Below are 71,505 nucleotides of genomic sequence, written 5' to 3'. Positions count from 1 at the left end.
GCATTTAGAGACATAAATAAAGATTTCCATTTATTAGAGTTCTTCTTTGGAATGTAAGTAACACAGCTATTGGTAATTAGGGTTTTTTTCCATTTTTAAAGCACACTTGGATTAACATCAATGTAATAGTTTCAATTATAAAGGTTGGACTTTCATTTAGAATTACATTAAAAACTGGGTTCTTCATGTCCTTTGAGCTAGTCAGTACATTTCAATTTCTCAGGGTCTCTGGGTTAAAAAATAAAGAGTTATTTCACTCTAATACTCTAATATATGCTATTAAACTAAAAAAAGGGAAAAGCACTGTAAGATATGTATTAATGTTTACTGATATCCTTTCTACTTTTAGCCATAACCCTATATGAGCTCATTGTTAAAATTGAAAATGACAAATATGATTAAATTGGGAAGTAATGCCTGATAAAGAGTCAAGCATCATTATTTCTTTGTAAACAAAATAATGGAATCTACATAGGCTGTATGGACAACTCTTGATATGTTCAAACACTGACTTGCACAATTTGTAAATAAATGACAGGATGTACTTTGCAAAATGAACTTGTTTTGCAGCAAATAGGATGCAAACCTAATTCTGTGTAAAACTGTGCTTGAAGTAGAGTTTAAAGTGTTTAATTTTTTTCCCAAAAATCTGGCCTTTAATTAAAAAATTGAGAGCAGCCCCAGAAAACATCCTAATCTTATACTCAGAACTAAAATGATGATAATATACTCATAATAACATGATGACCATTCGAAAAACCTCCAAGGGCACAATTAATTTCTGTGTGACATGGAACAGTAAAACTGAAAGATATTATCTTGTACTATGCATTCTATGAAGATCCCCTTAATCCTACCAGGAACATTTTACATTTAGCTGCACCTGGAAACTCACAGCAGCAAAGCCCCCTGGAATTGCAAGAGAGATTAGGAATCTGCAAGATCTTTCAAAACTGCTCTAATCTTGCATGCTTGGGCAGTTGCTTCAGGGGTGGAATTAGCTGTGTGTTCAGCTCCAGATCTCCAGACAAAGAGATACATCTGTCTAAGAAATACTGGGGATAATGAGATTGGGGATAAATATGAAGATGTAGGTTATGGGTTTGCAATATCTTCTATAAAGTTTGTTGAAAACCTTTCTGGTAAAGCTGACAGACTTTAGTACAAATAGTGAAATCATTTGTTACTTAACAAGGATATAAAATAAGCAGTTACTCTTTAACATGCATGCAAGGACTTGTTTAAAGGCAGTTAAACAAGGGTTATAAAAACCACCACTGCTTTATTTTCCATTTTCATGTAGGGCTGACTAAACCTTTTGTAGCAAAGAGGGAAAAGTGAAGCTATAAGGTTGTTTTGAAAGTTGTATGCTGTTCAAATCAGATTATCCTGAAATGAACACTTTTCTGTTCAGGTCTTTCTGTGTGGCTCCAGACTGCAAACTCTGAATTTATGCTCTGACATTCAGCAAACCATGGAAAAGCACACAAGTCCCTCCTAAAGGACTCTTCCCTAAATCTGCATCAGCAGTGACTGGCAGCACTGGCTCCCGTGTTTCCTCACGCAGCTCTGCCATCCAAGGGTGTCATGGGGCAATGAACCAGGAGAGGGCCCTGCTTGCCAAACATCCACTGGTTTATTCCTGACTCGTGTCAAATCAGACAAGATCATTGCTGAGAGAATTACAGTTCTCATGGGCAAACAAACCCTTTATTTTTGTCATGGGCAAATTTTAAAAGCTAGAATAGTTTAATCCTTAAATCTTCTGCTAGACCAGGCAAAATGCTACAAACCTTAAAAGCTAATAGTGAATAACAGTCTTTTCTATAGAACTGATCATTATAAGATAAATTCTTTTTCTGACATCATTGATTCTAAGAGTTCAGATAAAGATTCAGAAAATTAACAGGAAAATAGTGTTTCATTTGCTCAGCATAGAACAGCAGCAGCTTTTCACTTTGAGAAGCTCTACCACTCTCTTGTTCACAACTATCAAACAGAATTAATCTTTTGCCTTAACCCAGTTCACTCACTGTCTGTCCCTAGGACTCACTCAAACATTAGTAACACTGCCTCTGCATTGACCATCCTGCTGTCTGCTCTCTGAAACTCCTCTGTTTCTTTTACATCTTCAAATTTCCTTTCTGTTACCCTAAATTGACTGAAGATATGCAACATTTCCTGCACTGCACTTTTGAACATCCTTGGAAGACTGATTGATGTGTTTCCTCATTTGGAACTTGTCATCAAAAACATTCCCTGGAAGGAAAAGTGGAAAGAAAAAGAAAAATAAAGAAGAAGAAAAAGGTGAATTAAAAATTATGCTACTGATAGCATGGCTGAGACCAATATCCCCATTTGTAAGGAAACATTTTATGGACAGTATAGACTTGGTGCCACATTCCCACACTTCTTGGTTGCTTCCTGAACTCTTTTGATACCATCTGTACATACAGAACACCCTTCCCCAAAGCTTGCAAGGGCATCACAGCACAGAGTTACAAACATGTTCTCATGGGTAACCCGATGATTCTTTGTTATTAACAAAACAAATAACTCCTCCTTCTCCTCCACCCCTCAGTGAAAGGGCCAAAGCATTCATGGGCAGGTGTGTGGTCTGGGACACCCCAGCTCTACCAGCAAGTAGAGCAATTTTTTTACTGACGCATGAGAAACTATAAGTTCAGCACTGAGATCTTAGATGTTACTGCTATTCCTCCTGCAGCTTCTTATCAATCATTCTTTAGAATCATTTTTGTCTCTCTGGCTGATATTTTACCTTCCCAGTTGTAGAACTCTTGCAGGTGCTGCTGAAGCCAATCTGCAGCAGGTCAAGGTTTTGAAATTCCACAGGCAAATGTAAGCAGACATCTCAGCTGCCATGCTTGGTAGATAGACAACAAAATACGAATTATAAATTACATTTACTTACTAGATTTGTTTACTTAAGACTGGCTTAAATATAAGGGTCTTTACTTCCAAGAGAATTATTATATTTTTTCATGAGACAAAATCAGTTCTAAGCTTTAGGGATAAGTGAAACTCAAATTTTTAGCCAAATGCTACTGAAGTGTGAATTTTTTTCCTAACCAGGAATATGTAGAAATTCAGTCAAATGCTCTGAAACGTAATCCATTAAGATTTTCTATTTTGGCATTCTAATGTATGTGAGACCTATTTTAGAGCAATTTGTAAGACAAAAGAAGGAGAGATTGTCCCACAATCCCGGCTTTTAGCAGCTGTAGCCTTCCTACATGTGGACAAGGAGGGAGAAGGGAGATTTTTTGCATTTTATTGGTTTGGCAAAAGGGATCACCAACATCTGGCATAGTTAACCCTGGGGCACAAAGAAACCACTTCTTATTATAAAAGGAGTGATCAATAAGTGCTTTGACAAGAATAAATCTGGCAAGCCAAAGCTCAACATGTGAGTAAAACCCCCAAAGAGTTTTGGATTAGCTCTAAAATAACTAAACTAATCCCAAATGCTGCTGGAATTTTGACTGGTGTTCCTGTCTCAGCAGTTTAAAGCTTTCAGGACACTTAAAAAAAAAAAACCTGCCAGAGCAGTAAAAAACTAATCAACAAATCAGAAAGGCCCCCAGGATGTGCCTTCAGAAACAGAGGCTGGGAAGAGGGGTTGTGTCACTGTAAGACACAAAATAACACGACGCACACACACCGCTGTTCTCAAGGTAAAAAAGGGAAGTTTATTTTCTGACTCCAACATTTATAGATTTTTTAAAGTGACAGTGGATTGGAGGGTGAAAGTGCCACCTCTCCAATGACACTGGACAAACCAACAGTCCATCAAATTTCTCTTCCTCTATAGAAGAATGTAAAACAATAAGTTATTTACAGAAAGTGTGTGAGAAAGTTTGTTACAAGAATGTAAACATCAGAAGGCTGAGAAAAATCTTAAAAATTCAGGGCAACAGGGATGCAGGGGAGAGAGATTCTCAGCACTGGAGAGCATGAAGGATTTCAGGGGTTTTGCTGCCCCTGAAGCGCCTTGGGCTGGCTGAGCACACAGACATGGGTGTGGGGATTGAGCCTGGGGACAGATTTTTCCATGGAAAGCAAATAGCTAGTAATCCTTCTGAATTACATTCATGACATAATTGGTAATTTCAGCTACTTCTTACTTCATTCAGGGCAACTCCCTAGTGCATCATGTTTTCTCAAAGGATAGTTTCTATCAGTCTTAACTACATTGTAAATTAATAGGTAAGGTATATTTCTGCTGACCAGAGAGGCAGTATTTTCAAATTAATTAACACATAATGAGATTCACATATAAAATCTGGGTTTGAAGATGAATATTTTCATTCCAAGCTCCCTCCGAGGACTATGACTGGATGTTTTTAGTCTGCACACCATGTAACTGAACAGATCATAAGTGACTTGAGGCAAAGGCTGCCAAAATACACAGTATCAGTAATAACTGGAAAGTATACTGATGAGGGCAGTGCTGGAGGCAGCTCCAAGTTCTTCCTGAAGGGAACAATCATGTTTCCAAGTAGAAATCTTCCATTCTTTTTCCATATGAACCATACAATATAGTCAATCAAAAGTCACAGTACTTGCTGGACATTCTAAAGGATACAAGTGAATGTGTCTGAGTGAAAACCATCCTTTGAGCAGAGTTTTCAAGAATTTAGCAGTCATATGTCAGGCTTTTTTGAGATTTTTTACACTCTCATTGGTGTGTCTGATTTGTTTACAGTTCATAAGCTGTCCGAAGCTCTTTCCTTTTTAAGAGGAGAAAACCATCCAACATAGGTCCCATCAAATAAGTTATAGGTTGTCATGGAGTAAGGGTGTTGTACTGGTCCTCAAGTCAAGCATAACAGAACTTGTGTCAGCAAGAAGATGTCCCAGCATCTTAAATGATGCAGCTGCAGTACAGGGCCCCAAGGACCACAGTGTTATCCTGCAGTGCCACCAGGAGGAAAACAACAAAATGCCTCTGTAAAACAGACAGCGAGACATCAACAAGCTTTTAGAAGGAATATCAAAGTAACAACTTCCAAAACTCAGCAGAAGCTGCTTAAATTGCCTCTTAATTCATCTCACAACTTACATTTTCTACAGGCCACTGTAGCTGCTCCTTGGTCACTTTGGAAAATTCTTAAGTTGTCTTAAAACTGGCTTAACCTGAACATTGTGTAAACAGGATGTTCCACAAACCAGATTCTGAGCATTGCAGGGCCAAGGTATTTACACTAAGCAGGAACACAGCTGTAAAATGGGCTTGAATACACTGTACCAAACTATGAAAGCCAAAGAGCAACACACCCCATAATCACATTGTGAATCCCCTGGCAGAAACCCCCTCCATCTATAACCATTGCAATACTGCTGAATCTGCAAATCAAGAAAAAATTCTAACAATCAGTCAATAAATAAAAAATGAAGGGCTCTAGAGCTCATGAGCTTGTGTTCAAGGTGGTGCAGGAGGTTTGAAACAGGAGTAAAAGTTTCAGACTCTGCTTTTGGGCTGTGGCTCGATACACCCAGCGTGGCCCCTCCTGGATACAGCCTGGGGCACAGGCTGAACCCACCCCTGCAGTCAGCTCAAACTGGCCATGGCCCAGCACACCCATTCTCTGCAAAGCTTTCTGACATTACAGCCCTGAGAACATGCTTCATTCACAGCATCATTTCACTAAACTCCTCTCTTTTTTTAGACTTTTTTCTGTAGCATCTTGTTCTGTCATGGGAGCCCACTCCAGCACTACCTCTTAATCACACAGCTACAATAGGAGAGGGCAGCATTATTATCAGATCTGGAAGTTATTTGTGATATAAAATTCATTCAAACAGTCACATCAAGTCATTCTTACCCTCAGGTGAATGTTGACTTCTCACACCCGTGACGTGCTGGTAGCACTCTTGGTCTCCAGCTTCTCCATGAGGCGCAAAGAAGGGGCGGACACTGATCTTCTCTGTGGTGACCAGGGACAGCATCCTAGGGAGTGGCCTGCAGTTGTGTCAGGGGAGGTTAAAGTTGGCTATTAGGAAAGGTTCTTTCACCCACAGGGTGGCTGGGCGCTGGAACAGGCTCCTGAGGGAAGTGTCACAGCACCAGGCCTGATGGAGTTCAGGAAGTGTTGGGACAATGCCCTCAGGCACTTGGCGTGACTCTTGGGGCTGTCCTGTGCAGGACCAGGAGTTAGACTTTGATCCTTGTGGATCGCTGCCAACTCAGAATATTCTGTTAATCCATGATCTCCACCTCCTCTCAGGCAGTTACTTGCCAGCTGGTTACCAGAGGGTAGCAAGCATTTATTTGGACATTTCCTCCTGTGGGTCTCAACATACAGCTTTTGGGTGCTGGCTAAAGTTTAACTGTGCTTTCTTCAACCAGCTTGCTTCCTGCTCTAATATTGAGCAGATGTATTTGTGAAACAGCAGTGAAATGCTAAATATCAGCATGATGCTGAATGAACATCAAGGGAAAGTGTTTCCTGCCTTGCTGCATTTCTTTCCTGGTCTTTATGTTCTTTTTAAGAACAGCAAATAATTCATAAGCACTGGGCTTAAGTTACGCACAGGTGCTACAAGCAGCACTGGCCCCACTTTATTACTTAAAAAACGTTTTGGATCCTGTTCTCACGTTGCCTATAATCATCATTTTTAACAGCAGCTACCTCCTTCTAATCTCTCCTCAGAGATTAGAAGCTTTTGTAACAGAAAAAGGAACTGTGCCAATACCAAGGTTACCAATACCAAGGAAATGCAAGATCATTGTTCAGCAAGCAATAGGCATGGTGATTGTACAGGGACAGAGAAAAGGACTTTTAGACCCATAAACCCCAGTGTGCATTAACCAGGGCACAACACTGGAAGGAGGGCAAACTCCCCTTGTAGTTAGGCAATCTAATAGAACAATTCCTTTCCCACATAATGGAAATGGCACAGACACAAAAGATATTTTAACCACCCTTCTATAATATGGGACTATAAAGAGATGCTTAGTGTAGTGCTGCTCAGAATGACAAGCAGAACTTTCACAATGCCACTGTTGCTCTGGAAGGAAAGGGAGAACATGAAGACTCAAAGGGTGACATGGGCACAATCAGCACTGCTGATGGTCAGGCAGGGGCTCCCTGGGCTGCAGAAGGGCGATGAATGCAAGCAGCAGCAGGGACTAACAAGAAAATACATGGGGGAGCTGAAGGTAAAACATGGAGGTGCAAAACATGTGCAAAGCTGACATTTCTAGGATTGTAGGAAAATTCAGGTAGGAAAAGACCACAGATCACCCAGTCTATTCAGGATTCCCTCTCAAAGGAAAGTCAACTACAAGGTCAGGTTGCCTTACTCAAGCTTCTACACTCCTGCACACAGGCACAGATCCTGGGGAAGTGAGTCTCGTCCTCAAACCTGACCCTCCTGAACAGTCCAAAGCCCCCAAGGGCAGTCAGGGAAATAAAGAATGTGCGGACTGGCAGCGGGAAGCCAGGAGCTGTGCAGAAAAGCCACTGTTAAGGTGTTCCCTTGATGAAGTGCTCCTGCTGGAACACTTTGGAGTTCAGCCATCCAAGCACATTACAAAAGAGTAAAATCAAAAGGTGTTGCCCTCTCTTCAGTCCTTCAGAGTCTCTCCACTACTGACTAATAACTAGCATGGGACATGCACATTCTTCATACTACTGTTTTCTTACCTCATGCTCATCTTAGAAGCAATGCTTCTGCATACAATTATATATTTAAAAGTCAAGGGACTAGCTGGTCCAGCTGAACATGTGTAATTTACCTTTGTTTAACTGCAAAAGCCATAGGAAACCTCCTAATGTTTTTGGTTGATTTATATGTTGCAACAGCTTTCTCAGTCTCTCCTGGGCCCAGACATCTAGCCCACAAATATGTGTGGCTAATAGGACACAGCAAATTTTTTCCAACCATTCTTTCACCATGGGTTTTTTTCATACCGTTAAACATTTGTAATAGTTTCCTCATTTTGCCCTGAAGTGAAGAATAAAATTCCTAGATGCATGTAAGAGAAACTCATGCTCCCTCCGCTTCTTTGAGACTCCCAAGGACTGAGAGTTCAGGGTGGCAGCTCACCACCAGTACCTCCGGATCTTTTAGAAAGCTTTTGCTTTTAAAAATATGTGTAAAATCTACAACTCTGACTCACAAAATGAAACAAACAAAAAATAATTCAGCAACACTGAAACTGTTTGCTGCAAAGACCAGGCCAAATCAGAGAGCCACCACACATCTGTAAGGCTCTGGTTCTCAGTTGGTATTGCTGACACTTCTTGAACAAGAAGTGCTGGCCAGTACAGGGACTGGCAGAACTGGAAATTTTGTGCAATTACAATAGGTTTATATGAAATAATCAAGGCTCTGTGAATCTAACTTACTCTCCTGGAGAAAGTACTAGCAGTTGTACAATTACTAATGAGACTCAAATGCTACTTTTGTATAGTTTAAAGCAAGAAGATGGAGCTGATGCATGAGACTTCTCCCGCTGGGAACAGTACCAATTTGTGCATATTTCAGATCTACGTTTGATAAGACAACTTCTATGTTTGATAAGACAATTTCTGCATTTAAACATCATAAAGCTTACCCAAAAAGAAGACATGTCCAGTGTCTTTTGGGAAATATTTCCTTGAATGAGTCTGAACAAGATATATGAAATGCAGCTTTGAAAGCTGGCAAAGATAAAGTGCATAGAGCCCAGCAGGGAAATAGTTTAAAAGCAGGATGCTGTTGATTAGACTGACAAATAATGTTTTAATCTGGGTAAACAGACACCGCCTATTCTCTGCAAAAAAACCCCTGAGTAACGTTGGTCAGGAATAGGAACAAAGGCTTCATTGTCCCCAGGGAACATTGCCAGCTTGTGAACAGCAGTTTGCTTTTCTAAATGATGTTTGAAAATTTAGTTTAGACATGATTACCCTACCTGTCCTTGAAACATTAACCATATTTCAGCTATGATTTCAACAGATCCTACAGAGGAATATGTGAAACCTGCTGTTCTCACTGGTAAATGGTCAAATGCTGGTGAAGCATTCTCCTGTGATGGGAAAATTTCAAGCCCTCAGGTGTGATTTTCATTTGATTTAGGATTAATCCCTGCAGAGTGCTCAACTGGATTACAAATCTAGGAAGGATATAGGCTCTAGTTTACAGCCACATCCTCCACTTGAAAAATAGTAAGAGAACAGATATTTAACAGTACTCCCATATTTTTTTTTTTATTTAGAGTAACTAGATTGAATAAAACATGCATTAAAAAAATAGAGACCTATCTATTTGTTTTGATTTCTACTAAGTACTCGCTTGGCCCTAAGTTAACATTTATGTTAAATCTTACACTCTCCATCTCCAGGGGTAGGAAGCAGGAAGCCAGCACTTAATAGCACAACATTTGAGTGATTCACAGTTAAGAACTCATGTGGGACAGTGAAAGAAAAAACCCAACAAAAAATCCAAGGTTTTAAAGGTGCAGGGAATGCACATTAATTCCCAAGTCTTTTTTACCAGTTCTTTGACAGAGGAGGAAGAGTCAAAACCTTGACTCCCTGAGACCATGCAGGATCCAGCTCAGTTGGGGAACACTGAAAGCACAGGGTGGAACTGGGAAGTAGCAGCACGAGAAGGCTGATATGGTTCTTTAGGTGACTGAAGCTATTGACAAAGCTCCTTTCCTTGCAGCCACCTAGAATTTTATCCCAGGAGGGGAATGAGAAGGTGCCAAGGAGTTGCTGGAAGCCAGGTTAGAAATTCAAAGAAGCAAACCAGCCTTTTTGACTTCAAGATGCCAAAGTGGTGTGTTCAGAGACATCACAGTTTGGTGGTGTACCACTGAAGAACAGTACTGCAAACTTACACACCTACTCAAGTAAAGCAGAGTTTACATGAAATAAATAAACTGCTCACAGCAACTTTTGATGTCACAAACACTCCCGTGAAACTCCCATCTCTATTCAGATACAAATTTGAAACTCTATTGCCATGAAGGCATCTTTCTAAGACTGTTCACCTCTCTGCAAAAGTGAAAAATAAGACAGTGACTTCAGCAACGCTCAGAAGACAGTTGGAAAGCTCGTGTTCCTTTCCAGACCACATTGCTACAAGTAATTCCCTCTTCCCGAGGAAAAATTTTTCATACTTCTTTAGCACAACTGGCTGCTGGAATCTCCAGCCAGTCCACTTGTCCATCCTACCAAATTGAGAAGTATTTTAAGCACTAAGTGATAAAACCTGCCTCCAACTCTTGCTTCGAAGTGATTGGCTTTAGGCTGACTATAAAACCTGCTGTAAGTCAGCAAGTTTACTGCAGACAGGTCTGTCTGTCTGTCTGTGGGATCATACACGGCCTTCAGCTCCCATTGGTACCATGTACTCCTCAAACAGCACTTTGCAGATCAGGTGGTGCAACCACTGACAGAAAAAGGAAACTAAAAAGGAGAAAGGATAGGAATGTTTAAAAGACAAAGCACGCCTCCGAAGAAGGGAACACCTGAGCTATGGCAAAAGAATTGACACTTTCTTATCCCCACAGGTGTGTAACACAGAAGTGGATGATGTTTTGGTCAGTACAGTGCAGACTCTAAAACCTGAGGCTTCAGCCTCCCTAAATAAAAGAAAGCTTACAGAAGAGCATTTCTGGGGAGGAGGAAAAAAGGGGACTGTACTGGTCCTGTCGTATCACAACAAAGGAGCAGCATTATACACAACAGAACAGGGGCTGGAGATGTCTGAAAAGGAGGAGAGTGTGTGGGACACAGCTCAAAACCACACCAAGTCCAAATTAAAGTGTTAACAAAAACAAACACAGAATTAGCCTCCCTCCAATGTTCTTTTTACTAACAAGTGACAAAAAAATCTTTACAGTTTATTTTTATTGGCATTTTAAGAAGTCTTGGACCATATATTAGAAAGCTGAAAAAAATGAAGACCTCAGGCTACATTTCTGAATTAAATAACCACTTTCCCTTTAAAAATGCCAAATATCACCCTAACCTAGAAGTGAGATCCCATGATCCATCTGTTTTCCCAAGTCTGTCTTAAATTTCTATACACGTGTAACAGTGAAAATGTTCACTGCAGAGCCCTGATTTTCTCACTTACTCTTCATACAAGTCAGAAAAAGCTCCTCACCACCAAATTTCAGGAACCCATGGAAGGGCTTCATTAAGGTGAAACATTGTCAGAAAGGAAGACAGGCTACTAAACATTCAGGAGCAAGAGCTGGAATGAGCAATACAAAAGCTTATCTTCCCTGCAGCTTAGAACAAACTTAGCAGTTCCTGGGTGTCAAATGTTTACTTACTTTTTAGTTGGCACTAGTGCACAGGGAAGAGTTCTAGGAAAATTCCCTTGAGCAAATGAAGCTTTCTGTGAACTGGCGAGAAGAGCTTACCGTCATTTGTGGACATTGCACTGTGCCTGCAACTTCTGGTAATCAAATGGGTGAGTCTGTTATACATTGATATTGTAAAAAAATCCAAAAAGCAAGCAAATCAAACACACACTTATGAAACAGCTTTTATCCAGTGTAGCAGCTGCAGCTTTTGCTCTGCTCCAGCACTTGCATTGCCCTGCAATGTGTTGGATGTAGTCTGATCCCGACAATTTGTAAGTTACAGCAGCAGCACCACATGAAAGCATAAACTTTGCCTGAAACTTGACAGGAGCTTTTCTGGTCTGTTCAATTGGCTCTTGTTCCCCTAAATATCGCAGCCTATGAGCTCAGTTAAACTGGTTGCCACCCGTTTGCTGCACTTGGAAATGAAACAGTTAATTAAGCCGGGTTAATGGTATTAGCAGGGTCTATTACAGTACTTAAGGTAATGACACACAGCTGTACTGTGCTTCTGCCAACACCTCCTCCAACAGCCAGAGTTCCAGATGTGAAGACACCTCCCAGCTGTCCAAGTGCCAGCACTTTTACTGCTCAATGCTGTTCTGCACAAACATTTAGGCTAGAAAGCACAACTTTTAAATTTTAACAGGTCTTTTTCTTTTTAGAAATAAGAGTTTCACTGAAAGAATTAACTTTTTTTTAAACAAGATGGTTAATTTTGGACAGTTTTGCTTTATTTCTGAGGTATCAGTTGTAGTCAGTTCACTCAGGAATCTGTAATAACATGGAGACACTGAAGAATCAGGACAATGCAGAAACAGCTGCCTGTTTATGTGAATCTGGTACTAGCATTTAATCATTTTACACTTTAAAAATCTACTATCTTTTTTATGGCTAGTTTGCTATTTTGTTAATTGCATAAATATAGAATCATAGAATCATAACAAGTGAGAAAAGCTTTTTGAATTTCCCATACCCACCCTAGAGAAAAAGCAAGAACATTTTTATTAGACTGTGCTGCTATGCAACACCACTAGCACGCAGAAGGTGTAAATGAAGACAGACATGAACTGTGTATGAGATAACTTATTTTATTTATTCAATTCTCAACTTAATTTTGATGCTAAAAATTGGTCAAAGGCACTTCAAAGAAGGTATTTAAGAAACAAATCCATATGGTGACCATTCCAGACAAATCACCAACTTTTATCTGCCATTAGGAACACAAGTATCTATAATTGCAAAGTGAAACATTCACAGGTTTTAAGTGGAGCATACTGTCCAGCAGCAATATTTAATTCTTTTAGACTATTAACAACATTTGTGGAGTATTTTAAATACAATATGGTAAAACAAAGCAAATTACACTTTTGGAGTTCCACAGAAGATTTCTTGACAGAAAAAGGACAAAGACTGCCTTTCCTAGTGGTCCTGTATTGAGGGGTCTATTTTTATCTGTGCGTGCACTGTCAGCATCAGTAACAGGTACAGCAGAGAAATAACCCACACTTTTCTGTCATACAAAGACAAAACACCCTGCTCAGATAACAAAGCATTTATAACAGGTCTATCAATCAGCTACTCAAATACTGACATTTATACTTCTGAAAGCATGACAGATCAAATGGTAACAGCTGAAGAAAAAGTGATTTTTAATATACACCCCCACCAAAGCAAAGCAAAGCAAAGACAGTGTCCTTAAAGGCAAAAGTACTGTGAAAAGAGCTTCCACAAAATGAGATGGTATAATCACCGGTGTAATCTCTTAAATAACACAGACTGCAAAAATTAATTGGGAGTAAAAGAAGATTAAAATTGGTCTTTTTTTGCAAACAAAGATTAATACTCTCCTCTGCAAACAAATACTAATACTATCCTCTGATTAAGACTAGTGATCAGAAAGTAACTTCTTGCCATTGTCAATCTTTCCTGAAGTGAAATCACATTAACCACTTTCTTAAGTGAAATCACATTCAACCACAAAGTTAAAATGTTACTCTGTCACACAGGGGGACACTCCCACATCCACTGCCTAGTAATTTCAAGAAAATAGTTCAAAACTTTTAGATGGGTAATTTAAATCACTATGGTGCCAAGGAAAGCTTTTCGGTTTTAGAAAATCAAGAAACATCTTTCAGAAACCAAACCACAGAGAAATAATCTGCATGGCCTAAGTAAGCCCACGTAGCTGTGCCTCAGGCAGTCTCTCCATCTGAAATACAGTCTCCTTGGGCTGCAAAAATTCTCAAACTCAGCAAATACTTTCTCAAAGCACAAAGACCCAAGAGTGAAATAACAGACTACTAATATTAGTGTAATATTGTATAGTATAGGTGGCCTTTGAGTCCTAGTAAAATATCTGTATTGAACTTGAATATCTGTATATAGGCCTTGCCTGGTAAGTCCCGGTTGTTCTTGATGGGCTGCAGCTGCCATGTCCTTCAGTGGGCTGCAGCTGTGGCTAGTGAAGATAACTAACTGGGATAAAAGGGGGGTGGGCTGGCCAGTCAGGGAGAGCCTTAGAGGAGCCCCTGATTAAGAAGGAACAGCATGCAGAAGAGGGAGTCTGTGCTGTGAAGATCTGCAGCCATAAGAAAACACTGAGAGAAGGTGTGGGACTCTAGAAATCTAATAACAACAGAATGGGACTCTAGAAATATCGTAACAACAATTGTAACCCCGATGTGATAGAGATAAGACAGCCAAGAGCTGTGGAAAAGCATGGCCCTTGAGCCAGGAGCTGTGGAAGAAAAGTCTGAGAGTTGCCAGGGATAAGACAGCCAAGAGCTGTGGAGGAACATGGCCTTTGAGCAAGGAGCTGTGGGGAGGAACATGGCCTTTGAGCCATGGGAGAACGTATGGTATTGTACTTGAATATCTGTGTAACTGTTAACTCTAAGCAGGATATGTAAATATCTCTATGTAAAACCTGGTTCTGTAAGTAAAAGAAAAGGGGGAAATATAGTATAGGTGGCCTTTGAGTCTAGTAAAATATCAGTATTGTACTTGAATATCTGTATATAGGTCTTTCCCTGATAAGCCCTGGTTGTTCTTGATGGGCTCCTTAATTGGGTGGCAGCTGTGGCTAATGAAGGTAGCTGGGATAAAGGGGGTGGGTTGGCTGGTCAGGGAGAGCCTGGAAAAGAAGAAAATGCATGCAGAAGAAGGAGTTTGTGCTGTGAAGATCTACAGCCGTAAGAAAACACCAAGGAGGTATGGGAGTTTAGAAATATGATAACAACAGTATGGGACTCTAGAAATATAACAATAACAATATTGTACATGAAAATTATACTGTTCACATTCCAACCTTGTCCACTGAGGCTTCTGAAGGCGGTGAGATAGAAACCAATTATTTCAGAGGTATCAGCTCATGGTTATGGCAATACAATTCAACAGAGAACAACAGGACTCTGTTATAATCACAGAATGTAAAACCTGATACTTTTCTAGCTTGTCTGGAAAGAAAAATAATTCTTTGCAGTGCTGTTATAAAGGCAAAAGAAATAGATTCAGAGGCCTATGCACAAGGACACTTTAAAACAAAAACTGACATTTAAAGAAAAGGCTACTTATTTCTCCAGACAGGCCACCCATTTCTCACAAGGTAGTATGTCCTCAGTCTTACTCCCTTCAGAAAGGGAACTTGCTCCTTTACTTTTCCAGTCTCTCTGTGGTCCTGCACATTTTGTGGAAGGGGATATTCCCACCCTGCTCTGCTAAACCCACAAGCCTCAGCTGGGCAGCAGATATGAACTAGAACTGCTGCTGAGAAAAGGCTTCACCCTGAGCTCAGCAGTGGCTGGTTTGCCTTGTTATCCCAGCAAACAACCTGTGTGGAGCTCAAACATCCTGCTTCCTCCTGTCCACCTGAGACATGCTGGATGAAACTGGAAAGCCAGACACAGCATAGTCAGGGCAGTAAGGAACAAGAAGAGGAAACGCTTCACAGGACAGCACAGGGCAAACACACGACACAAATCTGCAGAAAATATGCAGAATTAGTTCTGCCTGTTGTGGTAGAAAATCTTTAAATCCCCATGGATGAACTGAAAAAGAAAGAAATAAAGAAACTGTACAGTAGCTCAACAGATCTTTTACATGGGCTGAATTTACAAAGAGATTAGGTTGGGATCTCAGTTTCATTTTGTAACTTCTTTAAGTATTCCTGAATATTTTAACTCCTTGTTTGAACAATGCCATTGGAGTTATCAATTCCATATGGATTTCACAATACAATTGGTTTGTGCTGCATGTGGGATAAACATTTAGCCCACAGAAGGAAGCACCTTTCAGCATGTTAACATCCACTGTCCTCTGGACAAGCATCCCTCTGACTACAGCAAACTGGAGACTTTCTCCTTTCTTTAACCAATGCAGTTTTAATGGTCTACTTAACTGAATTAAGTAGAATTAACATAAAATAAAGCTCGTGTCCCTATCAGTACTTCAGAAGCAGTGCTGCTCAAAAAGACCAACAGATTTAACCCTGCAGGAACTATTTAACCAATACCTGATAGATAAACTCAGCCTACATTCAGGCAGAGAAGATGCATGCAGCATTTCAACACCATGAGCTGTTTCAGTAATTACCATTGTGCTGCAGAGCAATGCTCAGAAAGAAAGTAATGACTTTACTGTTGGACAACAGAAAGAACTCCAATCTGTACTAGAACTACCTTTGGGAAAAAAAAAAAAAATCCAGTACTTTATGGTAACATCATCTTCCAGGAACATCCTGAAGGACCAGCAGTAGTAAATAAGGCTGTCTGCTACCACTATGTGCCCTTTTAAAAACAAAGACTGGAGGTAATTAGGTTATGTCCAAATTCATCAATATGATGAAAGTGAAAAATAACAAAGATGAAGAAACTTCTGTTCAAGTGTGGAATAAAACACAACATGTCACGCTTAATCCCATTCTCCATACTGCTATTCACTCAATTTGAAAAGGAGAAAACCAGAACGTTTTATATTAACTCTAGAAAACATACATGTGATCTCTGAGAAAAAAAAATATCAGTAATTAAAACAACTGTTTTGTCCCTCCCCAAGAAAGTTAAGGGCAGAGATACTTATGAAGTAGTGGAAAAAGTTAATGCACTTTGAAAGATTCCTGCATTTTCCTGCATTCAGGCCTGCTTACATGAATAACTATGCACTTCAGCTCCAAAAACAGTAAAAAAAAAGAATCATTTAACACTTTGTGCTGAAAAAGGTAACAAGAAGCAGATACAGAAAAAAATTTTAAAGTGGAAGAAAAAAATGTTCAGAAAAGTGAAATTAAGTACTTCAACCAAATAAACTGGCTTTGGTGCAGTTTTATAATAGGACATTTCTCGATCTGAGGATTTTAACCTCTAGTGAAAATTAAAATGGAAACAAACTAATTATAATAGTGGCTGAAACCAAGTTGTTACAATGCAACTTCACTAAGATCCTATTCTTCCTGGTTTATGTGGCAGGTGGGATGAAAGAATAGAAAACAGACTTTTATTTTCAAAAGCATCTACCTTAGGCTGAGAAATGCTAAGATGAATTTTTATATCCATTCAACCAAAAGGATAAGTTAATAAAACTGAAAAAAAAAAGAGCCACAGGCAAATATGTAAGCAGCTTGCATCACCTCAGCAATTTAAACTACAGCAGCTGTTTCTGGTTTCTCTCCAGAAGAGTATTCCTCCCCGAAAACTTGATATTGTTTTCCACAACAGAATTCAAAACTTTATAAGTAATTCACAGCAGTGAATTCTGTTTCTCAAACAATTCAGATTAATCTTGTGGGTGAAATTCTGCCACTCTGTTGTTAAGGCAAAGCAGACTGGAGAACCTAATTCCATGTCTCTGCCTTACTTTTAGGGCAAGGTACAGAAAGTAACTTCAAGAGGTTGAGAATACTTCAGAAAGCCATCATGATGTGTTTCACTGGGCAGCATCCAATTTCTAATATTAGAACTGACTTAATGGAAAGGAAATAGAGGAGAACAGAAATGGGGTACGATCATCTCTGAACCTGTCCACTATGATTTTCATACAAATTCTCCCAAATATTATTGTGCCAGAGCAACCTCCAAATTCACAGCTTTAGGGCCCCAAATCTTTGTGGGCAGAGCTGCAAGGTCACACCACCCCAAGCAGTCAGAGCAGCACCAGACTCTACTGTACACAGGGTGACTGGAAGTGCTGCCAACTTGATTTTTGAAATAAGAATCGCCAGGAGTAATTTCAGTCCGCAAGCTTCATGCACAAGTTTGAGGAGACTCTTACTCATGGTACTGGCTTCTTTTTGGTTTCTTCAAACTCCAATTAGCTCTCAGAAGATTTTTGCTTTAGCTTTTGATCATTCTCAAGTGCTTCATTTTTGCTCTGCGCTTCTGGATTCTTTGATGAATCAGGATTGTACCTATACAAATACCCATATGGACGAAGATGATAAATCAAATATTCCAAATGATACATAGTCACAGAGTCAACATAGTGGAATGAAACTGCTAGATCAGAGCAGCATCCAGGACCCTGAAACACAAAACAAAGCAAAACAATCAACAAGAATTGCCAAGCATGCCCTGGATTAAAGATCTGGAGAGAATTCAAAGAAATACTTGATTTAATGGTAAGAAATCCACTACTATCAGTCATATGTATACTTCAAAAGTTAATGCTAGGCAAGGAAAATGTACCAGACATATCTGCCAAGGCATCCTTCCAAAATGAAGCTGACAAAGTCTCTTGCTCCTGTGATCAAGCCAGTGAAAAAACTAGCTGCCTTCATTAACGTCAGAGGTTTTCTGCTTTTCCATTTTTAATTTTTGATGCTGGGGTTTAAACAGCACAAAGAAGCAGCAAGCAGGCCTAAATGAGTAACATTTATATATGAAACAATAAATGCCTGTTACTTATGTCAGCATCCAGACAGAATGTATAAACAAAATGTGTGTGTACGTGCACCTGTTTGTGTTGACATATTATACAGTTTGGCAGTATTGTCAGTATCTAACTTCCTACTGATAAAAACCTGTAACAAGTAATTGCAGAATTTTCTTTTAAATGTCTTGATTTCATTGACATTCAAGAGCTATAGGATCGGTGTTAACAAATTTGTAAAAACTTCTATTTTATAGCTCAAGTTTGAGAACACTTTCCTGGAGCACAGTTTTGGGGTTTCTTTTTTCAGCAGCTTTGATTGCAGAGTTGCTAATATTTCAAATCCAACTGGAACGAAGATGAAATATTTAAAAACACCAAAGAGAACAATTGCTACGTAACTGTCATTGTTTCAACACTAATGAAGTTTGATCAATATAGTTTGACTTTGTCACCAGGTGCAGTAGTCTCTGTCCAAGCACAGGTAGGACAGGACAGGACCACACAGGCAATTTCCATTCTGAATCAGTTACAGATGGAACTGTCCACAGCTCAGCCACCCAGCACTGCAGCCTGAGCTAAAGCTGCTGTATGACACTAAATACAGTGTCATACAGCAGCTTTAAGCTACAGAAATGCTTTAGCTGCTGAATACAAGTATAAAAATAGATTGCTGCTTTACAATGAAAAAAATCTACTGAAGAACCAGACTCTTTTTCAGCTTTAATATGTAAAAATTCCAAATCCTGTTTTTGAATTCTTTCACCTAATGCTAATTCACACATCACAGGCTCACACACATCATAAGATGCACTTGACAAAATGGACACCAGGCTCCTCAGGACTCACCTCTACAGCAGGATAGTAATTGTAGTTCCAGTACCAGAATGTTTTTGGTAGGTATCCTCTGATTAAGTGATGTTCTGGAACGAATGGATGAAAGGTTTCTCTGCCACTCGTATCCCTAGAATCTCCTGCTTCCACATTGATGATCTCCATGCATTTTCCTAGTGCTAGATCTTCAATAGAGGAACTGTGAGTGCATTTGTTCGTTTTAAATGCAGCAACAAATCTCTTCAGAGCTTCTTTGCTCAGAACATATCCTGCTCCTCCACTCATGTAGCCCTGTTTCACATAAGGCTTAAACCTTCTCCCAAAGTATATTGGTTGCTCAGGACTGTATTTTGAAAGAAGCCATCTCAAATTGTCCAATATAACATATGTATCGTCATCTGCTTTCATAAACCAATCAGCATCATCAAAATAATGGTCATATACATATTGAAAAGCTTTAATAGTCTTCCAGTACAGTTGATCCCTGCCTTCTTTGGTTTCTAGGCCCACAGCTGGGAAGTCTTTATTTTCCTCAGAGCTCATAAAAAGTACTTTATTACAGCGTTGGGCCCAAGTGGCCTTAACATGCTTGGCTTTCTTTTCTAGATTTTGAGGTCCAGTCATGACCCAGCACAGTATTTTCACTTTGTGATACAGTCCTTCTGCAATATTTTTATCCTCATCTAAAAAAAAGAGGAAAGTTGTAAAACCATATTAGACATGATTGCCAAACAACTAACGGCAACATCCCCCTCCTCAGATACTCTGTTTCTAGATAGAAAAGACATGCAGACAGAAAAGAGGCTTTTGCTTCCAACTGTACCAGTTAATGAACTCCACACTAGATTCTGGAAGGAAACAAACAAGACTCTCAAAGATTAAAATTCTTAAAGCTATTTCAATTTCACAAGATAAAGGAGAGTGTAAGAGTTATATCAAAATGAGTGTCTGTTCAGGGAAGTGTGGCTTTAGCAAACCTTGATTTCTACATAAAAACTGCTCACAGGCAACCTCTTTATGGTCTTGGAAGACTAATGAAAATTTTAAAACAGAGTATTTTTGCCATTCACAATGAATACAACTCAATTATTACAACACAGAAAGCAAATAAGCTCTTTTATATATATTCATGTTAACAAAAAAAACCTAATGGATATTTCTAAACCAGCAAAATGTGTTTTAAGAATAAAGCAAATGGTAAACCAGAAATAATTTATCAGATTAAGTAATTTATGATACTGTGAAACTACTGTTATTGTTGATAACATGTTTTTATTTGCACCAATACAGCAGAATAAAGACAGTTATCAGAGGTGTGAAACAATGTTTTTCAAAGCATTCATTGCTCTTAAAGAAACATTTTCACTTGATACATACAGAAAGATTTTAGCTCACATAAAAGAATATTTCATGGACAGTGAAATCTGCATAACTGGTACTAAAATATTCCTGCTTACATTTTATGCAACTATAGATCAGACTTCTCTGTGACAATGTTCTACAATCACATGTGAAACACAGACTCGTCTTACAATGCTTGGAGTTTAAATATGTCTAAATTCACAATTCCTTACTAACATCTTCAACAAATGCATTGCAGCGCAATTGTTCTCATCCAAGCTGTCCCTACTCAAACATCCTCTGTATTTGGGATTTAGAATGAACTCATTTAATGAAATATATAAAGTGTAAAAGTATTCCTGAAGTATTGGAAGGGTCTACCTTCCCTGGAAAAATAAAAATAACCAGAGTGCAAGAGAATTTCTCTGGCTTTGACTGCAAACAGCAATCTGTGCAATCAGCTTGGCAAATCATACCCACAGTGACTCCCTTTGCCCCCCTGTTCCAAGTTTGTGTTTTACTGATTGTACCAAAAAGCGATTTTTAAAAAATTGTATTTTGTCTTTATCTTAGAGGCTAGATCAAAAGTTAGAAGTTGTCCAAAATTAGCTTCTTAAGGCTAAAAAGCAATCCAGCCACATCTACAATGCTAGCAAAGATATCTGCTTAGCCAAACTGCCATTTGGTGTCACTAGCTCATTTGAGAAGCTGCTGCTCCACAAATCTGGATGCACAAGTTGGACAAACAGCTGGACTCTAAAGGAAAAAAATTACTACTATAATAAAAATGTAAAAGAAAACCACTATTCAGTAGACCTCAGGAGAAAAAAGTTATTTAGATGTAACCTGAACATGAGGAAACTGAATAAAAATGATTCATATAAATTCTTGGCAGTGAAGAGCAATGTTTTGCAATGCATGAAAAGGAAGGACATTTGCTAACCAGTCAGGTGTAACACAATACCTTTATGCTGTCCAGCATCTGCATTGAAATTCATTTGTCCTTGCAGCTGATTGTTGTCAGTATCTGCTGAGTGCTGACCATGTGGATCATTGTGAAGAACATGAGGCTGGATCTTAACCTGTTCTTCTAGTATAATGCTGAACAGAAGGTAGCACACAAAAAATCCTATTGCTGAGCCGAAAGTGAAGGTCAGAAGGTTCATCAAAGACTTAGAAGAGGCCATCTCCTGAAGGTGAGACACTGTCAAAACCAAATGAAAAATACATTAGACTCAACATAGTAATCAAATCTAAAACTATAGGAAGAAATCAAGAACTAAATCTCTGAAAGCAGAGAACTCAGCTCTAGCTTAGTTTCAGCTGCCTCGGGCTTGCATAGAAATTTAAGTCCAAGAGCAATGCAAATATCAGTATAAAATTGTACATCCATTGAGAGTGGCTGTACAGGAAAAAAAAAACTATTAATTACATTTATAAAACATTTAAACAAGAATGTATACACTGAAGTGCAGTAGCTTTATAAAACTGTAATATACATACACTTTTTTATTCTATTTTATTCTCAGCCTACAACACTGCACTTTAAAATGTAATACCTGAGTCTATTATGAAGCTAAAAGATGATGAACAATGGCAATCTACAGGTCAATATACAAAATGGTCACAAAATGTTCTTAAAACTCCAGCCAAATGTATATTACAGGAATTCTTAACATATGTCCATGACAGGCAGATTTTGAAGAGTTATAAAAGAAAATCTACTCCCAAAGTAGGGCAGTTGTCCTTACACTTTTAGGAATTACTGAGGATTGACTTTCAGAAAAAAGAGTAAGGCAACATTTGAATTTTCATATAGAAACACTAATCTTTCAAAGGAAGAGAAGAAGCAAGTAGATCAGCCTTGAACCTCTTCTACACTTAAAAATCTTTGTATTCCAGTAATAAAACACCCCTTCATATCAGCCACACCCTTGCTCCTCAAAAACTACAGGACTTCACTGACCATTTTTATTAAACCAAATCAGCAGCTATGCCTGCATAAAGGGAGTTCTATGCATCAAAAATGAGTGTGAATTTTAATATATTAAACACTTGAAAACCAATTTCAAGTTGTTGAAAGCTTTTCATCTTTGGAAAAAGTTATTTTCTAATAACTCATGACTAAACTACAAAAACATTGACTAATAAATACACACTGAATTCAAGCCAGAGCCTTACAAACAAGTCAATGATGTTCCCTCCATTAGGATCATTATTAATGACAGTGAGCAGAACCCAATTTAGTTCATGAGAGAGCCCAAAAAAGAAAATTATGGACTGCACAGAGCATCGATGAAAACCATCGATCAGAGAGGAGCTGCAGCCACCAAAACAACTCATTTAGCCTGCAGCCCCTGCTCTCACTGCCTGGGCACGTACTGGAAACAGCCTGTCCCCAGGCAAGCTGCATCAATCACTGTGCAGCAACACACTCCAAACTCCAGCTTTCTGTCTGCTCTCCTGAACACGTGTGTGCATCTTGTTGGGCTGGCACTGTCAGAAATCCATCAGATTCACTGTACACATGCAGATCAAGAACATTTGAGAGTGAAGCAGCTCTTACATGTGGTAATGCTTTTCTTTCCACGCTGCTAGAAACAGGAAAGAAATTTGAAAATGCAACTCAAAGCACAAAATAAAAGTCAAGAAATATACAGGGCATATATATATAAAAATTATTATAGCTGTGGGTGATAAGGAGTTGTAGTTATTTAATATGAACAAACACATTATGCAATTTTTTAATTGCCAATCATCTTCTCTAAATTCAGTACACATCTTGGTGGAGACAAATGATTGCCTTTAGACATCATGTCACAAAGTGAAAAACTTACTGTCGAATCATTTGTGACCCAGACCTTAAAAAAATTACTTGGTTGACAGCTTTATTGTCTTGTCCATTGTCTTGTACACCACTAAATTGCGAAAAAAAAAAACATGAAAATTTTTATCAGGTACCCAAAAAGAAAAAAAAGGATCTGCTGTACTAAGATTATTTTTGTTTGTTTTTGCTTTCCCTATCTCTCACCACAAAGTCCCCTCAAAATTTGCAATTTACACAGGGAGATGGCCAAAATAAAACAATGCCTTCTTTTGGTACATTCAAAGTGGGAAAATATACAAACCCATGCATGCCCACAGGGTACCTACACCACCTTCTAGAAGAAAAGGTTTCCACTGTTCTACTTTCCAATATTAGGTGTTTCTCTGCCATACAATTTCAGTTATCTGCTCCAACACCTGTTAAAATTACTCTTGCTAGGAGAGAAAAAAAATGAAAATAACTTGAAAATAATTACTGCTCATTTAAGTATGAAATTATGTACAACTGAATTCTACAGAAAAAAAAATTAAATGTGCTGGAAATGCTGAGAAATGGAAAAAGCACACCCATCACATTGGAAATCAGAAGCTGATTTGGCAGTACTTCACACACAAAGAGGATTTCTCAGGGCAGGTAGTAGCTGTATTTCATATTTGATACAAAATGTCTCTAATTATAGTTTTCAATCTAAAATAATCTGCTAATCATTCCATCAATTTTATACCAAAAGAATGGGTCACTATAAACATGTGTGGGTGTATATCCACATGTCTACAAACTCCAACAGTATACAGGGCAGAAATTTTTCATTTTTTATGAAAACTTGCTGTTTCACATAAATTGAGTACTTTAACTTGACAGCAAAAATAACACTACAGCATTACACTAGAAGAACCAGAAAATGCCTTAAAGGAAGGTCAGTTGTCAGATGATAAACATCCCCACTCCTTGCTGATATTCTCTTCTACACACAGATTTATTCTGGGGGAAGACAGGCAAAACAATAAAGGCCAGGCTGGATGAGGCTTTCAGCCACCTGAGCTAATGAGAGCTGTCCCTGCTCATGGCAGGGGGTTGACTTTAAAAGGAGTTGGATGATTTTTAAAGGTTCATTCTTCCTTCCAACTCAAACCATTTTGTGTTGTTATGAGCCTATGACATTTAGAGAAGGAAATGTCTATTTTTACTTCTTGAGTTAAAAAACACCTACAACAAAAGGCTAGGTTTGATTTTAATTTATGCTCCACTGCTCTATCGTGGAAGCTTAACTTCCAAATTCTATCACAATGTAAGAGTCATTGAAGATTCGGTTCTAAATTTAGGTTTCCTGAGTCAACAATTTCTACATCTTCAAGCTTACAGAAAAACTATTTTTCCTGTGTTAGGGGCTGCTGAACCTGGCAGCCCACTGACAACAAGGCTGCTGCAACTCCATGTGCCAGATCCAGCCAGGCTGAGGATGTATTCCCAGAGCTGTGCATGCAAAGATGCAAATACACATGGCTGACCACAGAGATCGGCACGGATAAAAACAAGTGTTCAGGCAGACACAAACATAACATAAAAGTGTTCAGGCAGACACAAACATGGCCTGGCCTTATGCTGCTCCTCCCCACAGCTGCCCGGGACAAAGGCCTGCTGCTGGGGAATATATACACACAATGTGGATCACTCTGTACCTGATCTCAGACCCTCAACCTACTCAGCAGCCAAGCCTGAATCCTCAGAGCCCCCAGAGCCCTGCTCCTTGTCAAACTGACGACCCTCTGATCTCACTGGTACCTGTCCCACACTTACAGCTGCCTCAAAGCCCGGCTCCCAAGCCTCTTAATCCTGCTCACTGCCTGGCCTGTGTGATACTCACGAGCAAGCACAGGCTGGCATCCTTGCCAAGGCTGTGCCCACGCACTCCGCTCTCCCTGCTAGGGGCACTGCAGGCACACGGGCCCCTGTGGCTCCCAGCTCCTGGGCATTAGGGCCTCGCTCACTGCAGTCCCTCCAGCTGCTGGCACAGAGATCCCTACAACTTACACCATCTCCAGCATCACTCAGAGCTCAGTATGCACACGAGAACAGGGCACAGAGTCCTCTCACCCAGCAGAACAGCTAGAAAGGCACCTTAATGAGAAAAGGGGACACACTGTGGCAAGCTGGCCTAGGACACAGTCAAACAGACTGACCAGGCCCTTTTATTTCCCCATACTTGTTCCTCCAGAAACCACCTTCCTCTAGCCCCTCCCAGGAGCACCCCATAATTTCATGCAGTCACAAGATGCTTGTCTCTTGCATCCCATGTGACCCATGCTCTCTAGGCAGTTAGCCCCCGATCCTGTGAGCTGTTCCCGACAGCCCTCCTGGGGACTGCTCTTGCTGCACGTCACACGTGGGCAGTGGGGCTGGGGGCTCCCCAGTGACAGCCCGGGGCTGACTCCTCTGATGACACTGTGCCTCTGTGCACCCCGCTGCTGAGCCTCTGAACACGCTCATCTAAATCACTGCTCTCACCCTGCTGCTCTGGTAAGGGCTTTGGGTCACTTCCACAAGCCAATGCAAATTTAAGGGAAAACTATGCAACATGAGTACATAGAGCTTGACCGCACCACCAAAAGAAAACAACCAAACCACTTTTAAAATTAATACTTTTACACAAACTCAGATGAACTTGGACCATGTACAGAAAAACATTAAACAAAATACCAAACAAACAAGTGGAAATACCCCAACCCCAAAACAACATAACGAAAAATCCCCCAAAAAACTCCACAGCCATCATATTTGGGATATTGAAATTTACAGAATGCAGAACATAACTCTAATTTTAAACATGTTTATCCCACTACCATTCCATAATCACTTTAAGATTCGATTAAGTTAAACCCACATACAGGGCTGATTATTTCTTGTATACCTTACTGAGGAATCAAGGGGGAAGCTCTGAGACCCCACGATGAAACAATGTAAATGTCCTTTGAGACCCGCATGATCAGCAATGAAACTGATCTCTACCACCACGTCCTTACCAGCCAAGCAACACATCAGAATAGACCAAAATGTAGGAAAAAACGTAGCTAGCTGCGCAAACACACCTTCTTCTGCTCCTGAAGTCACATTTATTGCTAGTTGCTCTGTATATTCGTATGCTTCTGAAATGCAGCTAAATGCACAAGTTGTGCATTCGCTAATGTTGTCTGCATCTAGGATTTCCGTGAGCCTCTGCAGTTTCCCATCGACTAAGCACAGATCGTATCCTTCCACTTCAAATATCTGATATTATAAGCATTCCTTTCAAATTAATTCCTGCTTGTTCTACCAGAAAATACAAACCATCAAAATACGCTACTTCGGCATAGGAGGCCAACAACCACACTGAAACGAGACGTGTAACAATCCACAGCACCGTGGAGCTGGAAGGAAGGTTTGGCTCCTCCTTCCTCATTCCAAAAGCTGACGCCGTCCTTCGGCAACAAGTGCCCGCGGCCGAAGCTCGGCTCCCAGCCCTCAGCCAGCGCTGCCCTCCCTGCGAGCGTCCGCCCAGGAAGTCCCCGCGGCGGGGGCGGGCGCGGCGGCTCTCCGGGCACCGCGCTGCCTCCGCTGGGCTCGGGGGGACTCGCGCTGCTCCAGGCATGCCCCTGCTCTGGCGCCTCTGCTTCCCAGGCGTGCAGCCGGGCACCTGCCGTCCCTTCTCGCCGCCGGGGTGACACGCAGGGCCCGGTCCCGCGGGCGGGACGCTGCCTCGAGGCCCGACCCCGACCCCGCTGCCGCCCCCAGCCCGGCCCGGCCCGGTCCCCGCTCACCTCTCGGGCCGCCGCGCGGGGCCCCGGAGCGCGCTCAGCCGCGCGACAGCGCGCGGGCACCCGCTGGGCGCGCGCAGGGCAGGCCCCGGCCCGGGCCCCCGCCGGCCCCGCCGCCCCGCGCCGCCGGCCCCATCGCGCGCCCGCCCCGCGCCATGCCGCGCGCCGCCCCGGGGCGGGCCGGGGAGCGGCGGCGACGCTGCCCCCCCGCGCGCTGATTGGCCGGCGGGCGGCCCGGGGGCGGGGCCTCCGGCACACGCGGCTTTAACCCCGTTCCCGCCGCGGCGCCGGCCCCGCCGCGTGGCAGCGCGCCCCCGTCAGCTCCGGCCCGTTCCACGGGAACGGGAACCCGGCCCTTCCTCCCCATCCGCAGGGAGCCCGGGCACGCCGCCGGGCCGCGCCGCGAGCAGCGCCCGCGCATCCCGGCTGCGGCGGTGGGCGAGGGCGGGCGCCCCAGGCCGAAGCCGCAGTGCGAGAGCAGTGACCGGCCTGTCCGCCCCGCGCTCGGCCCGGGCTTCGAGGGGTGCGGGGAAAAAATGTCCCGGCGGGAAGGGGAGGGCGCGGGAGGCACTGAGGAGCGCCCAGCGGCAGCTCCCGGCAGTCGGTGAGGGACACGGCCGGCGGTGCGTGCCCCGGGCAGCGGTGCCCCCGCCCCTCCGCCGCGTTACCTCGCTCCCGGCCGCCCGGTCCCGCCTGGCAGCGGCTGTGCCGGGCGCTCTCAGGCCGGGCTGCGGAGCTCCGCCGCGCTCAGCCCCTCATTTCCCCCACTTCAGCCGCGCTGGAGCCGCTGCTCTTCCAAAATACCATTAGGCAACTGCAAGGATGTTGCTAGGATACCGGGCCCTCTGCAATCGCTTCTTGTCTCCCTGCGCTAACGCTGCCTACCTTTCCAACAGCTCTTGACGTTTTTCTGTCGGTGATTTTCTTAGGCAAAAGCCATATTAAATAAGAGGATTTGGGGATTTGAAAGGTGTTTTTCATTACAGTGTAACTGAAAAAGTAGCATTTTGCAAGCATTGGATAGATAATGGAGTTCTGCATTTAACAGATAGAAGGTTTGTGTTGTGGTTTGTTTGGGGGGTTTGTGTGTGTGTGTTGTTTTTTAACTGGGCGCAGGTACGTGCAGAGAAGGACTGGTCCATGCTGAGGGCCATTAGTGTTTCTGTAAATGGCGGTCACTGCACACACTGTGGCTTTCCTGCTCTTCTCCGTCCTTTCTCCAGCCTGTTCATGGGTTCAGTCCAAACTGTAGGTTTCCCTCATCATAGCTGTAGATCTGTGTATTTTCCTTCTGTCTCCCCTCTCCCCAAAACAATTATCACCCTAGGAGTGTGCCCTTTCATCTCCATTTTCATGTCTATTTTTACTTCTTTTTCTGTGGACGATGGGTCACACAGAATCACAGAACCATTTAGGCTGGAAAAGACCTCCAAGATCACCGAGTCTCACCTATGACCGAACACCACCTTGTCAGCTTGACCATGGCACTAAGAGCCACATCCAGGCATGTCTTGAATGCCTCCAGGGACAGTGACTCCACACCTCCCTGGGCACTCCATTCCAATGTTTAACAACCCCTTCCATGAAGAAATTCTTCATGATGTCCAATCTGAGCCTCCCCATGTGCAGCTTGAGGCCACTTCCTCTTGTCCTGTCGCTGGCTGCCCAGGAGAAGAGCACAGCCCTCCCCTGGCTTCAGCCTCCTTTCAGGCAGCTTTGGGGGTGACGGGGTCTCCCTGACCCTTTTTTTTCCTTCAGGCTGAACACCCCCAGCTCTCTCTGCTGCTCCTCACATGGCTAACTCTCCAGACTGTTCAGCAGCTCCATTTCTGGACATGCTCCAGTACCTCAATGTCTTTCCTGAAGTGAGGGACCCACAGTTGGACCCAGTGCTTGAAGTGTGGCCTTGAGTCATTTAGGAGATGCTGAATGTACCAATTTAGGAAGCTCCCACATGTCTCTGGGTCATAGTTTGTCATTCCTGCCCCATCCCACTCTGCTACCCCCTTTAAATTAAAATTACAGGCAACTTGGTGAATAGTATCTTCTTGAACTAGTTTCATCAGAAGAAAGGGCAGGCTTCTTGTAGTGCAGAAGTTTGATTTGCTTTAAGAAAACTAACAATAAACAATAACAAAGACGGGCAATTGCAAAGGCTGTAAAACAAACAAAAAAGTATTTATCTACTTTTTCCCCTTTTTTTCACTCCTACCAAATTTGGATAGAATTACTGTGCATTCCATGTTCGGTGCATGCTTTAAATTCCCAAAACAGATTAAGCAAAGTTTTCAAACTGTTTTATAATACAGATTATGCAGCATGTCTGAGTTGAATACAAGACTTCCATTTTGCCCAGTGAACTTTAAACCCTGGTCTTGCATCACAGGAGTTGTTCTAGCAAGGACTGGGGCCCATGTATATTACACACCTATACATTTATGCATGAAGTGCTACCCTTTTTTCATACTGACATGTTCACTGAGCTGTTTCACTCGGTTAGGCTAGTTTGAAAAGGAAATTTCAGAGAGAAGGTAGAATGTGCTGTAAATTAACAAAAGCCACGTCTTGCCTATTAATTGTGGTACCAAAAGTTTGCTTTAACAAATGTGACTGGTTTGGCCGTGTTGTAATGGCTGTCTAATATTTTGGATATATTAAGAGAGATATTTACATACCACATACATAAGCAGGTTTCCTTGGTTGATCTTTCGCTCAGGGAGAGATGAGCAGTCTCTCTTACAGCTCTCTGGCAGCAATCTCTTACAGTTCAGGGTAAGGAATTTAGGTTCAGGCCCGTCCAAGGGACTACCTTGCATGTGTAATGGTGGCAAACACTTCCACAGCTTCTCTGCAGCACTGCTTTGCTCAACACACTGTCTCTGGGTGGATGGCCAAGGGAAAAGCTGTTCTCTTGTTCTGAGGCAGAAGGAGCAGCCTGGTGCTCTGTCTTCCTTCCACGATGTGCAGATCTACATGACCATAGTCCCTTTCTATACAAATGTACCACCTCTAGGGGAAATTCTCAGCTGCTGAGAAAGCCCAGCAGTGTTGGGGGACACAGTCATATCACAGTGATATGGCAAGGAGATTCACACCTCTTACCTTCCAGCACATGTGGCTAGGAACAAATGAAAGGAAAATTAAATTTCTAGTATTTTAATTTTAAAAGGAATCAATCCCTTTGGTCTTCACATTGGTAAACACAAAGAATGAGACCTTCCCCTGCCTAGGAAGGCCAGCCATATGCAATATAAAAACTGTTTAGAGCAGGGCAAAAGCAGAGTAGCAGGCCCTTAATCCCTCTGCTCATCCCTAGGGAGATCTCTGTGAGGTAATTGTCTGAGCATTTCTGTGCTTTCACCCTCTGGACGGCACTCTGGAGTAGGGAACTTCCATAAAAGCCCGCTCAAAGATCAGCTACTGCCCTCAAATCCTCCCATTTCCACGCAGGGGAGTCTGGAAACACAAAAAAGGAAAGCTCACACAAAATTAAGGCAGAAGACAAAATGCAACAGCTGCTGTGAGGCTCTGCAATTTGGCGACTCACTGACTGCGGACATACCATTTAAATATGTATCTCAGGTTTAGCTGGGTGTATATTCAATTACCATCTGTTAAAAGTAGGGCAGTTATCCTCTGTTAATTGGGCAGTTTACTTTCTTCCACAACCAAGTCTGGGGAGATATCTTTGGTTAATGGGCCATTGAGTGTCACTGCATGACTGATAAAAATTACATCATCCCATTATGGGATACTCCACCCAGAGAGAAGAACCAACCATTCCTACCTAGATATAATCTGAGATTTAGAACAACAGAAACAGCCTTTTCCACTTGACTCCCAGGGGAACAGCCTTTCCTCACTAAATTCCAAGAAGAGCAGCTTTCTTCTCCACTGAATTCCTGGAGAAAGACCAAGCCCATCTACACCACCACTTGACTTTCAAGAGAAAACTACACCCTTCTACAGGATCACTGCTTCAGCAGAACCACAGCTGTCTCTGCAGGAGGACTGCAGTCACCACCACTCAACCAGACTGCTACCAACACCCTGACCCACAGGGTGTCAGGTTGTAATCTGACTCTGTCTGTGGTTTTGATTGTACTGTTGCATTTGTATTTTTAAATTTTCCTAGTAAAGAACTGTCATTCCTATTCCCATACCTCTACCTAAGAACCTCTTAATTTCAAAAATTATAAGAATTTGGAGGGAGGATGTTTATATTTTCCATTTCAAGAAAGGCTCCTGCCTTCCTTAGCAAATACCTGTCTTTTCAAACCAAAACAATATGTAAATGGTATCTAATAAATATCTGTGGTGAGACTGATTGCCTTCTGTAGATAGCTTTCTACAAGCTAATGGTTGTTAAGGAACGATGTTTTCTTAACATTTTGTTTAATTTTAAATAGTCTTATATTGATGTGATTATCCATCATTGAAATGAGACGTAACAATACATTTATGCAATTGCTTTTACAGGTTATTAGCAAGACTGAAAATATAAGTTATATAGGTAATTTCCATTTTGACTGAATGCTACTTTTGTGCTTTCTTTTCACTCCTATTTGATCAGACAGCCAGATTAAATTGAATGCCTTGCTTGTTTAATATTATTAATAAAGGATCTCACTAACTTGATGTCCTAGGTTACAACATGAAGTATTCTATTCCCACCCTCAAGAGCTGCTGAAACCAGGAGGGGCATTGTTTTTCCTTATCTCCGTTAATGGGCCCATCAATGCCTTGCACATAACTCAGAGATAACTCCCTCCAGGAGCCATTTCTGTTTAATCAGAAATGGGCTAATCAAGAACCCACCGGGTGACTCAGAACAATATCAGCCCATTGTGAGATGCTCCACCCAGGAGGGAGGAGCTAAACATCCCCACCTGGATATAATTTGAGTTTTGAGACAGAACAGGCAATCCTTACCCACTGGTTTCCAGAGAACAAGAGCTACCAGATCTTTTCTATGGGATCACCGCTTCAACAAGGCCATTTCATCTGGATGCTGCCACCACCCTAACTAGCAGGGTGTCAGGTTGTATTCTGACTCTGTCAGTGGTTTTTTCTTTTGTATTATTGCATGTATTTGTCTTTTTTTCCCCTTTTCCTAATAAATTGTATTTCTGACTTGGAGTCTCTCACTGGTTTTGCTTTCAAACTAGAACACTTGACCATTCAGATTTAGTAAGGCCATTTTACTCTCTAAAAAACCTATTATCCATTCTGTGCCCACTTATGAACCCGCAAATTGTAGCTGCAGGCACACTGGACCAGATCAAGCTTGAGATTTACACAAACCAGCCCTAATTCTTAGAACAGAACAAAGGCCTTTAGAAAAGTCCATAGAGTTTCAATTTACCACCACACCTTTGCCCACTGGAATTGGGGCAGGCAGGGAACAATTGATTGTCCGGGAACAATCAAAACCATGCATGGAGCTGTAAAACTAAATGATTTACTGTGCTGAGATTACTGTGGGAGATAATCTGTATATAAATATAATAAAGAAGTAGGAGTGTATCACCCTACCTTCCTTTTACCAGTAAGAACAGCAGCTGGCTGAAAGTCTGACATCCTGTTATGACACAGAACTTTACCCGCTGTGGAACTTTACCCACTGTTTGTGTTTCTTGCACAAACAATAGTGGAACTGCCAGGAATGAAATAATACATTACTGATCAGTGAAGTTAGAAGTATTGTCTTCATTTAAACAATTGTAAAAGCTCTATGCTGCTGTTCCTGCTAACCAGATCTCCTTGCTAGAAATAATTGACTTAAAACAAGCCATTGTGAACGTCAGGATTGGTATTCAGTGTAGATTCGTATTCAGTGTATGCCAAACATTCAGGCTGTACATTTCAAGTGGCAGAATAAGGAATTAATCACTGGATCTTGATAAAAATGTGAAATTCAAAAGAACACTTCTAAAAAGCTTGAAGTAAAGGGAATCTTCTTTCTTATCAAAATAAAAAATACTAAATGTCTTTGTATTTTCTTTGAAAATACCAGACAAATTGTAATGGGCTCTCATTCTGGAGACTGCCAGAAAAGCATTTGTCACAATGTTTCTATCCTGCTTACAGACCTGCCCCAAAGCCCACTTCAAAAAGCCCTACAGTTGTGTTTCTAAAGATGAAACAGTGCCAAGGACCATCCTTTGACAGAGATATTTCACAATTTTTTAGTTCAAAGTAAATTGAAAGCTGTGTTGTTTCCCATCAGAAGGAGATTTTTTTACCATAACACTGAAAACAACACTAATTTTCAGTGTTGTGGAACATGATGGACAGGCATACAGAACCACTGAGGGGTTAGGAAGTCTGCTGGGATTCTCCTGGATGGACCCAAATCTCAGCCTTGTCTGCTCTTTAGAAATAACTCTTGGCAAACATTACTTTATTACCTTGCCCAGAGATTTTCTCAAGGAAATACTACCTGGCAGGGACATAGATCACACCAATGAGTGTGTTAATAATTAGCCTCCCATACTTTATTTTCTGGCTCTGATTTATTTGTAGAAATAGCTTTGCAAACCTTTAAGCACTTGAGAAAAATGCATGTCTCTTTATTCTTGTTGCTGATATATTTCTGTATGGATAAGTGTTTTTACATTTATTTTACATATGCACACAACTTAGGACAAATGCAGATATTTTATCTGTCAGATCCTACAGTAGAAATAAAATAATATGTTCTCTGATAATAAAAACTCCAATAAGAGATGAATTTCAGAACAGATTGAGGAATAGCCAACTCTTGCAGATAGATCCTTTCATTTGCCCACCTGGTACCTGGCAAAAGTAAAAAGATTCTGAGAGTTGCTGTTAAGCAAAGCAAGATTCAATGTAATGCTGCTATAAAGTATAATTCTTATATAACTGTATTTCTATGAGAATTGACAGAAGATTTTAGTTGGCTCAAGTTTCTTCTCTTTGGGAAAAAAAGCTTAATAAAAATGCTGGCATTTATACTAGAAAACACATTCTTATCAGGCATCCACAATAAGAGATGAGATATTGTTCAGTAAGAATTAGAATGCAGAACTAACTCTTCTTTGAAGTCATTCACTATTTAATTATTTTAATCCTTTTGAATGGATACTGCATTTGAGCTCCTTTGGAATTGGTTTTCTTTGCTTTTCGTCTCTTTATAGGTAAAAAGACAAAGCTATTTTTATGAAGTCTGTTGTTAGTTTCTAGCTAGGGAAGAAATGGGAGGAGAGACACCAGATTTTACTTTTTATGTGACAACAATCGAAGTTTACTTCTGTACAGAATTCAGAATCAATTCTTGGTAAAAAGTGAGCACAAGCAGCTATAATAACCAAATAACCTTTGAAGACTTCAGTGCTGGTGATTTAATACAGTTAGTAAGACATGCTGTGTCTTAGTGAACTTAGAGAAGTAAGCTCTATTTTAGTGTGTGCTTCAGTGAGAAAATGGGGGGAAATGGCTTTCATTATTAAATTTTTTTCTTTTACAGAAATAATTTACTTAGTGCGTGGTAGTGCAGCTGTTTATTTTCCACACTGCAAAGGTTACAACAGCCAGTCTAATTATTTCACTGCAGACCTTTGTTGTATTTGTTCTACACCTCTATTTCTGGTAACAATAGTACTAGCAGGGCGATGGCTTCTTATTTTGAGGTAATAGCTCAACCTAGTGATGAGAAAGAGCTCCTACACTCATAGATTTTATAACAGTTTCTCAATCTTGAATAAACCAAAGACCATCTAACTTTCTTTAAAAAAAATTTCACGCAGTGTCCAATAACTGTTATCATTCTTTCTCTGTTGTTCCTAACTGTGCTTAGCAGAACATAATTGTGCCTTTTTAGCACATTTTACTGAACCCTTTATTTTTGTCTTCCAGAAACAAATCACAAGATTAAATACACTTTAAAAGACCAAAGCAGCACAATGGAGGGTGCAAAATAACTTTTTATTAAAATTATGGCCATTTATTCCAGCTGAAAAAATACATATCGGTGTATTTTAAAACTCAGTTATATATGTTCAAGTATGAATTTAGTCGTTACAATTTTATAACAGCAAACCAGCTGAATATTAGCTCTATTCTAGGCAAAAAGAAATCTTGTTCATATAAACAAAACATCTATTGAATGGGGCAAAATTTCACAATGGGTGAATTACAATGAAAAAGTGAACTGAAGATTGTAATTTGCAGTTAATCTTGCTGTATCAACTACAAGAGTTAGTTTAAATGCTAATTCAGCTGACACCTAATCTTTACTACTATATGAAAAAGAGCCAGAATTTGAATTAGTTCTACCATTGTGGTTCTAGGAACTCTAGAGAATTATGCTGGGTTATGTTGCAGAGTCAATATCAGACAGCTATTTTTTCTTTCTTATTCTGTAAGTGGTTAAAAAAGCATATATATATATATATATATATATATATATATATATATATATATATATATATATATACACTTTTGGTTTTGTGGTTTGTTCCTGTCTCCACCTCCCCAGGAAGAGAATAAATTACACTGGATTCCTTCTCATTAGGCAAGAGCACTACTGAGTTAAAGTCAGGAATGTTTCATTCCTCTGTGGTCCTGGCCTGGACAATAGAGCCATTGGTGTGCCATATGTCATGCCTGCCATGTGCACTGTATGGCCAACAGCTCTTTCAACAACCCTTTCTTGTCTGTGCTAAGAAACACGGGGGATGATGGAAGGGCTGGGATGCTAAAAAAAGGATGCAGCAGTGGTGAAAAATGCTTAGTCTTTTGTGCAGGCAATAACAAATCACCTTACTTTGTGTTCTCCCTTGCTGCTGCACTAGCCATGCCTTCCTAGTGTTTTACTCAAGTCCTGAATGCCTGGGCTCTAGAGATTTTCTTTCAACACTCAGCAGTGCTGTGACCTCTAAGTCCGAGGTCAGAGCAAGTCTTATTTGTTTTGAAGCTTAACATAATTAAGCAGGAAGAAAAGAAAAAGGATTAAATAAGAGAGACTACAGCAATAGGAACTCCCAGTGGGAGAGGCAACTACTTTTTATACTATGAGAAAAAAGATTTTGTCTGGGGGAGGCACAAGTAGACTGTATGTCCTTTAAATGTCTTTGAAAAGAAAGAACAGACAAGAAAAAATGGAAAAATAAATAAATTCAAAATTATAGGAACAAAGAGCTCTGTTAGGTTGATAAGTTTTTTAAAAGCTGCAAGCTTGCTGGCATGTGATATAGTCCCTCTGGGTAAAAGCCAGACTAAATAACACAAATGGGAGCCTACCTTACTTCAAACAGGTTTTGAATTTGACAGGTTTTTTTTTCATTTTTTTCCTCTACTCAGGAATTAAAGTATGGTTCTGCCTGAGATTTTGAGTGCAAGCATTCAGACTTCAAGAGCGCATACTGTTACTATCTCTTGGGGAAGGAAAATCAGCATAGGTAAAGGCCTTTGCTCTCTGCGTGTGCATATTCTTGACTACAAATGTGCATTTCAGATGTCAGATGGGTTAGCAGAATGCCTGCCACTACAGCCAGGTGAATGTAGGCATGTCCAACAAGCCTCTACCTTCAAAAGATTGCCAGGTATGAGAAAATTGTTTATGTCAGCCCATGTGAGTGGGGAGGAGGAACTGATTTCCACCTTTCCCTGAGCCCTGCCCACCACTGATCTCTCTCAGGATAATGGGCTGCCATGCCACTGTGGTATATGGATCTTTCTATGCAGCTCCATTAGGAGGAACAACCTGCTGCTTCCAAGCTAAGTCCCTGTCCCAGAAAACATTCAGCCACTGAATGCTGAAAAAAAGATCATTTGAGGCGTCTGGAAACCTGGAATTGCCTATTCCCACACCTCCATTATTACATAAGTTGGGAGAAGGAAAAGACAAGTCTTGCTATTACAATTTGGGATGCGTTCAAGGCCAGATTGAGAGCAGTTGGTCCAAGCTAAAAATGGACACTGGTTGCAAAGGGAGTCCTAGAAGTGTAGACAAGATACATCTCCTTCCCACAGCCAAAATGTTCCATTTTTGAAAACCAGAAATTGTTTCAGCATTTTCATTATTATCCTTCAGATTGTTGGTGATGAAGCATTTTAAACAGTCTGTGACTAAGTAGGTGGCCTGGTAGGGTGCAGAATGCCTCTCCTCTAGTAATTTCTGTGCAAAGGGTTGGTGTAAGGCTGTGCTTGAGACACACAAATAGAATTTCCGGTGTTTTACTGTCCTGCCCATCTTAATGATCCATTTGTAGCAACTGTCACCATCAGCAAAGGGTGTTGAATTCCTGCCTGAGAAACTCCAGAGAATGTGTATTGGATGCTAGCAGAAAATGCAGTCCTTCTCTAATATTGGAGTCTTGCCATTGTTTTCCCCTTCAGATCTTGTTTTCTTGCACAGCTCCAGTGACAGCAAAGGATGGTACTAGAGAGCTGGGAGAGCCACTATCACAAAACCAGCTGAAATGTGTTCTCTCATGCAAAAAGCCCTCTCCTTAGGGCTATCTTCAGGAGACTATGCCCTGTAAAAACCCCTGTGACACAGGTTGTTAATTTGTTAGTCATTGCTGTGAAAGCAAAAAGACCTTCACCATTTGCCTTTGTTAATCCAAGTCTCCAGTTCTCCCCTTCCCCTCAGTTCTCTCTCCTGCCCAAACACATTTCATTAATCTCACAGAACTCAGATATTTCCAGTCTTCCAAGCATGCTGGTGGCACCACATTCAACAGATGCACCGAAGCCACTCATCTTTAATGGGACAAAATAAGGAACACAGACTTCATTTATGAGCAATGCTCAATTGAGAGCTGAGCTGATAGTGACCAGCTCAGTGTGAGACATGAAACTGCACCAGTTCATTCTACATTGTATTCACTTACCTGTTAGCTTTGGGTTAACTGTTAATCTTTTATTTGACCTTTTATTTACTCATTTACCTCTTGCCTTCAGAGGAACCTCTTAGCCTTTCATCTCAGCTGATTAGAAACAAAACTAAGACAAGCACTTCCTAATTCATTAATCAGGACCTTTCTTACAAGGTTTTTCAGCCATTGTTAAATGGCTTTATTCTGTGGCCAAGCGGTCATTCTCAGGTATATCACAAAGCAGAAAGTCTCCTAGCTACTAATGGCACCCAATATTTACATGCATACCTGTTCTCTCAACCCAGCCAGATGCAATGTAAATTTCTTTCAATAAAAATGTAAGGAAAAATCAACTTTAGAGGAGTAGAGATGACAATGCTTTGGAGAAAGTATTACACATGACCTCTGCAGGAATGAGAAAACTGAGAGGGAAGATGTGCCTTGAGAAGATCACAGGTGAGAGACTGAGGTGTAATTACATCTAGTGCTGTCTGCAGATATGCTGAAAGAAAAGACTGGATATTGAAGAATAAGACTTAACATAAACAGACTATAATGGGCTACTTGACAATAGTAGAGAAAAGGCCAGGGACATATCAGTTTTTTCTTGTGCTTTTATAACTACCAAACACTAACATGGCCGATATTAAAAACCAGATCGTGCGTAGCACTTCTGCCAGTAGCCCCATATATCACACCATCAACTTCATTAAAATTGGGCATTAAATGTGCAAGACACAGTTCAATGCAGCAGTTATCCCTGGTTTTTAGAAGTGATAATAAAGGGTAGGATAAATTACCCAGTGCACCCTAAGGATGCAGGCTCTAGTGAGGATTTGGGAGGTTTTGCTCTACCCTGGCTGTACCCATCCAGCTACTTACCAAGGCGCTTTCTCCAAGTCATTTCTCAGTCTCCCTCCTTCAGTTTCTCCATTAAAAGATTTTTATTGTACCAAATGGTTTGTAACTATCATAAAGTACTTTATGACATCTAGCTATGAACCAGGAATTCATCAGTTAGGAACCATCAATGAAAGTGCCCAGACAACAATTTGAGCCTAGGCAGACCCATCAAAAAGTCTCTTCTGCATGGAGAAAAGAAAGATGTAAAGAAAGTCTGCTTACAAAAGCTTCTGACAAACAAACAACCACCAAAATAACCTAAGCTAGTACAAGGTTTGTCTACTATTTATTGTAGCTTTCCAAAGTGCAGAGTGACATTTAGATCTCTGGGAAAATCCTCAAGAGCTAAGGTGTTCCTCACCACAACCACTTCTCTTCTGTGAGCAGTGACTCCATGTGCCATTGCACACATTTATAACCTGCCCTTCCAAGCAGTGCACAGCTCTGGGAGCTGCACACATGGCATATGCAGGCTGCCTGTGCTCAGGTGAAGCTCTGCTGAACAGAAACATCCTACATCTATTCCTGATCAGCACTGGAGTCTATTTCTCATGCACAGGTTGCTTCAGCACATTGTTCTTTCTGAAGCCTAAAAATATAATTTTAATGGCTTCTTAAAGGTCCTTTTAAAATTCTACACACAGACCAGACTTACTGCCGACAAACTGCCTGACCTGAAGAACTTTATGCACAGTACTGCAGTTTTACAGTAACTCCACTAAAGCTAGCTATGAAAGCACACTGCATGCAAATTACTAATTGCTCTCTTGAAGTATTGGTGGAGAATTAGGCTTTATGTTTACCACTTCACATCCTAATATTCAGAGTTGAATTTCATTTACTTTAGCACGCTCAAAGACAAATAGGCAAAACTGTCCAATAACGAAGTTCAGGTAAGCACCAAAATCCTGTTTTACTCATTGTGCCTACGATTCAGAACTTAGTTTTGCACAGAAAAATCATACATCCTCGGCAAATGCTTCCAAAGGTGTGAGTTTCGCATGGACTTGTGAAATACAAAGCTGTGTTTCATGCCAGGTACATACAGGCAATGCGTGTACTTGTGATTGTGATATGTGTGGAAACCGACCACGGGACAGTTATAAAGACGAATTCTAATAATAATTGAGGAAAGTAAAGCATGGAAGAAGGCCTTTGAACCTATCTTTTGTTCACAATTAACCTTAGTTGATTTAGGAACTTTTGAATTAAAGTGTTAAGGATGTTGCTCTTTGTTTGTAGTTAAGCCTTAAAGAGTTTTGCAATAATAACCTTTTGAAGCATAATTTTAGAATATTGCTTGTATCCTTGAAACTATAGCTTTCGAATATATATATAAAGGAAACATGCTTATCTCACGCCTTAACAAAACAGAGGAAAGCAGCTTGAGAAAGGAAGATGAACATCAACTCAAGGATTTATAGTTTCGACCTAGGGAAGCTGGACATCACTGTTATGAGATTTATAGTCCTTGCAATTAAAAGGCGGACCCACATTGGGAAGCTGGACTTCACCAGATGGGATTCATCTTTCTTCTTTTGGAAACCGGACCACCACCATCTGAGGATACTCCTTTCTGGAATACATCTGAGAAAAACTAAATCACAAATTGTGACGTAAAAAATGGGAATAGAAACTGCTGATGAGTAAAAGCTGGAATAGAAACGGCTGAGAAAGCTTATAAGTACCCCTATAAATACCTGTAAACCTCAACTATCGATGTGCAGTTGGAGGGAAAACTTCCCCCACTGTACCCAGCGCTGTATTGCTCATACTTTACCATAGTAATTAATAAATTGCTGCTTGAATATTGGCCTGGTCAAGCTTATTTGTAACAGACTCGCCTCTCCCAGACCAAATAAAGCAGCTTTAGGGCAATGCCTTAGCTCTTTTCCCTGCACACACACAAGGCAGGGCTCGGAGCACACCCGCAGGGACAGGATTTCTGAGAGCTACACATGTCCCCCTGAGCCCACGACACCCGGAGCGCCCAGAGGTGCCTGCCGGGCTCGCTTTCCCCACCGCGGCCCGGGGCAGGGGCCGGTGTTCGGCCTGGGCACTCCTGCCCCGCCGCGGGGCAGCCCGGGCCGGCTGCACACGGAGATACGGGCACGGCTGCGGGCCCAGGCCGTGCCCGTGCCCCCGCCGGCGGGCAGGGCAGGGCAGGGCAGGGCATGGGGAGGCGCATGATGAAACTCCGCGGCGTGTTTCAACAGCAGCCGCCGGCGGGGCGGAGCCGCGCCCGGCCGGGGCCGCCTCCTCCGTCCTCCGGCGCGGCGCGGACAGCGGCACTGCGTGCGCCGGCGGCCAGCAGCGGGTAAGGCAGCGGGGCGGGAGCGGCCAGGGCTGCGGCGGGCAGGGCCGGTCGGAGGGGCTGCCGGCTGGGGAGCTGCCGCGGTACTCGGCCTCCTGCCGTGGTACTCGGCCTCTCGCCGCCGGCTGGCGAGGGAGCGGCGGGCCCGGGGGGATGCGCGGCAGCCGCCGGAGGAAGGGGCGGCCGTGTGGAAGGGCCCGGGGGGAGCGGGTGCGCGCGGGAGGAGTCTGCCCCGGTGGCCGCGGTCGCCCAGAGACCGCGGGTTACCAGGAGGACGCTCCAGATGGTGGGAAAACACAGCTCCATGTGCTGAGGCTGAGGTCCGCAGCGCCATCGCATGTCCAGATGGGGCAGATGTGGAGGGCGAGCAGTGTTGTTGCTGTGCCTATGCTCCCCTTGGCACGCTTTTGCATCCCCTGTGGGATCCCCGGAACTGTGGGCGGTGTGTGGCTCTCTGAGCCGCAGCCCTCAGGCCGCGTTGGGCCGATGTCTCCAGCGACATCACTTGATCGGGAGGGCCCCGGCTGGGGCACACGTGCTCTGTTGGAGTTCGGGCTCGGGGAGCTGCAAGGCCCCGTGTGTGTGTGTCTGTATGTGTGTGTGTGTGTGTGTGTTTGCGGGGACACCGGGGCTGCGGCGGGCCGGGGGAGCTCGGGCTTGCGGCAGCCCCGCTCCCGCAGCAGCCCCGCTCCCGCCGCACCTCTGCCGTCTGGGCCTGCCGCGCTGCCGATGGGGAACTCCAGTCTAAACCTGTTCTCCTTCGAAACAGTTCCCCCTAGTCCTGTCACTACAGGTCTTGCTAAAGAGCGTCTTTTTTTTTTGTTGTAAACCCCCCTTGAATGTAAAGGCGACAAACTGAAAGGATGTTTAATGTTTTTGCTCAGATGATGTTATTTCAAAATTTCATACTCTGTGGACCAGTAATGATTTGTTCTATTTGTGCTCTATAAATAAAAAAAATCATAGACAGTTTTGCTGTATCTAAAGGTAAAACTTAAACCTAATTCCTTGCTGGCTAAAATTTGCTTATCGTACTTTGAGCAGGTTTTACTTCATGTTGGTTAAGTCTGCTGTTCTTTTTATCAGGCCTCTCAGCAGTTAAGTGAGTGATAGCCTACATCTGTTATCTGTGGTTTTTAGCTGTGTGGTGGGTTGACCTTGGCTGGTTGTCAGGTGCTCACCAAGGCACTCTTATCACTCCCCTCTTCAGCAGGATGGAATGAGAGGCCGGAAAATATGATGAAAAATAAAAAACCTTATGGGTTGAGATAAAGGCAGTTTACTTTTAAGGAAAAGTGAAGATCATGCACTAGCAAAAGGAAAAAACAAAGATTTATTCTGTCATTCCCATCAGCATGCAATGCCCAGCCTCTTCCTGGGAAGCAGGGCTTCAGCACACAGAGTAGTTGCTCTGCCTTTGTGCTCCTTTCCCTTAAATCTTTTATCTGGGTGGACATCAGATATGGAATATCCCTTTGGATAGTTTAGGTCAGCTGTCCTGGCTACGTTGCCTTCCAAGATCTTGCTTTTTCCCAGTCTTCTGGTGAGGGGGAAATGTTGGTTTGCATTGGTGCTGTGTAAGCCCTGGTGAGCAGTAGCCAAAACTGCTGTGATACCAGCACAAAACACAGCACCAAGCATTCTGAGGGCAAAATGAACTCTCTCTCAGCAAGGCCCAGGACAGAGTGTCAGCTCCTGCTTTCAGTGTTTGTGTCTCTGTTGAACAGGTTCTCCACGAGCAGGTGGAACAGGAGCCTCACCATGTGTGGGATCTGGGCCCTGTTTGGCAGCGATGAGTGCCTTTCTGTGCAGTGTCTCAGTGCCATGAAGATTGCACACAGAGGTCCTGATGCGTTTCGTTTTGAGAACGTCAATGGTTTCACCAACTGCTGCTTTGGCTTCCACCGGCTGGCGGTTGTGGATCAGTTGTATGGGATGCAGCCTATCCGGGTGAAGAAATTCCCATACCTGTGGCTGTGTTACAATGGAGAAATCTACAATTTCAAACAGGTAAGTGTTGTATATACGGTAAGGCAATTTTTAAAAATTTTGTTTCTTTTTTTTTTATTTCAAGACTAGTGGATATTCAAACATCTTTAAAATGTGTTGGACTAGAATATCAGAAAAGAAATGGGAAAGTTAGCAAAGAACTAGTATTTAAAAGGAAATTATCTCAATGAGCTGTGAATCAGGTAGTTTGTTTAGCAACATACATAATCTTTAATACTGAAAAAATCAATTTTTAATTAACAATAAATACTTACATCTTCAGCTTTGTTCAGTTGAAAGTTAAGACACATTCTTCATTATCTTTTGGGGAGCAGAATTTCACGCCTCTTTCTCCCCTTCTTCCCTCTTCATAATACAAATGCTTTTAGTCTGTCCTGATCTTCAATTGTTTTGGGTCGTCATTCTCCCAAGTTGTTGGGTGTTGCATTTTTATTATTGCCTCTCAGTTTAGATGGGATATGTCACTTAAGATAAAACGATGCATAGTATGCATGCTTACATATTTATATAAAAGCAATAAGCCTTGGAGAGGTGTTTCCAGTATATCACAGAAGTCCTTAGGTGTCTGCAGCAGAAGTCAGGTTTGTTGTGGGGTTTTTGAGAGCTACCTAAGTCTCTTAGGCACAAAACAAGTGCACAAACTCTTACATAGTTCCTAAAGGTGCTGAATGTCTCTGATGGATGTGATGCTGCTGCTAAACACTGTCAGTGTTCCTCAGTCCCTGTGCTGAGATGTCCATGCTGCCTGTTATTGGCAAGATAATTCAGATATCTGAATTTGATGTAAAAAGCAGCTTAAAACTGTGTCTCATTCTGAGTCATGCTGAATCAATGTGTAAAATGTGTCCCATACTAAGTGTGGTAGCATCAGAAACGTTTGAATAATCAGAGATATTGTAGTACTTCTAATGCTAATTTTATAGCATTTCTGATGTCACATTTTTTTAAGTCAGGTCAGACTGCTGTCAGTCGCATCAGTGACATCAGTAATGTCATTGGGAATTTGACTGAATAGCCAGGAGATTTCATTTTTTTCCCAGTCTTCAAGTATCTGGCTGTTTGAAGGATGAGACTTTGTCCTGCAGTACATGTGAAATCTGCTGTACCAACAGTCTGTATTACTTGCAGTGTTTTGCACTGTGACTTTTCTGCCTTTCAGAACAGTAAGAATTACTCTGTCATGCTACCCACAGTCCTGAGGGGATCCTAATTGTGCAACACTTGCATTACCATCTACAGGAATTAGTTTGGTTGTTGTCATTACATTATGTACCCTCTTTCTTTATGATGAGATTTTTCTTTCAAGCTTGTGGCTGAAACCTACCTAAGAAAGGATCACTGGTGAAACAGGTGCCTTCCTCAGGGCAATGACTTACTTATTTTTATTTTAACATTGACTCAGTCTGATCAAAGATGACCAACTGTTACCCATAAGTAACATTTAAAACCAAGGAACTTTAAAACGTTAAAGCATTGGTTTTGTGGTTTTTTGTGGGTTTTTTTGGCTTGTCAGAGTTTTAGTGAAGCCCTTTCTTTCCCTCTGTTTTGTATTTATTGAAAGGACTATTAAGAGTAGCACCTGAATAACATGAAGAATATTTGATCTGACTTAAGTCTGACAGCTAATTTCTTCCTCTCCTGTTTTACATGCACAGGCAGAGTGAAAGGAATAGTTTGAGGAATGGAGGAAGATGAGGCAGAGGAAATTCTCTGCATAAAAAAAGCTGAGGAATTGCAGTGACTGCAAAAGTAAACCAAAGTTTGTTTCCAGAGTACTTTACTGTGCAGAGATGTTGCACATGTCTATGTGTTTTGAGTTGTTCTGTGTTTTTTTTACACAATGGCTGGCTAGTGCTTCTGAAGACCAGGGTCATGGGTTTGCAGTTTGACATCTCAGAAGTGTATCCCTGAAAACTTGCCTTAATGTGAATTGCTTCAGACTGCATTGTCAGTCTCATTGCCTAAGAGATGATCCTGGGTAAAATTTTTGTTGTGAGTCGCCCCTAGCTGGATGCCAGGCACCCACCAAAGCTCCCCTCCAAAAAGTGGACAGAAGAGAGAAAACACAACTAAAGTTTCATGAGCTAAGGGCTGGGGGAGATCACCCACCAAATACAGTCAGGGGTAAAACAGACTGAACTTATAGAAATTAGATTAAATTTATTACAACAAAATCAGAGCAGGATAATGAGAAGTAAAATAAGCCTTGAAAAAAGAAACCTTCCCTCTACCACTTCCTCCTTCCCAAGCTCTATCATCTCCTCCCCAGCAGGGAAACAGGAAATGGGGGTTATGGTCAGTTTATCACATGATGTTTCTGCCACTGCTGAAGGAGATCTCTTCCTCTGCTCCAGTGTGGGGTCCCTCCCATGGAAGACAGTCCTCCACAAACTGCAGCATGAGTCTGTCCCACAGGAACAGTTCTCCACAGACTGCCCCAGTGTGGGTCCCTTTGCCACAGGGTGCTCCAGGATGGGTCCCTCACAGGGTCACAAGTCCTCCCAGGAGTCCTGCTCCAGCATGGGCTCCTCTCTGCACAGATCTGCAGGTCCCTGCCAGGAGCTGCTCCAGCATGGGTCTCCCATGGGTTCACAGCCTCCTCTCAGGCATCCACCTGCTCCAGCATGGAGCTCCTCCATGGGCTGTGGGTGGATCTCTGCATCCCCATGATCCGCTGTGGAACACGGCTGCTTCACCATGGGCTGCACCATGGACTGCAGGGGAATCCAGCTTTGGCACCTCCTGCCCCTCCTTCTCCACAGACCTTGGTGTCTGCAGGGCTGTTCCTCTCCTTACAGTCTCACATCCCTCGTCTCTGGCTGCAAGGACATCTGCACAACAACTTTTCTTTTTTCTTGACTGTGTTACCACAGAGGCATTACTGTCATTCCTGGTTGACTCGGCCTTGGCCAGCAACAGGTACGGACCTGTCCTGGAGCTGCCTGACTTTGGCTCTGCCACACATGGGGAGATCTCCTGGCAGTGTCTCACAGCAGCCACCCTTGTTGTCCCTCCACTACCAAAGCCAGGCCATGCATACCAGTACAACTTTGAACACGAAAGTATCATTTCCTTCTTTGGCAGAAATATTTATATAACTTTTAAACTGTGATTTTACTTGGAAGATTATTGTTATGGAACAATTACTAAGCTGCCAATGTTTGCAAATGTTTATTTATGTTTTTCTTTATATTTTTTTCTTAGCTGCAGAAGCAGTTTGGATTTGACTATCAAACATTAGTGGATGGTGAGGTCATCCTTCATCTATACAACAGAGGAGGCATAGAGCAAACAGCATCCATGCTGGATGGTGTATTTGCTTTCATCCTTCTGGACACTGCAAACAGAAAAGTGTTTCTGGCAAGAGATACCTATGGAGTCAGACCACTGTTTAAGGTGCTGACTGATGATGGATTTTTGGGTGTCTGTTCTGAGGCAAAAGGTAAAGCCAGTTGTGTTTAGTGCCTAAATAGTCTTATGTATTTCTGTTAGAGATAAACTTCTTTGTTGGGCTTTTCTTCTTAGTGTGAAGAGAAAATGAACAGTAAGTTCAGTAATATATCAGCTGTGTTTAGTAATGTAAGAACTCCACATCATTAAAATGAAAACATCCTAGATGTTTAATTGTCCTTAATATCTCTAAAATAACTTGCTTATTTAACTCGAATTTTTGTGTTCTGGAGTTTAGCAGTATTGAACTCAAGATGTTTTATGTTAGGCCACAGTTAAATATTGTCTATTGACTTAGACTAGATTTATGCTACAATAAATAATATTAGACTTTGGTCTTGGTGTTATGAAGTGAGCTAGGTAATTATACACAAGAACTGCTAATCTGTAAAAGCCAGGAATTTTGAAACCCTACTGAAATTGCCTAAAATGCACCTTGGCTAAAATTGACTTTCATTATTATTTCTGTCCCATATATTGTATATCTGTTTTATTATCAGGCTCCAATGTAGGTTGGCTCTTCTAATAGTACTGTGTAGTAATACTAGGGGCTGCACCATTTCTGTTGCTTGTGAAGAGAGAAGGGAAGTGAATGTTTTGGAGACTGTGTCCTATAACAATCACAGTAAATTACCAGTCTCTCTCTAACAGAAACTCGGTGTCCCTTTTGAGGATGCCCTCAAAACATCCTCTTTCACAGGGGGAATGGAAATGAAGTTTGGCTGTAAGTGTTACACCTTGGCAGTGGAGTAAATCTGTCTAGAACCAATGAGTTTTGAAATCACTAAATATATGTCAATTAAGCAATTACTGCAGTGATGTTATTTTATTGCAGACCCCTTGTTAGCTTGACTATACTCAATTTTAAACACAAAATAAGTTAATAATTGTCATTCAAATTCTCCTAAACATATTATACTTTGACCTGGCCATAATGTAGTCAGTTAGAAATGTGCTTTTCCTAGTCCTCACAGGGATAAATTGCTACTTGCCAATTAGTAAAACTTGCTGATTTGCTTTCTCTGCTATCTGCCTCAACTTGAGATGGCTCTGATCTATGTGTACATCCTGCCAGAAGCAGAATCATGCTCTGGCCAGGACTGATGGTGACTCAGTAGGATATTTTTTTTAATACCAGATTTAGGATCCAGAGAAAATATTTGTATATAGTTTTAGTAGAGTGGCTGTTGAGTGAGGGATAGCTTAACCATTTTAAGTTAAGAACTCTGACATTTTTCTTTTTTCCCATTTTATGTGTAGGACTTATCAACTTAAAGCATTCAACATCCTTATGTTCTAAAGTGGAGCCATTTCTTCCGGGTCATTATGAAGTGTTGGACTTAAAGCCCTCTGGCAAGGTTGCATCAGTGGAATTAGTAAAATTTCATAGCTGTAAAGATGAACCACTCCATGTTGCATGTGATACAGTGGAAGCTCTGCCTTCAGGTAGTACAGCAAAGATTTTGCTACTTACTCTGATTTAAAAGTGAAAAAACCATAATCTTTGAATATAAAATTTGTATTGATTGGTTTTAAAAAGTACCATTTAAGAAAAAAAAAAGCAACCTGTAATAACCTTTAAAATGTAGGGACGTTAGAATTGTTTTTTTAGGCAGTCATATACAAAGATGGACTTGAGTGTCCTTGTTATCAAAGGAGATTCAGACATATATCTTTGTTTTCTAATTAGCATCATCCAGCAAAGTCTAAGTAACACTTTTTGGAGATTTTTTACCCTTTTCTTTTTCTGAGCAGGTTTTGACATTGACACAGTGAAAAGCAACATCCGTATTCTCTTTGAAAATGCTGTTAGAAAACGTTTGATGGCTCACAGAAGGATTGGTTGTCTTCTGTCAGGTAAGGAGCAAGAACCACAGTGATTCTGTACCTTCTCTCTCTTTTGCCCATCCTCTAGTAGTTAAAGGAAAGTATATTGGCTGTTCTGCTGCAGTGTACCTGGAGTGATCTGAATCTTCATTTGCTTTTTAGAATAGGCAACAGAGAACTTCTTAGTTTGGAAAAAAGTTTTCCAGTTTACAAGTATCTTGAAAATCTTATGTTTTTAAAGTTTACTCTGGGCTGGGATCTTGGCTTATTGAGACACTGAGTATTTTTAAATAAGAAAAATAAATACAGTATTCCTGTTGAAAATCACTCAATATTATTAAATACACGAGATTTATGATTAGGTTGGTCTAAAAAGAAAATTTAATTATTACATTCACTTTGTGGAGATTGAACCTAGAATAAAGCCTTGGCATGTTTCAGAAGCAGGATAATTATTACCTGCCAACTGTACTTTAGTCTCCATCCTAAACTTCCTTAATTACCATATTACAGGAGACCATCTGGACCAAAATTATTTGCTACACTCTTTTGCAGATAAGGTAACAGCTTGTGGTACAGGAAGTTGTTCACTCACATAGACTGATCTCTATTGTGATCTGATGGTTCAGTGTTACAGGGGTACTCTATAGAGATAAGGCTCTGTAACCATGGGTCTGACACTTTTTATTTCCTGTGTTTGTTTGGCACTTGGTACTTGTGGTTACAGTTCTGGAATGCTTTTCATGCATTCACTTTAATTAAAACAGTAATTATACTCATTTATCATGAATCCTATTAAATGTGCATCTGAATGTGAGAGAACTGACCAGGAGATACTGCTGGACCATTTCTTTACTATGCAATCGTAAAAAGTAGGAAGAAGGTAAATTAAACTGGAAAATATATAGAGGAAGATCTCAGTTTCAGTAAAAAAGCTTGTTCAAACCCCAAATTTCAAATATCAAATTAGAAGGCAGTCAGTAGCTCCTCAGATGCACATGCAGGAAGCAAAACTATGTGCCTGTGCTGATATAAATAATACCAGAGTATCTCAGTGCTTCACAGTTTTGTGTATGCTTGGAACATCACAGAGAATTGCTTTTGTTTCTAATCACAGAGGGAATTCTTCAGTGTCACAGTGGAAACCTGGGTTTTTATTTTCCTAATTTCCACATCCTGAGCACTCTGTTTTCTGTGCTCTCCTTTTCTCAGAATTTGTATGTAATTTCGAGAGGAAATTTTTTTTTAGATAGCATGTCCACAAAAGGGATCAAGGTAGGAATTTTTGCTAATGTACTTAACTGAAAAAACACCTGCAAACTATAGGAAACAAAGAGAAAAGGGTTTTGCCTCATGCTTGTCAGAACTGCAGGCAGATGTGGGCAAACAGGTACTGTGTTTTGCTCAGTACTCTGTAGGAGAGCAGCAAGCAGAACTAGACAAGGATTAGCAGAAATAGTTCATGATAATTTGAAAGTGGATCCTTAGAGTACATTTAGGCAGCTTATGCATGTCTTGGTTTTATTTTCCGCTTGTTATCCAAACTGTTCAAATCCTTTCACTCCCCTCTAGAAAGAAGAGGAGGAAAAAAAAAGAATGAAGAGGAGTGGAGCCCTTACACTAAGCATTCTGTTATTTTGCCTACAACAAACAAAAAAATTCTATAGTCCTTTAAGTTGACTGTCAAATGTATAGGTAAAAGGAAGATAGGGAGTGGTTTTAAAACAGAGACTATAAATCCCATTTTAGTAGAGCTGAGAAGGGGCATATTCTCTAGTAGTACAATGTGTTCAGTATACTTTGTGTTTATCTTTAATAAGGAGTTCCACTGATGTTTCTGACACCAAAAGTACTGATAACTGTTACTGACAACGTTCCACTAAAATTGCCTGATTCTTTTATTAATAGAGGTAAATGTGCACTTGTATGAGAAGTACCTTGTACTCACACAGCTTAAAAATGAAGCCCACTCATAGGATTCCAGGATCTGGATTCCTTAAGGGGAAGCAAAACATAATGATAACAAAAACACCTAATCAGATGATTTGTTTTGTTGTCAGGGGGCTTAGATTCCAGCTTGGTCGCAGCTGTTCTTTTGAAACTGATGAAAGAAATCAACATCAATTATCCATTACAAACCTTTGCAATTGGAATGGAAAACAGTCCTGACTTACTTGCTGCCAGAAAGGTATCTTAAACATTGCTTTCAGTTTGTTCTGAGCTACTGAATGCTAAACAGTGTATATTAATGGTGCTACCTTTATTGTGTGGCATTAATAATAACACTGAAAATTCATTTATTGCTATGATGTAAATCAGTTTGCAGTAAATCATTTAGTACAATGCTTGCTGCTTAATCTTACAAAAGGGACATGGAACCTTACCTGTTTTCTCTTGCATTTGAAAAACTTTCATGACAGAGTCCCCTTGCATTGTTGTCAAAAGGATAGTACTTTGGACTTGTCTCAGTTCTGCCTCTGGTTTTCAGGGTAGGTCTCCCTGTTATGCTTCATGTGCTAAGGCATTTATATATATATTAAATATTGTAAGTTAATTATTACAGTTTTGTACAAACCGTTTGGCATCTGGGGTACTCTGCAGGCTTTCCTCACTTTTGTGATGCTGGGCAGATATCTGGAATATTTAGAGCTTCTACAGATTCTGTAAACGTTTTAGGCAAGCAGCTGGATGGTCTGTTGCAATCATGATTGAACACTGTAATTAAGAAGACTATGTTCCCCTCTGGTGAACATAGTCTGCAAAGTGATGTCTTTTCTTGGCCTAATGTCATAATTTTCATTGTAGTAGAAGAGAGCTGGTGCTTTCACTGAATGTGTTTGCTTTAAACACTATGTATGTTTATAAAATGTTTTAGTTGAAAAGTGATACATTATTTTGACCTTTTGCAAACAGGTGGCAGCACATATAGGCAGTGAACATCATGAAGTAATACTTAATACTGAAGAGGGGATTCAGGCAATAGAGGAGGTCATCTTCTCCTTGGAAACCTACGATATTACAACAATAAGAGCTTCTATTGGTAAGATATTTTTAATGCCAATCTTTGGTTTATATCACCCAAATAAAATCTTATGCAAACTTACATGGTCATCTATTAGATCCCTTAGCTGGCACAGAATCTGGGGATTAGGACTCCAAAATTCTGGTACCCAGAGTTATCTGTGTTGCCACACTGAGGCAAAAGCAGTTATTTACAAATCCCTGACTCACAAAGCAACTGTCAAGGACTGTTTTTGAAGCTTTGAGATGAAAAGCAATAGTGACATGAAGAAGAAATGTTTGATCTGCAGGCCTAAGTTTTCTGCTCTAGTAAGTATGTACGTTGAAGGAAGGGAGAAATTGACAGTTTTTTTGGAGGTACTGACAGCAAATCACAGTTACCCTTTCTTTGCATAATTTTGATACTAATGTGAGGTATTTATTATTGCCCTTTGGTAACACAGGTTCCTATAATGTATGCTTGATTCAGAGAAGTGAAGAGAGTCATCAGCAGCTTCTAACAGAGCACTGCTAGCCTGATAAGAGATGAGAACCCTTAATCCAGTGGGACCTTTTGTGTAATGCAAGCTACAGCATTTTACCCAGTTAATCTTGTGTCATCATAGAAGAGTTTTGAAGCCAAATTGGCAGCACAGTTTTTGAAACTGAACTCTCTGGGTGGAATTTCCTCCAAGAAGATGGGATTTAGCATTGTGAAATACTGAATGCATTTCTTTAAAAATTTAAGCATTTTACTAAAACTTTTTTTTCTGTCATTTTTTCTTTGAGATTTGCTGCTTAATATAATAATTAACTAGATCCTTTTCTTTAGATTTGTAATACTTTCATTATAAAAGTGTCCCATTCAGAAGGATACATTGAGTGGAAGGCATAATTCTGTTTTATAAAAAATTCCTTACAAAAGAAGTTGAAAAAAGGGCTTCATCCAGTTCTACTCAGAGTGGTGGAGAGTCAAACAGCAACTTTTGCTTTTCCCCAAGGCTAGAGGGTTTCTTCAGCACTGTGCTGGAATTAATAATGCACTTAATTTCAAATGGAGCTAGAACATCTCCTCTCTATGTTCCCATGGGAATCCTCTGGTGTTCCCAGGATCACAAGTAGACACATCTTTCTGATATTTTGAGGGCCAAGTGTAAATACACAGTTTAGATGTATTTGCAGCACCAACTTGGTGTGGCTGTTGGTGGCTTGAGTAACAATGAGATGCTACTTTACATCATTTTTTTGCTACAGAAGGAAGTAGTTTAGGAGACAAATTTCTAAAATGCTTAATTTTAAACTACTAGCTGCATATAGCACCATGTATGTAGATGTACTTTAATAACTTTATACTTTTTTTTTTTTGAAGGTATGTATCTTGTCTCCAAATATATTCGGAAGAAAACAGACAGTGTGGTCATTTTTTCAGGAGAAGGATCAGATGAGCTGACACAAGGATATATATATTTCCACAAGGTAAATATATTCACTATACAGAATGCCCTTGAGTTAGCTGCTTGTTCTGCCTTTCAGCAGAACATCTGTGATTCTTCAAGGTGTGATGTTTGAGACTTATCATAACTGTAGATTTGTAGAGTTTTTCTTCTGGGGTGGCATAAAATCCAAGGAATTTAATCACCTAAAAATAGCTGTCTTAATCTTCAGTAGTTCCTGAGACTGTTATTTTTTGTTTGTAGTTTTTACTGGTTTGGTGATCACTGCAATTCAAACGCAGGACAGCCAGCAATGGTTGCCTCAGTGCAGCTGTGTTCCACCTGTGTGCTCCATGCTGTGTTTGTTTTCAGGCACCATCTCCTGAGGAAGGTGCAGAAGAGAGTGAGAGGCTTCTGAAGGAGCTCTACCTGTTTGATGTCCTTCGTGCAGACAGAACTACTGCAGCACATGGGTAAAATGTATTCCCTTGGATGCTGAGCACTCATAATTTAAAAGAAGATAAGGCAGGAAAAGACTGCTGAGGATTTGTGTGTTAACATGAAGTTGTAGGCTTAAGGAATTTGAGCAACAGTAAAGCACACTGCCAAATTTAATCTGATGTGTGACTATAGGGCTCACTGTGTTGCCAACTGAAATATCTTTTTGTGTAGGACTGTACTGGTCTTTACAGAAGCAGTGAGTTAGAAGTACAAATATTCAGAGTTAAGGAGGTAAGGCAAACTTGTATTTGACTTTGGGGTCTTTGGAGGTTTAGACAAAGAAATCTTGAATCTTATGATTGTCAGAACTAAAACAACATACTGAAAAAGATATGTGAATTAGGTAGCTGTCTGTAATAAAGACATTAGGATACAACCTGTGTAACTGATACCTTGAAGAACCTCCAAATTGAGTGCTATAGAAAATAGTATTGTTATACTAAACAGAAGCATTTTACTAAAAGAAATACATTAATTAAACTGAGAACAATGTTCTCAGAAAAGTGGTATATTTGGCAAAGCAAACAACTTATTTGTTGGGAAGCGCTTGTTGTATATTGATCCTGCTACAAAATGACTTGCCCAGCTTTTTACAGTTTTCTTATGTTTCTCTACTAGTGCAGGAGACCTGCCATTTGTCTCATAATTTGTTTTGTGCTGAAAATTTTCACCACACTTTGAAGGCTGTTTAATATCCTGTGCTGGCTGCTTTTGTTTTTCTTTGGACCTGCTGCATGGCACTATTAGGAAGAAAGAACCATTGTATTAACAAATTAGAACAGAGTTTAAGGAGTTCAGATTTATGGAGAAAAGGGAGAAGAACTAAGAGCAAAGAGGAAAAGATGAAACTGCCCTTATCAGTTAGGAACAAGAACAACTATAAGGAAAGACTTGCAGTGCAAATCTTGTTACTATATGTTGAAACTGAGCCCTCAGTATTTGATTACTGAATACTCAGTATTGGGTTAATTTGGTTTTTTTTTTTTGTAAGGTGGGTATTACCTGAAGTAGCTGAAACTTTTTATCAGGGTAGAAGCTAAAAAGACAATGAAATTACTAGGATCCAGTATAACATTTCCTTTCGTTTGTGAAGCTGTACAGCGTAAAGTCTCTTGAGCAGACACACCAAGAGGGATTCTTTCTGCTGAGGATGCAGTTACTGTTATTTTATTTGTTGTCCTCTGTGTCCTTAGAAGCTGTGGTATACAAAAGCAGGAAGGCTTTGTATGTGTGTCTTCCACTGGTATAGGAGAGAACTTGTGTGAATGCTGTAGGGCTCCTTTTTGGTGTTTCTTGACAACACAAACAAATGTGGATTTCAGAAATGGCAGCAGAAGTCCTTGCTTGGTTCTATGATATGTTTACAAATGCTGATGCAAATCCTAGTGAGGAACTTGTTAGTTCTCTGAGAGGAAGAGGGTTTTGTAGAATGTGCTTTTGCATACATGTTGCAATGGTTTTTGCAGATCCTATAGGATTGTAGTCTGTAAATTCAGGGCATATGACATTATAAAACATCATAGCCTTTAGTCTGTGTAGACCATACACCTCACTTCACAAGCTGGTGAAATTAAATTCAGGTAGTTGTAAATACACAAGTAAAATTTCTTCCAAGTAAAAGCAGAAAACCTGTCCTTATATGAAAGACAGGGAAAGCTTAGCTGCTGTGGAATTTGTAAATAGATGACTTGTTGGATTAATTCAGTATCTTTTCTATTTATTCCCCTTGCTTAGCCTTGAACTGAGAGTCCCATTTTTGGATCATCGGTTTACTTCTTATTATTTATCTCTGCCAGCAGAACTGCGAATCCCAAAGGTACATAAAACTAGGGTTGGATCCAAATGTAAGTTTACAAATTCACTGATACCTGTTCTAAGCATGACCAGATTGCTGAGTTCGATGGTTAAGTCCTCCACCCAAAGTCAAGCATGCTCTTAAATATTTTATTGAATTTTTGGGAGCCATTTAATGATCAAAACTTTTGAGAAGAATCCATTTCATAAGTGTTTAAATCCAGATCTTTGCACTGCAGTTCCTGAGATTCATTACATTGGTTTTTTGTTCTGCAAACAGAATGGAATTGAAAAATACCTTTTAAGATTGTCCTTTGAGGATTCCAATTTGCTTCCCAAAGAAATTCTCTGGAGACCCAAAGAAGCTTTCAGTGATGGTATAGCATCAGTAAAGAAATCCTGGTTTTCCATTCTTCAGGACTACATTGATCAACAGGTAGAATACCACTTTTTCCTTTCTCACTTAGGTGTATTAGATATGGTTGCCAGTGGGAGGCAGCTCACAGGCTTAGTTGAGAGAATAAATCAGGATATAGCAGTTAACTCAAGTTAACTTGTGCAGGAGTAAGACCAACCTTAATCAATGTTCTTCTCGATGTCTGAGTTGATTAAAGACATTTGTGGTCCTAGTTAGAAATGCTAGACCCTGCCAGGAATGACTGTATAAGGAAATGAACATCATTTAAGTGTCTGGATTGCAAATTAGATTGTATATCAACAAACACAATTTCTGGGTTACAGGCAAAGCAGCTGCTTCAGCTGAAGGCACTTGCATGAACTTACTCTGCAGCTGAGTAACAACATAATGACCTTATAATGTACTTTCTTGTTTGCATCATTCATTTTTCAAAGCCATCCCTAGCTAAGCCTTTTTGCTTTTTAAAGCCTCTGCTTGCATTGTTAACCAGTGAAGACTTACAGCATTTTGACTCTGTACCAAGGATAATCCTCTCTGGAGTGCAGAGGTAGTTTAATCATGGAGAGAAAGGAAGAAGACTTTCTTTACACCAGAGCCTTGTTAAATGGAAATACATATGGTCAAGCCTGTGGATGGGAGCTTCTGTCCTACCACCAACTCTTTCTTCCCCATTTTTTGGTTCCTCAGGCAAGAAAGTAGTTGGGTCAGGCAACAGTGTTCTGCTGCCTGTTCTGAGCCTGTACTGCTGTAGGAGCAGCAAATCTGTTTTACAGACATGAAAATTTAAACAGCATGATGGCAGCCAAAACTGCTTATTGAAATTGCCTCAACAGGTGCAACTATTTGTCCTTCCTTTCTCAGGCAACTTAGCAACTGCAGGTGTCTTTGCCTTTGCATCCCAGCTCTTCTGTTGCTAAGAGCATGGTTATTGGTGTTGATTATAACAGCCAACTCTTCCCCAAGCTTCAAAATCAACCTAGGCAAAATGACTGCTATAAGTCATCACACTTACACGGCAAAATGACTGCTTTAAGTTTTTGCCCTTGTTTCACAGCAAAGGAAGGAAAGAAGTGTCTGTGACCTTGCTAACAAAAGTGGTTGTGTTCCAGAGAAATGGGCTTCACATTTCCTGCAGAGAAATACCAACAGCACTGGAGGGAAATACATTTATGTGTTTGTAAAGATCAAGTGAGCTGGTGACACAGGTTTGTTTGACCTGTCAAACCTGTGCATCTAGAATAGCCTTTTTTTTTCCCCAAAACTGTGGATGTTTAGTGGTTGGTGAATCCTTGTACATCTTTAAAAGTTGAAGATATTTGCAGCTTAACTTGAGTTTTGCTTATGTCTGTAGGTTGATGACCTTTTACTGGAGAAGGCAGCAGAGAAATATCCTTTCAATCCTCCTAAAACAAAAGAAAGTTACTACTACCGCCAGATCTTCGAGAAGCACTACCCAGGGCGGAGCAGCTGGCTGCCCCACTACTGGATGCCACGATGGGTTAAAGCTACTGATCCTTCTGCACGCACACTGAAACATTACAAGTCAGCTACCCAAGAATAGACTGTTCCAATAATCCCCAGATAAAAGTGCTGCAAGTGTTTTGTGTGCACTGGGCTTTAAGAAAACCAAACAAATTATGCAAACCTAAAGCTTAAATCATCTTTAACATGTACTTTGACAATGCTATTGGAAATGAGAGCTTTCTGTTGTTAGTGTACTATGAAAAACTTACGCTGGTGTACCAAAACTTTGTAATTCATGGGAGAATACTTTCTGGACAAGGGACTACTTTGACAGCTCAGTTTCTTATGTAACCTTGATTGTATTAATTTTCCTTGAAATCATTTAATATATTTTAATGTGAGCTCTGTTTTGAGGACTTGAATCAGGCTGATGCAAACTGCTGCTCACGCTCTGAGCAAATGGGAGTTGGACTCTAGCTATCTGGTGATTTGTGTTCCTGGGACTTGGATAGTATCTATGTTATTCTATTCTGAATATCCTTCTACACACTCCTGAAATCCTTGGTCTAGTTTTCAAGAAGTATTCAGATATTCATAGCTATGCAGAGATGCTTTCTAGAGTTTATCGAGATGGTGCTGGATGTTAATTATATGAATGGCAATCTTATTTGTTAGTGTGAAGCTACCAATTGGCTGTTCTGTAAATATACCATCAGTTGAAAGTTATTGTGACTGTTATCAAAGAGCAGAATGGATAAGGGAAACCAAGTTATGTCTTTGTTTCTAACTCAAGGACTTCAGTTTTTATAAATGTATTTATTATTCTTGAAAAAAAAAAGAATGTTTACTGGGTGATGTGTATCAGTCTGATAGAAACTGCATGAGTAAGTATTTTAAGAAATTTTTCATTTATTGTGAGAATTATTTCATTTATAAATGTATTCTTCATCTATATGATGAAGAAAGGTCATCTGTATTGCTGCTGAACCACAAGTGGCCAACTGTGTGGGTGAACCAAACCTGTTAACTATAGGTTGTAGTTGGAGAAAGCATCACTGACATCAATGGGATCAGATGCCTTCCTTGGAAAAAATGGGGAAAAAACTGCTTCAGAAATCACAAGAACTTCTGATACTCTACTGAAAAAACACCTGCATTTTTACCCAAGAGAACTTCTTATTGACTACTTAGCCATGTGGGTTACTTTTGTGATGGTAACTTAAGTATAAGGGTGGTCAAGAAATACGCGTGTGCTGCAGATTGACTTGATTAGCATCGTGCTCTTTATGAAACAAGTCTTCTTTATTGTCCCTCTTGACTAGGAAACCAAAGCCATTTTTTATTTAAAAGATTAAATATAAGCTGTTCTGATTTAAAACCTTCACAAAATGACTGGTTGTCTGTTTGTTGCTCCACCCTAATCCTGCATTTGAGTCTCTATCCCAGAAACTTTACTGAAACCTTTTGGTGGCACCACAGCACTTGTGAACTGTCTGTAATATGTTCCTGCAGCCTTCTTTACTTAAGGGCCATGTGCTTGTCTTTTTGGATTTCTTTGAAGCAGTTGAGAGGGGAGTGTAGAGTATGTGGTTAGGCACTGATATGTACAGGTAAGATTTACTACTCACTGTAAACTTCCAAGTCTGTGATAAAAAACCAGTATTTGCCTGTAGTGAAAACAGGCTCAACGTTATTTTGGGATCACTGCTCAAATGCACTTTCTGCTGCAACAATGCAGCATTCAAGGAAATTCAGCTAGTTTTTAAAAAAATCCTAGTACATTGGAATCTTGTATATCAGGGCAATATTCTAGACTTATGATTTAGTTATTTTAGCTTTTTGCTAATGTGCACAGGGAGAATACTGTGCTTGATGCCTTGTCAAAGGTCTTGTGAGTGTAAAACCTGTTCATTCCTTTTCTGTGTTGGAATTCTACAGCCTTTTTGGTTTCTGTGATACTATATTTTCCCTCTTTTTTTCCCTTTAAAATAAAAATTGAGACCAAAAAAAGGACAAAACAACAACAACAAAACTAAGACAAAAACATGGAGCTACTCAGGATCATTTGCTAGCTGCAGCCATGTTTGTAGTTTGTCACGGGAGGGAACAGGATGCAGATCCAGGGTGCAATGCTGTCCAGTTTTACTCTAGCTTTCTTCCTGCTGTGGTGGCCTCTTTCTCACTCTGTTTCTTTTGGATAAAATTAATCTGCATGGTTCTGGCAGCTTGAGTGTATTGGTTTGAGTATTGTGTCAAGTGAGGATGAGGAATTGAAGTTAGTGGTCCACACGGGGAAAGCAGGCATGAGTATTTGCTTGGCTTGCAGGACTGATGAGGGCTGAGGGACAATCTATAGCAAGGGTTCTTGCAAAGTGGCTAAAAAAAAGTAGGATTTTTTTGCTGATTTGGAATGGGTTTGGTTTTGCTTTAATTCTAATCAATTCAGTTATTAAGTATATTTTCACAGCAGTCTTTCCTCCTTTTGAGGAATGAGAAGTTAACAGTTCCAAAGAGAGCACTGCAGGGTGTGAGACCTGCCAGGTGCTTAAGGTGCTCCCCATGCCCTTCATCTCTTTAATAAAGCCTGGGTGCTGTTTTAGCCTCCTGTTGGCTGCTTGTGTGGAGCCTCCCTGGGTGTGCCACATCCCAGTGTTCCTGACAGTGGCTCTCTAGAGAAGTTCCCCAGTACAAGCCAGCATGTAAGATCCATAGAGCACTTGGCAGGACTTTAGGACCCTGAGTCCATTGGTCAGAGTTTTTTGATGCGGGATGGTTTGAAATTATGTAAAATTTTTGAAACTCTGTTTAAAACCACAGTAAAGTGTAAAAGCAGCCTGTCTTAGAGTCTTGGAAGGGTGGACTTGTTTTTTTTCTGATAGAGACCTAAATTTTGGCTCCCAATAACAGAAGTTGTGGAAGGAGGATTTGATACAAGGTAATCCTGTGTTTGACCTGGCTATGGAACCATGTCTTCAAAGGAGAGAGCAGCTGAATTGTGGGAGAGGCTGCTTATTTCTGTAAAAATTACACTGTGTGTTCCTCAGTGCCAAAGCACACGCATCACCTGCATCATGCCTTCACAGCCCCTCATTTTGGAACTTTGGGCCTTATTGCTTTTTATTTATGTATTTACATAGATATTGTGGTTGATAGAAAAGCTGCAGTTAGGAAAGTCTTAGTTTTATGTAAGCCTGTCTCTGGATGCAGGTAATGCACACAATTATAATTGTATTTTTATTTTAATTGAATGATTTAATTTCTTTTCATTTAAAGGAGTAATTTAATTTTTTTATTTAAAAAGCTTGTTCCCAGCAAAGGGACAAAGAAGAATGAGGCAGAGAGGTGGTCTTTGCTGCTGTGCTTCTCTCCAAGTTGGTAGGGGTAGTAGCTAGGAGAGGTGGTACATTAACAGCTGCTTTCCAAGACCTGCTTGTGGTATTTCTCCCCTCTCTGTAGTGCCACTTTTTGTTGCTGGAAACTCTTTCAACGGGAGAAAACGAGCTGGGCAACCAGTTTTTTTCCAGCACAATGCTCAGGTTTGGATCTTTCCATCACCCTATGAGCAACAACAGAGGATGTTGGCTGCCCTGGAGCCCGCCCGCCTTTGTGTTTCTGCCATGCGAGAGAGTGGGGGCTGGCTGCGCCCCTTGTCTGTGTCCCGGGAAGCCAAGAGGCAGCCACGTTCCCTCAGCATGACACAAAGAGTCTGTCAAAACTTGAATTCCGATCGGGCAGTTGCTTCCGGGACGATTTCCAAATTTTTTACAAAGTTTTCTTTTCCTAGCCGGCAGATGGCAGCCGCCAGTCAGCGCGTCCGTGCGGATGAGCTGCTCGTCCCTGGGGAAGATGCGCTCCTTCTGCTCTCTCTGCTTTCAATATCTTCCTTACAAACGATTGGCACTGGGATTTGTGCGTGAGCCTCCTGGAATTTAATAAGTACTTGATTAGAATAAGGATAAAGCCACGCATAAAATAAAATGCTTTCAAATTGATCTTGCTCAAAAGATGTTGTGCAGAGCTTCTCGTGCTGGTGCTGCAGGTAAGGTGGCAGCTAAGAGTTGAATTGTATTAGTGCTGAAGGCATTCAATATTCCATTTAGAGGTAATTCAAAACTAGTTATATTAAAAATCGGTAATGTGAGTAGGAATAGGTACAAAATGTCAGTTCTAGGGAAGTTAGAAGACAATACCAGACTATGGAAGGAGCAATGTTAATTTTACCTCTGAAGTTGTTAGGAGTTTTCATTTCTCCTTTTTCCTCCATGATTAATATAAGGATCATAAGGATTTCAGATAGTCATACAAAGAGAACATTAAGATAGAATCATAGAAAAATTTAGATTTGAAGGAACCTTAGAGATCGTGTAGTTCCAACCTCCTGCCATTGCCAGGGATACTTTTCAGTAGATCAGATGGCTCTGATCCCATCCAACCTGTCCTTGAACACTTCCAAGGATAGGACATCCACAACTTCTCTGGAAAACCTGTTCCAATGTAAACTGGTACAGAATTCCTTGCAGTAAATAATTCCTTCCTTATAGTAATCTAAATCTACTATCTTTCAGTTTAAAGCCATTCCCCTTGTTCTGTCACTAAAACATCTCTCTCTTGTAGGATCCCTTGGGGTACTGGAAGGTGCTATAAGCTCTTTTTTCCAGACTGAACAGCCCCAATACTGTCTTCATGGAGAGGTACACCCACCCTCTGATCACCCTCATGGCATCCTCCAGGCTTGCTCCAACTGGTCCATGTCCTTCCCAGGCTGAGGGGGGTGCAGCAGTCCAGGGGTTTCACCAGAGTGGAGCAGAGGGACAGAATCCCCTCCGCTGATCTTCTGGCTGCACCTTGTTTGGTGCAGCCCAGGAAACCATCAACTTTCTGGGCTCTGAGCACACACTGCTGGCTCACGCTTGTCCACCAGCACCCCAAGTCCTTCCCCTCAGTTCTGCTCTCAATCCATCCTCCACCCAGCCTGTCTTTGTGCTTGGGCTTGCTCCCACCCAGGTGTGAAGCCCTGCCCTTGGCATGGCTGGACTCCATGGACCCACCTCTCAAGGCTACTGGGAAGTTTTACAGGGCCACATCAGAAAGGTTTAGGTACTTTTTTTTCCTCAAAACTATTATTTTAAAAATACAAATGCATTATAAAATGAAGTACATCATATAGATTTGGAAAGATTTCCTGTTTATGTAAATGGTCAATCCAGTTTTGTGAACTCTGTGATGATGAATTGCATACACCTGAGCATCTAGACTTGAGGCCTGTCAGGAAAAACATCCCCCAGTGATCACAGATGGTGTAATGGCAACATGGAAACACACACAGCCTTTTGCCTTTTGCCTGCTCCAGACAGGTTCTGAGAGAGGAGAGGTCTTCTGCCCTTTTTTTTTTTTTTGTATGCATGTGTGTGTGGTACAGGTTGCTTAACTGATGAATTTTCATCAAGGAGAAGATAGAGTAACTGAGTCCAAAATAGTCCTTTAGAAAATGATAGCATTAAGTACTTAAAATAAATTGAACTGACCTCAATTCCTAAACCATAATAATCTCAAAGAGGCCAAGAGGAGAATCAGGTTGTTCTGGTTGCAAAAGCTGCCTCCATTTTTGCTACTATGAAGGATAGAAGTAATTGTCTATATTAATAAAATGTATTACTTAACATCTCTCACCGCTGCTCTTGAAGACTGTCTTTAACACCTGGGGCAAAATGTATATTAATACAAATTACTTTTGATTAAAACCATTATTATTTTAGCACAAAAAGGAAGGGGGTGGTAGAAAGGAACATTCTCCTTTTAAATATTTAAATACTCATTATATCAAAGTGATACAAATTACTGGCTGACTGACAACTTGCTAATAATAGCTTAAAAATGCAAATAGAGCTATTATCCCAATTGACACTAATTGAAACTCCTTTGGCAGCCTGGGAGGGCAGGACAGGAAGGTTTGATTGTTTCCTCAAGCTGGAATTGGGCTGGTAAGGAAGTGTGGGGAAGATGTGCTGTGGATAAACAGGTTTCCATCTGCAGACATCAGAATTCATTATGCTATATTTCAAGGAACTGCTCTGAAGTGCTGCATTGTGCCTGTGTACAAGAGGTAAGGTTTGTGGTGCATGCCCACACCGTGCAGGGTTTGCCTGGGCTGAGTTAGCACTGTGGGAATCCAAGCTGCAAGTGATCAAGTCTCACAAAACAGCTGAGATGTCTTCTGGGTGTTGTGAAAATTCACTGTTACAAAATTCACTGAATAATATAATTTTTAAAATGCAGTCTTAGAATAACTACACTGTACATATGCATTCTTTCAGTAATTAGTGTGTATCTTCTCCAGGCCAGGTTTGCTTCCAGAGCATGTTGCTCAAATTTTATTGCTTTGGTGCACAGAAACACAATGTGGCTGTTGTTGTCTGAGTGTTATAACAGTGAAAATTAAAGCATTTCTATGTGCCAAAATTGAGTATCTGTGACTAAAGATGTTCTGTTACTCAGCTAGATGTTTTTAATGCTAACTATTTCATGAAAATAAAATGCTGAAGGTGTATTAACATGTATTGGCACTGAGGCACTCCAGTTGTGACTGAGAATATAAGGCATGGATTGATGCAGTTCTTTACCTGCTTCACATAGTTCCACTCTCTCTTGCCTTCAGGTGATGTCTCCATTACATTTGTTTGACTCCACGATCTTAAGGGTCTTTTTCAATCTAAATGCTTCTATGATATATTGGTGCAGGTGTATCCTTTAATTCCTTTACAGCTGAAAGAGAAATGTAGGAAATGGTTTATATAGAAAAGAAAAAAAAAGGTACTCCACTCCCCCCACCTCCCAGATATTTTCTTAGCATTTAACATTATTCTTTATAATTTGTGAAGCTTCTTTGCACTGAAGTGGCTGGTTAGGTACATGATGTGCATTGCATTTCTAGCTCAGCCACTGCTGTTACTTCTGGCCAAGCCCTCCCACCTTGCTGGGCTTCCTCCCTCCAGGCTTCTGGGAGAGCATGAAGCACCATGAGAGATAAAGTGTTTTGTTGTCTAACAGTCTGTTCACATTTCATTTCTTCCATATGCTGTAAGTGGGAACATTGTTTAATTTGGAGATGGATGTAGAAAACAAGAGGTGATTTTTGCACACATTTTATATACCTCTTTTTAAAAAGGAGTTTCTGAGATGGCTTATTCTGACAGAAATCAGATATCTACCAGGAATGGAGCAGTGATAATTTTAAATAAATATCATAATGATTTTCAAACAGCCTCTCCAGCTGACAATTGTTTCAATCTCTATCAAAATATTGAAAGAATAATGCACAGTGTCTTTTTCTCTTCCGTGAAAGATGTAGGTTCAAGGACATTTGTTCACTCGCTAACACCAAGACAAAAAATTAAAAAATTGCTACTCTTTAAGTAACAATTATCTTCTGTAAAGGGAGGTGAGCTCTTTTGCAGCTAACACGAGGATATGAGGCTGTGTCTGGCAGTGCAGGTGGCTGTTTGCTGGGGAAGGAGCCCTGTGTGCTCTTGTCCTGTCACAATGAGATGTTTGTCCATGCAATGTGTAACATTATGGCTAAGGGAACTGCTTGGGCTCATCAGAAGAGCATTTGGTCATTACCAACGTTTGGGACTTGCTCAGTATCTCCTATGATAAAGCAGTCAGCCATCATTTAGGAGACGTAGTTTAAGGGACAGTTTGCATTTAAATATTGGCTGTTGGTAGCTCTGAAGGAGCTGTTGCTGATGAACTCTGAACAAACAGCATTTTAAAGACTCAATTTAGTAATTTTCAAAAAACCTCTTGATGCTTTTCTGCTCTAGCTGATGATGGCTAGGGGTTGGGTTGGATGCAAGATCCCCATGTCCAGACATTTCCAGATCCTTCCTTTTCTTTTGTTTCGGACCATGCTGAAAAATACCAGTCTCCTGGCATGAACAGAGCACAGATTTGCTTGTGGCATCAGAATTAGCCAAGAGCTGCAGAGCCTGAGCTCCCCAGGTGAAATAAGGTATGGGGGGCCAGACCCCCCTTCCAGCTCCCCATTTCATGGGCAGAGTTTGTGAGCAATGACTCTGGCTTTGGCTTGTCAGGTTAAATCTGTCTGCATCTCCACCATGGACAGCCAGTCTCCATGCAACAGCACAGGGATGGAGCTGATGGATGGAGCTGCTGGCCCTCTGTGTCACTCTTGGCAAGACAGGCTTCTGAGAACCTGTCTTCAACATCACTGTCTGGATGAAGGGGAGTGCCTGTGTGTAGGGGAGACAGTGCCTACAGAAGAGCAGTCACATGTCACAATGCAGACGATTAATGTATTTCTAGGGGAAAAAATAAGCAAAAAGGGTGCTAAGCATGTTGGAGGTGGGCTGTGATGTTGATGTCAAACTGCCTGCAGCATTACCAGTGGGAACAATTGTCAGCATTGGGTTTACTCTCTGTGCTGATTTCCTAGAAAGACTTCATTGCTTTATTTAAAGCTTGCTTGCATTTTGCTGACAGATGCCCTTGCTGCAGTGTTATTGATTGGCTTATGCAACATGATGGATGTCAGACTGCTGCCACCAAAAAGAGCCCAGTCTGTGTCCCAGGTGTGGCTGGCTGAGGGAGACAGGGAGGGATTTGGTGAAAGCCTCTCCACAGCCTGCAGTGGAGCTGGAGACTGGGCACTGCCCAGCGGTCCAAGGCAGGAACGGCCTGGGGCTGCAGGCAAGGCTGTCCCACACATAAAAGTGTTTAAAAGCTGGTGGAGCCCTAAAAGGAAGAGTAAAGACAATGGAAATGATTTAAAACTCTCTTTGAAGTACTCAGTAGTCTACAGACTATATTGCTTAAGACTAAAGGCAGGTAAAACCAGAATTCCTCTTTGTGTCTCCAGGATCCCAGGATGCCTGTGGGGCGATGTTGGGAGTGAGTCTGTGGCAGGAGCAGACAGCTGGAACAGCTGGCCTGGATGCCTGCAATGTGTGCAGTTCATGCACCTCCACCTCTGCGCAGGAGCTGCTGCACAGGCACAGCCCCACAGCCCCACTGTGGCATGGCCTGGCTGAGCCACCCCTGCCAGCACCGAAATGTGAGGAGAGGTTTTTAATGTGTGTTGGTAGAGTCAGTTGAAACATTTCAGGCTATGCCATTTGGTGTGTTTGCTTTATTTCTAGCTTGGAATATATGCCTATACAAACATATAAATCAATGCTAGATTGAAACTTGTCCAAAACCCAGATTAGCACAAATCTGACATTATTTTGCCATCAGAAATTAAAATGAGTTGTTTAAAATGCCAGACTGAACCCACCCAACAGAATGACATGTAAAAGAAGACTATTTTGGTGACACAGGATCAGCCTTTCCTTCCAGAGTAAATTGTGGTAATGCCCCTGACATGCTTGAGGGAATGGGTGCCACCCAGAAGGACTTTGAAGGGTGTGAGGAGTGAACCTGTGTGAATTTCATGAGGTTCAGCAAGGCCAAGTGGAAGCTCCCACACCTGGGTCAGGGCAATCCCAAGAACAAATGCAGGCTGGGCAGGGAATGGACTGAGAGCAGCCCTAGGAAAAGGACTTGTGGCTCTTTGTGGGTGAGCAACTCAACATGACCCAGCTTGCAGCGCAGAGAGACAACCCCATCCTGGGCTGCAATCTGAATATTGAGCTGCTCATCCAAAGCAGGGCAGGCTGCAGGGAGAGGGAGGTGATCCTGTCCTGCTCTCCACCTGGAGTGCTGCATCCAGCTCTGGGCTCCCCAGCACAGGAAGAACATGGACCTGTCAGAGCAACTGCAGAGGATGGGCATGAAGATGGTCAGATATTTAAATTGAAAGAGGGTAGTCTTTAGATTGGTTTTAAGGAAGGAATTATTTACAATGAGGGTGGTGAGACTCTGCAAGACATTGCCCAGGGAAACTGTGGATGCCCCACTCCTGGAAGTGTTCAGTGTCAATTAGGTTGCAACTCTGAACAAACTGTGAAAGGTGTCCCTGTCCATGGCAGGGGGTTGGACTATATGATCTCTAAAGGTGCCTTCCAACCCAACCCATTCTATGTTTTTTCTAGAAAATTCAGTCCAGTCTGTTTACTGGATGCTGTTATTTAGTCCCTGTGCTGTCTTTCAAACACTTAAAGCCCATGTATATTTGCGGGCTTTGCAGTGGTTACTCCTGCAGGGAGGTTTTGAGATGTGCAAGCTGCAGGGAGTGAATGGTGGGGCTTTTTCTTTCCTCTCTGTGTCTCAAAATTCAGCACACACAGACTGTTAACTCTTGTGAGCACTGGGGTCCTCCAGGCAAGGGTAACAACATTTTAAAGTTTTACTTTCTTTCTACCCTTCACCAAGCATTATTCAACATGATTTCCACAGTCCTTTTGCTGTGCTGCTAGCCCAGCAGTCAGCTTCTCCTCCTCACTGAGCTCAGTGGGAGTTCATACAGAAGTTTATCAGCCTGAAAATTAGCCCTGGAAAGACAAAGAGCTGGCAGAGTGCCAGTACAACCACTGTGTCTCACATCAGTGTGGTCCCTGCCACCAGGCACCTCAGTTTTCCCACCGTGTAGCCCCCACCTTGCTAGATCTGGCTTCTGGCTAGCTGAAAGTGGGATCTGTTTTAAGCATGAGCAGGCTTAGGTGCTGCTCCTAACCCAGAAGGAGTGAGGCTCAGCACCCACCTGCTCCTAATGGGGGTAGTTGTGATGATCCTCAGGTAACCTTGAAAATGGAGGTGCACGAGTTCATTTCCAAAGTGGAAAACAACAAGCAGGGAATCCTTTCATATTACTCAGTTTTAAATTGAGTTTGTATTCACTGGCTGTTTTTATTGGTGATTCATCTGCAGTGAAAGTTTGCATCATGGCATCAGAGAAGTGCAGCTCGTAGCAGGGGGAAAGGAGATAGAACTCCAGATGCCTTGGCATCTGCTGAGATGGATGGAACATTTCAGGCCTATCCTGGATATAAAGCAATCAGATATTTTAATTAAAAAGATAATTACAGTCACTTTTTTTTTCTTTTATATTGCATGGATTCACACCCACAGGGGATTTTATTGTGAATCTGAGGGATAGAACTTATTAAGAGCTTGGCTTTCAAATAATAACCCTACAATATTGGATTAATTCCACAGCAGATTATTGGAGCTGGGGGGATACATCCTGCTCTTTCCATTCAGTAAACATGCTTCCTGATTTCCATCAGGTTTAGAATGAGTGGCACCTTGTGTGACCTGGAGCAATCCCAGGAACTCCTATCTCCAGCAGCAAATCCCTCAAACCTTCATCAAACACATATGAGGAGGTTCACAGCCTCCCTGCAAAAAGAAAATAATTTGATTTTTTTTCCAGTCTCAGACCACTGTTGCTATTTCTCATTCCAGATCAACGTGGGAAATAACTCCATCACTATCACCAAAGGAAGTATGTTGCAAAAGCCCCAGAGTAGTTTTTATTTAAAATGTTACTATCATAAAATTCCAGACTATGAAATGAAGACTTTGGATTCCCATTCAAACATTACCCATCCCCCCTTTTAAAATATATTGATGCATAATCACAGAACATAAAACATGCTGCAATGATACAAATATATTTTTTGATACAGAAATTACAGTACATAATAAACCATGGAAACAAATTGAGGCACTAGACTGAACATCAGTTCTGTTCTGCACTAGCAGTGAAGCTGATAGACTCGCTCTCAATGAACAAAAGAATACTTGCTTGTTTAGTAAACATAACTCTACAGGTCATATCAAACATGTGCTTTGTTGTGAGACATCACCAGGGTTGCTGCTCCTTTCAGAACCACAGCACACCTACACAACATGTGTCACTGCCACAATATGAAAAATAATACTTTTATTGAATGTACAACTCGAAAAAAAACAAACCCCTTCAGTTATTAAATAAATAATTATTTCATACAGTGGTTAGTTTATATTACACTGCATTGGCCATTAGAACAAATGAAGTTCAATAAATAATGCACGGGAACGTCTCATTTACGCCTCCGTTCGTAGCTCTGTGCTATGCTCCCTTCAGAGGACCCTGCAAAGACAAAGCAGATTGAAGCACAAGGTACAGCCTTGCATGAGCACCAGCAAGCACACAAAGTGTCAGAGACCTGTAGCCAGCTGGCACCAGCAGGCACCTGAGGCATGTTTGGAGCAGAGACCAGGGCTCCTGGCCCATCCCTGAGCTGCTCTGGCCTGGTGTTACCTCTCAGACTACACTGTCCTCCAGCAGGCTGAAGGTCTGAGCAGTGTTTTCCAGCTCTCATCTGCTGAGCTGCTTGAAGCACCATTAACTCAGAGCCCCTTTATCTCCCAGTGATTCATCCTACGGATGGGATCTAAGCATTCAGGTCAATTTGTGGCAGAGGGTTTCTGCACAGACATATCCACCTTCATTTCCGTGCAGTCAGCTGCTTGCCAGCTCTTGGAAACTCCCTGAGCACAAGCCCTGCACACAGGGATGATTTTACTGTGCACTGTGGCAGGAGCCAAGCTCCTCAGACGAACTCAGACTACCATGCTGACGAGCTTCAGGCTAAAATAGTCTTAAGCAACATATTTTATGTTTAGCAGTGGTAGATCTCTCCTTCTTGCTCATTTAAAACGAGAGTGAAATCCAGAGCCCTTCTTGAACAAGGCTGTCCCCAAACCAGAGACAGAGCCATCAGTATCCCCTCAGCCTGCTCTGGCCCCTGTAAATCAGCGATGTGCTCACACCCAGAGGGACAGCACAGACTCCTGCCCACTACCAGGGAGCTCAGGGGCCTCCTGCAGAAGAGAACCACAGCATGGGGTAAAGGTCCTGCCCAGTTAAATATCTCCCAAAAGGGAGAAGTGAGGGTAGTCCTAACACTCTTTATTCCTGATCTTGCTCTGATTACACAGGCCTCAGGACCCATCTTCTCCTCTGGTGGAGCAGAAAAAAGTTCTTATCCTTTCCCCCTCAAGCCTCCCTGCAGAGGCAGAAAAGCTGTGAGTTCTAGTTTTATCTGTCAGACAGGTATTACATAGCCCAACAGAGTAAAACATCATTATTCCCTTTTGTCAGAAATACCACATAATAGTATCCTGACTATACCAGCAATTTTGAAATTAGGGCAATAACATCTTTGCATTTTTTAAAATATTTTCTGTATTTTACATTCTCATATTAATGTAAATGTAATCCCAGTGGAAACCAAACCAAATTTATTACTTACAGGCTATTTACTTTTGTGATAGCAGATATATTTACAGGTATTATGCATTTAATAGCTATTGCCACTGCAGAAAATTGTACAAAATTATTCATGATACATAGCAATTTGCAAAATAATGCAGAGGGCAATATTACTAGTCTTGAAGGGGGTTTAATTGAAAATAAAAGTTACTGACAATCATAATTGCAGAATATAGATCCCAGCACGTATCCACATAATGTAAAGGTGTCAGCTAGTAATTTAACTTTTATCATCCATTTAACAAAACAGTGAGAACTATTTCAGAGACATGAAATACATATTAGATTTTTTATTTTTTTTAATTCTTTTCCTGGAGAATCAACTGATACTTTATGGTTCACAGTGAGGGTTTCCACAGTACAGCCCTAGAGCACAGGGAAGGAAGGTAGAGCTATGGGGAGACTCCAGGTTCTGCACAGGAGGGGAGAGGAGAATTCTGCCCCACATAGATGCCATGGGAAAACAAATTCACAGTACCCATTCAGAGTTTAAAATGCTTTAGGTGAGGTCAAAAGCTGAAAGAGACTGTGAATGTTTAACAGCCTGATCTGCAGAATGAGGTGGTGTTAATGGCAAAGTTCTGTTCTCTCACCTTCTACTCCAAGTATTAGGAATAAGGGTCTCCAGAGAAGATATCCTTTTACCTGATGGAATCTGGATTTAGACCACAACTTAAGTGACCCTTGCATTTTCAGCCTCCACATTTTTCTTGATATGTCATTAAAATTTAGGAGGTTTTGTTTTAAAAGCACTGGCAGAACATGCAAGGACAGGACAGTAATGAAAAGTACTCTGGGGAATTCTACCTGAGCTTGCCAGCAGCTCAGACCAGCCTGGTCATTTCAAGCATTGAGGTGAACTCTGAAATATCTCAGGTAACAAAGAAAATCCTGATTTTGTTCACAGAGAACTCTGGATCTACACTACATGAAAACTGCTTCTTCCATCCGCTGGGAGAGAACAAAGAGGCAACGGAATGAAGAGGCTGTATATCACCAAGTATCAGATTTAGTCAAATACATACCAGAATTTAAAGATCTTTTGCCCATAAGTCCAACAAAGGAGTCTGTTTTATGCCCTGAAAAAATATATTTAGGGGTATTTTAATACATTTTAACTAGGCAGGCTTTTAAAATAACAGGTTCTTGCAAGGAAAGAAGACAGGTCTGAAACTGTTTATATCACAGACCAGTTGTTCACATCACTCTCAGACAACAGATAATGAACAGCAGTCTGACTAATCAGACTGAACAGGATAGACCAAGGCACAGGCCAGTTAGTGGACATCTTCTCATTAGGTTAGATAGACCTTTGGTTTTGGGGTTTTTTTAAGTATAA

At 41.2% G+C, this 71,505-nt stretch overlaps 3 protein-coding genes across 7 annotated transcripts in view; 1 reads left to right on the top strand and 2 right to left on the bottom strand.

The window, feature by feature from the left end:
* Nucleotides 1-15,796: 15,796 nt before the first annotated feature.
* On the bottom strand, nucleotides 15,797-27,724 carry C1GALT1 (core 1 synthase, glycoprotein-N-acetylgalactosamine 3-beta-galactosyltransferase 1). Of its 2 annotated transcripts, none has more exons than XM_058028962.1 (4): nucleotides 27,658-27,724; nucleotides 21,336-21,575; nucleotides 19,046-19,713; nucleotides 15,797-17,848 (listed from the first exon to the last, which is right to left on the bottom strand). In XM_058028962.1, exons 2-4 carry the CDS (start codon nucleotides 21,556-21,558, stop codon nucleotides 17,639-17,641), a joined length of 1,101 nt encoding a protein of 366 aa, XP_057884945.1. In that variant the 5' UTR covers nucleotides 21,559-21,575; nucleotides 27,658-27,724; the 3' UTR covers nucleotides 15,797-17,638. The 2 variants fall into 2 exon arrangements, with proteins under 2 accessions (XP_057884945.1, XP_057884937.1); XM_058028954.1 differs by lacking the exon at nucleotides 27,658-27,724 and adding an exon at nucleotides 26,993-27,065.
* Nucleotides 27,725-40,998: 13,274 nt separating this feature from the next.
* Nucleotides 40,999-58,336, top strand: ASNS (asparagine synthetase (glutamine-hydrolyzing)). Its single transcript, XM_058036570.1, has 12 exons — nucleotides 40,999-41,053; nucleotides 42,778-43,060; nucleotides 46,265-46,502; nucleotides 47,771-47,956; nucleotides 48,266-48,367; nucleotides 50,398-50,525; nucleotides 51,251-51,377; nucleotides 52,707-52,813; nucleotides 53,143-53,243; nucleotides 55,006-55,087; nucleotides 55,346-55,501; nucleotides 56,835-58,336. Exons 2-12 carry the CDS (start codon nucleotides 42,812-42,814, stop codon nucleotides 57,042-57,044), a joined length of 1,686 nt encoding a protein of 561 aa, XP_057892553.1. The 5' UTR covers nucleotides 40,999-41,053; nucleotides 42,778-42,811; the 3' UTR covers nucleotides 57,045-58,336.
* A 10,016-nt stretch (nucleotides 58,337-68,352) lies between these two features.
* The window catches only part of TAC1 (tachykinin precursor 1), a 6,328-nt gene continuing 3,175 nt past the window's right edge, over nucleotides 68,353-71,505 (bottom strand). For 3 of the 4 annotated variants that reach the window (XM_058038291.1, XM_058038265.1, XM_058038275.1), the window contains exons 5-6: nucleotides 71,192-71,245; nucleotides 68,353-68,981 (exon numbers count right to left, since the gene is read on the bottom strand). In XM_058038291.1, the coding sequence (XP_057894274.1) occupies nucleotides 68,932-68,981; nucleotides 71,192-71,245 (104 nt within the window). In that variant the 3' untranslated portion in view covers nucleotides 68,353-68,931. The remainder of the gene's footprint in view (nucleotides 68,982-71,191; nucleotides 71,246-71,505) is intronic. The other variant, XM_058038283.1, reaches the window with a different exon arrangement.

This window comes from Melospiza georgiana, chromosome 1 (assembly GCF_028018845.1).
Source record: "Melospiza georgiana isolate bMelGeo1 chromosome 1, bMelGeo1.pri, whole genome shotgun sequence".
NCBI classification, from domain to species: domain Eukaryota; kingdom Metazoa; phylum Chordata; class Aves; order Passeriformes; family Passerellidae; genus Melospiza; species Melospiza georgiana.
Note: the sequence above shows the minus strand (reverse complement) of the source record. Positions and strands in the feature narration are given on the sequence as shown.

Bases quoted from the DNA above. Each gene is read 5' to 3' on its own strand.
- C1GALT1 (XM_058028962.1), bottom strand. From the start codon at position 21,558: ATGGCCTCTTCTAAGTCTTTGATGAACCTTCTGACCTTCACTTTCGGC. The intron at 19,714-21,335 runs GTATTGTGTTAC...TCTTTTTTTTAG, and splicing joins AGATGCTGGACAGCATAAAG to ATGAGGATAAAAATATTGCA. The intron at 17,849-19,045 runs GTGAGTCCTGAG...TTTGTGTTTCAG, and splicing joins ATTACTATCCTGCTGTAGAG to GGTCCTGGATGCTGCTCTGA.
- ASNS (XM_058036570.1), top strand. From the start codon at position 42,812: ATGTGTGGGATCTGGGCCCTGTTTGGCAGCGATGAGTGCCTTTCTGTG. The intron at 52,814-53,142 runs GTAAATATATTC...GTTTGTTTTCAG, and splicing joins GATATATATATTTCCACAAG to GCACCATCTCCTGAGGAAGG. The intron at 55,502-56,834 runs GTAGAATACCAC...TTATGTCTGTAG, and splicing joins AGGACTACATTGATCAACAG to GTTGATGACCTTTTACTGGA.